A 72089-nucleotide genomic window follows, 5' to 3' on the forward strand; every position below is an offset into this window, starting at 1 on the left:
CTGTCTCCCAAGCTGCCCCAAGCCCCTTCAACACCGATGGGGAAATGGGCTGGCGCAGGTCCCGAGGCCCACTGGTCTCCCTCGACCAACCTTCCAACATTTTGCGTATGCGGAAATCACCAGTGACTTCCGGCAAACCACGGGCCTTGCAGATGAATGCCAACGCCGACAGCTGACCCCTAATGGACTTAACGGAAAGCCCCCTGCCCCGCTGCACCACGCAAAAGTGCATCAAATGCTCCACGGGAACAGGCCAGAGCTCCTGCAGACCAGCTGACTGCCGAAAATCAGTAAACTGCCCTACCGCACGTTGATAAGCCCGCCGAGTGCTAGGGGTGATGGCTAGCTGGATCGCCCGTTCCGCTTCCGCCTTCCAAGCTCCCAGAGCTCCTTGGGCATCTGCACAGGACACCGATCCGCTTCCGGAGCGAGGAGCCAGAAACGCCCCATCTGTTGGCGAGACAGAGCGTCTGCCACCCCATTCAAAATTCCAGGAACATGCTTAGCCCGAAATAAGATATTCAACTGCAAGCATTTCAAGGTGAAGGGGCGCACCAGCCCCATGACCCTTGGAGACCTCGATGACAAGGAGTTTACCACATGTACCACCGCCTGGTTGTCACACCAGAAGTGGACCGTGTGGTTTGCTAACTCCTTACCCCAGATCCACACTGCCACCAATAAAGGAAAAAACTCCAGAAATGTTAAGTCCTTAGACAAACCTTGACCTAACCAGTCAGCCGGCCATTGTTCCGCGCACCAATGTCCGCGAAAATATACACCAAAGCCCAAGGTTCCAGCAGCGTCCGAGGCAATCTGAAGTTCTGCTTCCAGCAAGAGGTCTTCCCTCCAAAAGGACACTCCATTAAAGGAGGCCAAAAACGCCTGCCATACCTCAAGGTCATCGCGTAAGCCCTTACTGACCCTCATTTTGTGATGGGGTAACCGCAAGGAACCCATAGCATCACACAGGCGACGCAAAAACGCCCTACCGGGGGCAACTGCCTTGCAGGCAAAGTTCAAGTGTCCCAGCAACTGCTGCAACTCAAGAAGGGAAACCTTGCTCTTCCCCCGAAAGTCCGCAAGCCTGCGTCGCAAATCCTCAACCTTAGCCATGGGGAGCCTTAGAGATTGCTGGACGGTATCCAACTCAATGCCCAAAAATGTCAACACCTGTGAAGGGCCCTCAGTTTTCTCATGTGCCAGGGGAACGCCCAGCTCCCCTGCCAGAGAAACAAAACCCTCCAACAGCTGGGCGCACTGCTCGGTGCCTGCTGGCCCAACGAATAAAAAATCATCTAAATAATGACAGGTGTTTGGGCAAGAGAATCGGCGCCGTAACTCCCATTCCAAAAAGGAACTGAAGCGCTCAAATGCCGCACAGGAAATCGAGCATCCCATGGGGAGGGCCCTGTCCATATAGTACTTGCCCTCAAAAGAAAACCCCAGAAGCTCGAAGTCTTCAGGGTGAACAGGGAGCAAACGGAATGCCGATTTAATATCGCACTTCGCAAGCTCCGCCCCAACGCCGCACCGTCGAACCACCTTGACCGCCTGGTCAAAGGACGTATAATGCACTGTACAAAGTCCCTCAGGGATGGCATCATTCACCGATCCACCCCTGGGGAATGACAAATGATGAATAAGGCGACACTCACCAGCCGCCTTTTTGGGAACAACACCTAATGGCGAGACTCTCAAACATGGAACAGGGGGAGAATCAAATGGCCCAAGGACCCGTCCCTCCGCGCACTCTTTGGCAATCTTAACACGGACCACCTCTTCCATGCCCGCCACAGAACGTAAGTTGGCAGACATGAAAGGTGCCCGTTGGCCCTGAAAGGGAATACGGAAACCAAAACGGAAACCAGAAACCAAAAATTCGGCGTCCTGACGCCTGGGGTAGAGCCGCAACAAGCGCTCAAGAACTTTCAGGTTTACCGGGCTGGGGCCCTTTTCCAACAGTATGCTGGGCATTGCCTCCCCCGAAGCGCTTGCCACCGCCCCCTTGCCTAGCCTTAGGACAGGCTGCGTATGAATGAGGTCCCCCGCAGGCGGGGCACTCATGCCTGTACTTGCAGGCCTTCCTACTGCACACACCCTTAGAAGTGAAATCCCAGCAGAGCAGCCGGAATTGAACCTGCTGCCCCGCGGAACCGCGGGTGCTGGGCGTAGCCTGGGGGCGCTGAATCAAATGGCCGCTATCAGAACGGTCCCCAGCATTAGGCTTAGCAGGGGACATGACTTGCAGCCAGAGCTGCTGCTGAATTTGGTCCCACGGCAAACTGGGGTTCAATGCGGCCCGCATTCTAAATTCCTCATCGTATTGGAGCCAAGCTGGCCCCACAAAGTCCGTGTACCCGCGATAAATAATATTCAGGTATTGGAACAGTGGTGCTGCCCTCCAAGGGTGCGCCCTGGCCAACACGCCCGCGTATATGAGGAATCCAGGCAACCAATTAGACCAACACCTATCAACGCGCCTACGCCTGATCTTTTCTTTATCCCGTTCGTCTAAGTCTTCCTTGTCCTTTTTCTCCAGTTCCCTGAAGAGAAGGGTGAAGACATCGACATATTCCCCTTTTATAATCTTATCCCGAGTGGCCTGTGTCAGGTGATCACCCAAGGGGAGAGCGGTGTCACCAAATGGCAAGGCTCTATACGGGACAAAGCCGTAAGGAGAGGAGCCATAGGGGGGGAAAACCCACTGTTGGCCGTGCCCATAAGGCCACCCTGCAGCCTGAAGGCTCCCAAATGGATCAGCCACAGGGGGCTGCTGCTGACTGGTTGAAGGACTAGCATAGCCTTGCCAACTGGCCGCGACAGGAGGAACCCAGACCTGTGGTGTATGCAGAGCCGGTGTAGGTGTAGAGCCGGGAGGTCCGGAGGCAGCCAACTGACCCCAGGGCCCCCAAGGCCAGGTGCACCCTTGCGAAGGCAAGGCAGACTTACCCTCCTGGGTGTTAGGGTCCACCGCAATGGCAACCGCCCCTGGTTCGACTGCTTCGCCCTCTTCTTCTGGGGGAACCTCCTCGGATGCCCTGGGCTCTGCGGGAGCACCGCTAGGCACGCCTTCTTCCAGAACAGCCCTGGACTCAAGAGCAGAAAGACGCATCATAACTTCCCTCTGGAAGGCGGCAGCGGATGCCTTCTCGGTAGGCCGCCGAGCCCTGGCCCCTGATCCCCCAGCCGGCGCACCACCCCGTGCTCCTTCAAGAGCCGCCAGCCTGTCCAAAATCTCTTGCCGGCTAGGCCCACCATCCTCATCCTCGGAAGACAGAGCCGGGGGATGAGGCCGTTTGGGAGCTGCCCGCTTAGCAGGCTGCTTGCCCTTGGATGGGCCACTTCCTTTCTTGGGCGGCATTCCCAACCAACCTGCTGCCAACAAAAGGAAATATGTTATTATTCTCCCCACAACAAGACCCAGCAATAAATGCTTTGCAACTGCTGCCCTCTGAAATCTTTACCGGGAGATACCCAGGATTAAGCCAAAGACCGACTGCGCCCAAGGCAGGCACTATACCAGAGAGCTATAGGCTTTTTTACCTTGAATGGGGGCAAAAAGACCCCCACGGCCCTGCAAAGGACCCCTTATGCCAAGGCCAGCAGCAGCCAATGAGCCTAGGCCCGAGGGCACTGGCCGCCCTGTACAGGCACAAAATGGCCGCCCAACCACCCAAACAAAATGGCCGCCAAATGGCCACCGCCCTCAGTCCAAGCGGAGCCAGCCAAAGCCACCGAGGGGCCAGTAGCCCAAGGCAGGCAGCAACCCCTTAACCGGCCCAACTGGCAGACTCAGCCGAGGCCAGGGGGGGGGGCAGAAGAAGGAAAAAAGGCCCAGGAAAGCCGTAAGGCGAGCCCAACCAACCGCGCCGCTCCAAACAACCGCCCAAAGTGGCAGCCCTATGCAGCGCGGCAGTCGCCCCAACCCCCGACCCAGGGACTCAACCCGCAGCCAGAAGCCTCTGGCTGCAACGCTGCCGCCGCCGCGCACTCGCTGGCGGCCGCCGACGCCGCGCCGCTTCTCCTCGGCCGGACGGGCCCCACGCGGCGCGAGCGCACGCCCGCACAGCCGCTTCTTGCCAGCCCGTCGTCTGCCGCCGCCGCGCCAGCCGCCCTCCGTCCACGCTCGGAAGGCAGGCCCGATGGCCCTGCTCAGGGAAAGCACGATGCTTCCCCTTCCGAGAAAAGATCGCGACTGCTGGCCGGGACGGCAGAGCAGCCTCTAAGGCGTCTGGCTCCGCCCCCGGCCAGAATGCCCGGATGAGGGAGGGGGTCTGTCTCCCTCCCACAAGCCTGCAAATTACGGCCCCAGGCTGAACGCAGCGAGGCTGCTGCCTGGAGTGCCGGATTCTTCTGTGTTGGCTAAAACCATCACTGTGATTCTGGCTTTCGATGCCACAAAAGCCAAGAAGCCAGATGAGGAAATGGCTGAGGAAGAGAGTCACAAACTCCATTGTCTTCTTCTGTTCCCTTTGTCAGCTTGGAATCTGTACAGTCTGGTTATCAAGAAACCCTCCCTACCCTGAGTTAGATATGCACTCTCAAAGCAGAGAGATCATAGTTCAGTGTCATGAAGGCTCTGAGACCCTGTTTTATTGTGCCCTTAGCTACATGGGCTTCCTGGCCATGGTCAGTTTTCTTGTAGCTTTCTTAGCAAGGAACTTGCCAAATAGCTTTAATGAAGCCAAGTTCATTTCCTTCAGCATATTAGTATTTTGCAGTGTTTGGGTATGCTTTGTTCCAACTTACTTGAGCACCAAAGGGAAGTATATGGTAGCTGTGGAGATCTTCTCCATCTTGGCCTCTGGGGCAGGATTGCTCAGCTGTATCTTTTCCCCAAAATGTTATATTATAATCCTAAAGCCCAGACTTAACTCTAAAAGACATGTTATGCCCAAATGGGGTTAATGTGAACTATTTTATCTTCTCATTACTGATCAGTCTCACATTGTTATGGTGAAATGATTTGATTCTTTTTCCTTCTTCCAACGTAGCCATGTAGAGATGTTTGACTTTGGCACTGCAAGCACATATAACAGGAGCCCATATTAAATGCAAGCCTCCTGATATGCATGGTCATCATTTTGTGTGACAAACTGAAAAAGTAACCTCTTTGTTTTAAGGCACCCAACCATTGGAACTTCTTCAGGGAGTTTTGTTTGTCTTCCTCTATTGTTGTCTTCTGGACCAACACAGGTGTTCTCCATGCACATACAGCTTTTGTACACATGAATGCAGTCCCTCAAAATTCTTGGAATCCATTAGCCAATACCAAAAGACATATGGCATGAAAAATATGTTGATGTGACGTGTGTTTTGGGCTCAACCCCATCTACCTCACAGAATGATTGTTGTGGGAATAATAATAACATTGTAAACCGCTCTGAGTGGGCATTAAGTTGTCCTGGAGAGCGGTATATAAACCTATTGTTGTTGTTATTGTTGTTGATGTTGATGTTTTCATGTGCTGTTTTCCTATGTTGTGTCCAAAATGAAGAAAATTGGAACATCCTGGCCAGATTATTTTCAGAGCTACAAAATCATTCATTGGCTACAGGATTATCTTGGGAGTACTGGTGACAAATATGCATGGAATCCAAATATCCAGGCCTGTGTAATCTCCACCCCATCCCAAACACATCAGCTTTCCTCTTTGGAAGCTACAGTTGTCTCTGGCAGGTATAACTCACCATAATATAAAGGGGGTATAACATATAGCAGATTGGCCATCTGCTTCAGGATGCTGATGGGAGGTGCTGCTTCAAAAATGAAGGTTATAGGGAAATCCTGGCCCAGGTTTTCTCTAGATGTCCCACAATGCATTTTGCCATGGAACCTAAGGTTTTCTGTAACCACTATAACTCATTTTAAAATAAGTCTAATTGTCACTCCCTTGCTATTTCAATGAGGGGGGAAACCCAGCCTAACTCTCATCTTACATTTGTATTTCAGCTTTTCTTATTTGGGGCCATTTGTGTGCTTTATGAAAAAGTATTTGTTTGTTTCCTCAAAAATATATTTTGTTTAAAAATATTTAAATGAAGCAATACTGGATAATTTACAACATAAAATGTACTTGTAATGTTGTATATATCATAATATAGTATAATGCATCCATTATTTTTTTTAATGGCAGTACTTGGCGTTAGGCTCTAATGTACGTGGAGGGTCAACTGGAGAAGAAAAATCAGAAGTTGAGCCAGAGGTTAGAGATCTGGGGCAGGTTTTATGGCATTGTAGAAATACTATCATGCTTGAGCTAGAGGTTAGGAGCCATGGAAGGAAAGACATAGGCTAAGCAGAATCATGGTCAAAGTCAGGCAAGAGGTCAGAATTAGACATGGGCACGAACCCAAAAAATTTAATGAACCAGTGGTTCGTGGTTCAGTGCTGATGACGAACCTGAACCAGCAAACAGCAACAAACCTTTCCCGTTGCTGAACCGGTTCGAGGTTTGTGGTTTGTGGGCATCAGAACGACCCCCATTGGATTTAGAGAGCCCATATTCCCGGGGAGTGTTTAACAAGCTCTCCTCCAGCCATTACCCAAGTTTGGTGAAGATTGCAATAGGGATCTTGGAGTTATACCCTCTCCAATCCGAGCCCACCAGGAAACTCCCACTTGATACAATTAGAGCCACCGGTTGACATTGGCCCAGTGTACAAGGGGTGTACTAGAAGGTGGCCTGCCTCCCCTCAGGGGGCGGTGGGTCCGGCAACTCACTGGCGGCACCCCCCATGTGCCCGCCCACCAGGCCTCAGAGGAGCACGTTTTTCCCCCCGGTGCAGGCTGGAAGGTGGGCGCTGATGGCGACTGCTGGGCTTGGTGAGCACGGGGAGGTGGCAGCATGCCTCCTCCCTTCAGGGGGTGGGAGTCTGGCCACTCACCGGTAGCACCCCCCATGTGCCTGCCCACCAAACCTCAGAGGAGCGAGCGTTTATTCTTGGTGAGTGCTGGAAAGTGGGTGCTGATGGCGGCTGCCGGGCCTGCTGGGCCTGGAGTGGTGGTGGCATGCCACCTCCCCTCAGGGGGCAGGGGGTCTGGCTGCTCGCCGGCAGCACCCCCATGTGCCCACCCCCCAGGCCTCAAAGGAGCATGCGTGTATTCTCAGCGAGGGCCGGAAGGTGAGTGATGATGGTGGCCACCGGGCCTGGCAGGCATGGGGAGGTGGAGATGTGCTGCCTCCCCTCAGTAGGTGGTGGGTCTGGCCACTCGCCAGCAGCACCCCCATGTGCCCACCCGCCAGGCCTCAAAGGAGCGTGTGTGTATCCCCGGCGAGGGCTGGAACGTGGGTCCTGATGGCGGCTGCCGGGCCTAGTGAGCACGGGGAGGCAGCAGCATGCCACCTCCCCTCAGGGGGCGGGGGGTCTGTCCACTTGCCTGTGGCACCCCCCATATGCCCGCCCACCAAGCCTCTGAGGAGCACACGTGTATTCCTGGTGAGGGCCGGAACGTGTGTAGTGACAATGGCCGCCGGCAGCACCCCCCATGTGCCCACCGGCCAGGCCTCAGAGGAGCACGTGTATATTCCTTGCAAGGGCTGGAACGTGGGTGCTGATTGCGGTCGCTGGGCCTGGCGGTCACGGGGAGGCAGTGGTGTTCCACCTCCCCTCAGGGGGAAGGGGGTCTGGCCACTCACTGGCGGCACCCCCCATGTGCCTGCCCACCAGGCCTCAGAGGAGTGCACGTGTATTCCCAGCGAGGGCCGGAACGTGGGTGATGACGATGGCCACCGGGCCTGGTGGGCATGGGGAGGCAGTGGTGTTCCACCTCCCCTCACGGGACAGGGGGTCTGGCCACTTACCAGCAGCACCCCCCCATGTGCCTGCCTGCCAATCCTCAGAGGAGCGCACAGATATTCCCAGCAAGGGCCAGAATCTGGGTGATGTCCCCCCTCTTTCTATTTCTATCATTTTCTACATGCAATTGTCCTCATCCGAGGGTCCCACCGAGGAATAATACAGTGGCAGCCAACAGCACCCACCTTTCTGCCTTGCCGGAAAGGATGGGAGGGAGAGGACATGTCATTGGGGGGGGCAAGATCCCCCAGCAACAGCGGGTCCTCACCCGAGGGTCCCACTGAGGAACAATACAGCGGCAGCCAGCAGCATCCACCTTCCTGCCTTGCCAGAAAGGATGGGAGAGGACATGTCATGTGGTGGTGGGTGGGAAGATCCCCCTGCAACCACCTGGCCTCACAGGAGCGAGCATTTATTCCCGGCAAGGGCTGGGAGTCGGGTGATGTCCCCTCTCTATTTAAATCTCTATCATTTTCTACATACAATTCTCCGACCATATACCATTCTCACTGTTAACAGACATTCTCTAAGGTGTGCGCATACATTCTAGTGTATTGTTCATTATACTTATGCATTCTGTAATGTTTGTCTCTTTCTCTGTTTTTGATTTTCAATGCTTTTCTCCATGGATGGGTCATGTGTTCTGTTTGATTCTATCTCTTTGTTGCATTCACATTCTGTTTCTAGTTCTGGAACAGTTGACATCTGTGTGCCCCTTTCTATCTGTTTCTCTGTATCTCCCTCTCACTGTCTATTCGTAACTTTCTATCTCTCTCTGTTTCTTCCTATGTGATTCCACCACCATTTATCTGAATCTCTCTCTTTCTACGTATATCTGCCCTTTATTCTTTCTTTCCATCTCTAGCTGTCTTTTTTCCTCTTTCTATAACTATATCATTTTCTACATTCCTTTATCTTCATCTATATGTATGCTCGTATGTCGATCTTTTCCCAATGTTTTTGTTTTTCACTACATCTGTCTGTCTATCTTTTTCTGTCCAACATGTGGAGGGGGAGTGGCAAGATCCCCCAGCAACCACTGGTCCTCACCTGAGGGTCCCACTGAGGAATAATGTGGTGGCAGCCAACAGCAACCACCTTCCTGCTTTGCCGGAAATGATGGGAGGGAGAGGACATGTCATGTGGAGGGGAAGTGGGAAGATCCCCCTGCAACCACCTGGCCTCACAAGAGCACGTGTTTATTCCCGGCAAGGGCCGGAGGGCGGGTGATGTCCCCTCTCTTTCTGTTTCAATCTCTATCGTTTTCTATATACAATTCTCCTACTATATACCATTATCTCACTGTTAACAGACATTAAGGTGTGCACATACATTCTAGTGTATTGGTCATTCTACTTATATATTCTCTAACATTTGTCTCTTTCTGTTTTTGATTTTCAATCCTTTTCTCCATGGATGAGTCGTGTTCACATGTCATTTGAAGGGGAAGTGGCAAGATCCCCCAGAAAATGCAAGACCTCACCCGAGGATCCACCTGAGGATTTCTCCAGTGGCAGCCAACACCACCCTTCCTGCCTTTACGGAAAGGACGGGAGTTGCGGGATACATTCCCACCCAGCTGAAAGGGGTCCCATCAGTCCCATTGACAGGGGATCCACTATGCTGTGCAACCAACTGTATCCATATACAATACAATCTGCTGCATGATTGCAGCTGAGCTGTCCCTCCTCCACAGCCCCCTCAGGTGAATTGGGAGGAGCGGGAGGACACTCTGCTGCCCCTGAGCCATGCCCAATACTGCTTTCCACAAGTAAACCAGGAGAACTGCCATCGCACTTCGCCCCACAATCACCCTTGACAGCCACCACAACAGGAAGAATCATTGTGACACCAAACTAGAATTAATTTAATGAAGCAGCTATTTGGGACCATCTCCTTACAGATCCCCTATCTGAGTAAAAAAAAGCCCTCTTGAACAACTCAGTTTTGCAACGTTAACGGAAAACCAGAAGAGTGGGGGCTTTCCTGACCGTTTCCAGTAGCTTGTTCCATAAGGTGTGTGCAACTGCAGAGAAAGAATGTCTTTGGGCACTTGTTGATTTTGCCAATGTGAAGGCCTTCTTAAGATTGTGTGTGTGTGTGTGTGTGTGTGTGTGTGTGTGTGTGTGTGTGTGTGTGAGAGAGAGAGAGAGAGAGAGAGAGAGAGAGAGAGAGAGAGAGAGAGAGAGAGATTCCTCACTGAAGGATAGTGGTGTCCGGGGTCAGCAGCCCAGCCCCCGGACTTGCTGACAGGCAGCGGCAGGGGGCAGCCGGGAGACAGCAGTTCAACCGCTCTGTCTGGCAAACAGAGCCAGAACCTGCCTACTCTAGGGGGAAGGGGAGAAAGGCCAAAGCCTCAGAAGGCCGGAGGGAGCAGCGAGAAGCCAGCTAGTCCCACCCCCAGGGGGAGGAGAGGGGGCTAAGCAGGCTAGAGGAAAAGGGCCAAGGCAGGGGGAATAGGGACACAGCAATAGCCCAAACAAAGCCCTTACCTTCCAAGAAGGAGAAGCAGCCACTATAGCCCAGAGCCACACCCTGGCTAGAGGACAGCAGCCTGGCTCAGGAGGTGCTAGGAGCCAAGCCCCTCCAGGTGGAGCTGCCACAGGCATTCTGGGGGAGGAGATGGGTAGCCCCGCCCGGCATCAACGAACAGGCAGCACAGAAGCTGGCCAGGGCAGCTCCTCGTGAGCAAGGCCAGCCAGGCTCAGCAGCACAGAAGCCGGCTGGGGCAGCTCCTCGTGAGCAAGGCCAGGCAGGCTCAGCAGCACTGAAGCCGGCTGGGGCAGCTCCTCATGAGCAAGGCCAAGGAGACCTCAGCTGGGGATGGCTCGCATTCAATCCCACCCTGCCAGCAAGGCAAGGAAGCCAAGAAGGGATTAGTGGCAGGAGGGAAACACCTGAGGGAAGGCACAGCTGGGCCAAGTCAGGAGATGGCACAAGCCTAGAAGGAGGGCGGGGCAGGGAAAGGAAGCCCTATATAAGGTGGCTAGGAAGAGCTCTGAGGTGGTGGGTGTGAGTGAGGAGTGATCATGTGGAGTGAGAGCAGTAGGATGCAAGGGTGGAGGCTTGGAGGAGAGTTCTGGAAGGAGGAGATGAAGGAGGATGCAGGGGGTAAGCAGGCCAGGTTGAGCAGGCCAGCGAGTGGACTGAGAGGGAGTCTGGGTGAGGTATACCGCCCCTCCTTCCACAGAGCAGGGTCCTGCAGAATCCCTGGCCCCCCTGTGATGTCAGGAGCAGACCGCCCAGTGCCATGCCCAGCAGCAGTCGTGGTAAGCCCTGACAAGTGGTTGGTGATTTTGCAGTCTTAGAATGTGTTTGTTCATCATAACATTTCTATGCTGCCATTCCAGACACCCAAATAGGGTCCCAAGGCATCAAATGTTAAACATTTTCAACATTAAAAGGCATTTAAAATAAAGTATATAAGCAATAATTTAATTATGAACCTACTTGGTAGGTTTTAATAAGTCAGAATTGTGTATGCTCTGTTTCAGCATTTCTTCAACTCTGTATTGGATGCCTGCTGAATGTTATATCTTTGCAAAGTTGCTTTTATATACCCTATTGCATTGTCTATTGAAATGACCCTGAAATTGAATGTACTTATCTCACACTACATAATCCATCTTGAGTCTCAGTAAGAAAGGTGGACTATAAATGACATAAATAATTTTAAATCATGGGGCTTTCCTGACCTCTTCAGGTAGACTGTTCTATAATGTGTGTGTGACCACAGAGAAACTCTTCTGGTTTTGATGCCATGGATCCACTGCCCTATACCTTGCCAATGCTCCAAGGGATGTAATCAATAAAGTTTTGGCCATTTCTACCAACCATGTTGTGTCATTCAACAGGGTTCCAAATGTGCATTGCCCATAGGATGCAAACTTTGTTTTAGATGGAACCTGTTTGTGGCCCTTCCTTTCTTGAAGCCCAGAAACCTATTCTTTCATGAGTTCAGAGTATATAGAGAAAGGTACTTTGCTTTAGCAGTTTAATTTATTCAAGAACAGTTGTATTTACTCTAACTCAATCTGTGCGCTATGTTATGTACCAAATAGAGAGTGACATAGTAACATAGCTTCTGCCACAGACTGTTTGCAATGGGCAGGTAATGAACAAGAGATGGTGTGAAAATGGCTGAGGTATAACAGGCTAAATTTCAATCCACACAACATGGAAGTGAAGCTACTTGCTACAGATGAAATTTTCTTTCCTTCCCTATTTCCCTTCCCTATTTCGGTAGTGGTAAAGCCGACAAATTCTGTAAAGACATTGGGAGTTTATTAGATCCAGATTTATTGTTAATTCTACCATCTTTTGTGCTGGCAATCAGGGCCCCTTTTATCTCCAAAAAGGCTCTTCTGGAGATCAGAGGATCAATATCAATGAAAGCTGCATAATATGGATAATGCCATGAGGAGAAGAATTAGGTAAATCACATGAAAAAAGCTGATGTATCCAACCCAGGATGATGCAACGAAGTCCTGATTTTTTAAATAGCAATAAAGCACATATATTCTTCTTACCAACATATTCTGGGAAATAGTAGTTGCTTTTTATTTATTGAGATCAGTTTTAGTCAGTAATTTCTCTGATACTGGACACAAGGTGTGTTACAATGATAATAAAAATACAATTAAAATCCATAAAATATATGCAGTCAAATACTAAGGGGCAGTGTTAAAAGTGTTCCTGAATAATTCTGCATGGCATAACTTGTGGAATCACAACAACATGAATGCCTTCCTAACAAGTTCAGGAAGGCCATTCTATAATATAGATGCAGGTGTGAAAAACCCCTAGATCTCGGAGTGACCATCCTAACTACCCAGGAGGAGGGAAGAACCAGTAGGTGTTGGATCTGATGTATGGGTTGATACTGGGAAAGGTAAGTGAACAGATGTCATGTGCTCAGATGTCACAAAACTAGGCTATAAAATGGCTGTTTACTAAGAAAGCTTAAGAAAGCAATGACAACGTCAGTTCTTCAAGATATGAAAGTTGGCCAACATGGCATCTATCACTCAGGCCCCAGAGAATGTTAAAATTTACAGCTCAGCACAAGTTCTTGAAGTGAAACAGATTGTCCTCTCCATGGTTGTATCCTACATAATTGTTATAATGCATAAACTCTAAAGATTTTAAGGTATAAGATGGTTTCTTCAATGGCAACATGAGAAATCTCGATCTTCCAAGCTGAAATGTTACCAGAACAATATGAAATGTATGGAATGTACAGCAGGTCCCACAACCTATTCTACACATTCAGCAGAGGGCATGCAGAAGCCCAGGATTTTATCATGTGTCTCACTACCTGTAGATGTCCCTGTGAACAGGCCTAGAACTGAGAGTGTAAGTCAGTTCAGGTACCATGAACCTTCACACAGAGCTAAGCTACAGGTGACGAATTACACTTGAATGGCAAGTGAACAGACTCACATGTATTCCTCCCTGTTCACTTGCCATTCACTTGTGCTCCACTTGATCACTGTTGGTCAAGTGGAGTGCAAATGAATGGCAAGTGAACAGGGAGGAATACACATGAGTCTGTTCACTTGCCATTCAAGTGTCATTTGTCACATAGCTTGGCTCTGAGGGCCAAGCTACACATGACAAATGACACTTGAATGGCAAGTGAATTGAGTGGAGGGCAAGTGAACAGGGAGAAATACACTTGCTATTCAAGTGTCATTCGTCATGTGTAGCTTGGCCCTGAGAGATTGGTCCTCATCATGATATACCAATTCATTTCAGGATTCTCCAGTCACATCCATTCACTTCTCAAATTCAGCATTAAATAATGGCTCTATTTCATCTGTAGACCTAATTGCACTAGAAATTTTAGATTACTTGTAGTTTTGTCAAGTGCTGCACATATGTGCTCATGCATGCATGAACACAGAGGGCTGTATCCAATCAGCTTTTCTGCCAGTGTGCAAGGGAAAAAGGGTACCCTCTGACAACCAAAAAGGCTGTGCCAAGGATCATATGACCTCCATAAACCGAAGCCACAGGGGCTGGTACAGGGACTGTTGTCAGGAGAACTGGATGGGATAGATCAAAATATCTGGCTGGACTCAATCTACACATTCCCCCCACCTATCCACCTCAATGGAATTTTTTAGCCCAGAAAAGCATGTTGGTCAGATGGCACAAAACTTTTTGCTTTGAGGAGGGGGGCCTGAACTAGAACTGATCCAAGAATTACACATTTTTTGCAAGTAATCATTTTGTGAATGATAATTATTGAGATTACTGTAATCAGGTTTGAGAGAGGTTTGAGAGAATTCTGAAGACAAACACCCTCTTGTATCTTAACAAAATCAATAAATATGCTGTATTTTTAAACAGAGCTATTGTTTGCAGAACTGACTGTCAGCCTTTTGGCTTTGGGATGTTTTGGCTTTGGGATTTTTTTAAAATTCAAACTTGATTGCATAAGCTCCGTAATCCACTTCTTTTGGGGGAGGGGCTAAATTTTGGATTTAATACACATATCCAGATGTATGCATCTGTTATATGATTGACATGGTTTATCTGTCATTCCATCTCTCATATTGTTCTCTATACAAAGTAATCCTCTCTTTCACTCTTTTCTTTTGGTTTCCTTCCACAAAATCATAATACCTACCCCATCCCATAACCACTTGGATTTTTTTCATGGATTACATAATTATCTTATCTTACATTCTGGAGATTTATTGTTTAAATTACAGCTTTCTTTTTAAGAAACTAAAACCACCGATAGATGCAAGAATTTGCACAATTTTAATCCTTCTACTACTTCCCTTTGAAACAGTCCCTTTGTTTCTGATTCATAAATCCACAAAGTTGTCGTTATGGCTATCTCACCTTTCTACCCTCCCACCTCTCTAAAATTCTGTGATTATTGTGAGATTTCACATTTCTCTTCCATCCCAGAATTTGAATAGGACTCTGTCTTTTCGGTACTGGATTGAAGCTACATGTATATTTGCCAAAATGTTCTTTTTGAAGCCATTAATGATTCTGGTGGTATCGCATGCTGTTTTCAAGGTTACACATGGAAAATGTGCTTTTAAAAGACTCCTGCATAATGGGTACTATGAAGATGGAGATCTTATCATTGGTGGCATCATGTCTAATTTCTTTGCAGTAATTAATGCCAACAGTAGCTATGAAGAGCCACCTTCTCCCTATCTATTTGATGCCTGGTAAGTGCTTTTCATTAGTCTAGTTCAGCCAGGAATACTGAATTAATGGTTTAGATCCAGTTTATTGCGATTAATAGCTTATCTGCAAAGTATTGCCTTCTCCAGTATGTTCATGTTCAGCTCCTAAAATCTTTTGTACAGACCCTTCTCTTTGCAGCTCCAGCATCTGGAGTCAGAGGCTACCAGGAGCAGATTGTTTTCCATTGTTGCTCCCAGTTTCTATAGCTCCCTATGGTGGAAGTTGTTTGAATGCCTAATCTTGCTAGCTTTAAGCATCACCCCAAAATGTTTTCCATCCTGCCTTTTAACTTAGGGTGTGTATATGTGCTGCTTTTGATTTTAATTTTAATGTGCGGGGAGGAGGGAACTTTTACTGCTTGCCAAGAAGGCATTTTCAAGCTATCGAGCTATGTTTTTAAGTGTATTGATAATTTTTTAAATCCAGAGAAGTTAGCTATGTTAGTCTGTAGTAGCAAAATAGTAAAGAATCCAGTAGCACCTTTAAGACTAACCAACTTTATTGTAGCATAAGCTTTCGAGAACCACAGTTCTCTTCGTCAGATGCATCTGACGAAGAGAACTGTGGTTCTCGAAAGCTTATGCTACAGTAAAGTTAGTTAGTCTTAAAGGTGCTACTGGATTCTTTACTATTTTGTTAACTTTTAAATTAGTCCCATTGTGTTGTATTGTGATATTTGGCCACCTCGTACAAAAGCAATCAAGAGTGTTGCACCAGGAGAACTTGAGGTCAAATCCTTGCTCAGCTGTGTGGAGTTTGAGTTATCTATGGCTGCAATCCTATATAGACAACTGATAATAAGACCCCATGAATTTGGTGGACCTCACTTCTGAGTAGCCATGTATTGGATTGCACTCTGTGTCTTGGCCAAATCTTTGATAGGTATGGCAGAAGTCCCTCTACCAAGTATTTTAATATGAAAAGTGAAGTGCTTCAATAAATATGTAAATCTCAAATACAATTATAGTTATAAAAATATAAGATCATTCCATTATACATGCAGGTACATAAAGTGCATGATTCAGTCATTTCCCATTGGTCACTAATGAAATTTAAAGTGACATTCTTTCTGTCTTGAAGGTGCAGTTAAGGAACCAAAGCTGGAAAATTTTATCCAGAAAGGTAAGTTCCCATATTAAGATGAGTATTGATTGAAAATAACGATGTCTTCCTTTAGTACACAACAGGTGGAGCCATCAACATCGGGTTCAGGGGCAATCAATAGGCTCACCCGAAATATTCAACACGCGTGATCGCCATTTGAGGAACACTGATCAAAGGTTCTGTAAGAGAATGATTCTCCACATTGAATATTTTGGGTGAGTCTATTGATTGCCCCTGAAGAAGGCAACAGATGAAACAATAGGTTTAAACAACCAGCCCTGTGTTGGGTGAGAGGACTGCGTCGTTCCGCTGTCCCAATGTTGACGGCTCCACCTGTTGAGTACTAAAAGAAAACATCATTATTTTCAATCAATACTCACCTTAATGTGGCAACTTGCCTTTCTGGATAAAATTTTCCAGCTTTGGTTCCTTAACTACACCTTCAAGATAGAAAGAATGTCACTTTAAATTTCATTAGTGACCAATAGGAAATGACTGAATCATGCACTTTATGTATCCAAATGTATAATGGAATGATAAATTTTCTGGATAAATTTTTCCAGCCTTGTTTCCTTAAATGCACCTTCAAGACAAAAAGACTGTCTATCACTTTAAATTTCAGCAGTGACTGAGAGGAAATGATTGCATCATGCACTTTATGCATGTCTAATGGAATGATCCTGTATATTTATAACTATAATTGTGTTTGAGATTTATATATTTATTGAAGCACTTGGTCACTTTTCATATTATATTTATCAATAGAAAAAATTGTCAGTCACATTACTGTTTTCCCTCCAGTTGTGGGATTCCACTGACTTGGTTGTGTTAGAAGTTGGAAGTGCCTCCCTGTTTCTGTCACTCTACCAAGTATGACATTAAGTGTTCATCAACAATCAAATTTATCCTTTCCAATATGGATCTTCCAGCTTCCAGGATACTCGGATGATGCCTAAACAGGTTTTATAGCTTGCATAGAATCAGAAAAAAATGCTCATGCCAATAAGCATTATCCTTCAGACTAGTGTTTTGTATTTTATTCAGAAAACAGTTTCTAATTCAAAATATTGGCACCTCTGTGTGTGTATGTATTTGTGTGTGTGTGTGTTATATACTGTCAAGTTGCTTCTGACTTATGGCAACTTTATGAATCCCCATAAGTCAGAAGCAACTTGGCAACACATCGCTCTCTCTCTCTCACACACACACACACATCCACACAAATTAAAAAACTTTCATTTAAAAAAAAATTGTTCTAATGGTTTTAAGTGGCTTTGATCCTTCAATAGGCTTAAGCTTGCTGAATTATTCTGTGCTGACCACTTAGCACTTTCTGTTTAACCTGCTTTTCCAATCAGGTGAACTAAGAAACTATGCCTGAGCTTAACTTACCTTACTCCATGTATGACTATTTAAACTAGGGGGCTGATTTGTAATATATGGTTTATCAAGTGATGACTTGCATTTGCAAATTGCTTATCACAAAATTATCGTCTTCTAGATGTTTGTTTTCTCAGGTAAGGTAAGAGACAGTGCCTTTCAGCAGAGGCAGCTACCGATAATTCTGTCCGTAAATTGTGTCATACATGTGTGTGCAAACCCAGATGAAGCAAGCTATGCCTGTTTAATAGAGTAAGCTATTGGACAATTGCATTACCACTTACTTTCCTTTTCAGGCCATTTACAAAAACATTCCAGTTCATCCTGGCATTCTTGTTTACAATACAGGAGATCAATAAGGATCCCAAACTATTGCCTAACTTCACACTTGGAATCCACCTCACTCAAGACTGTTTTTATTCAGAATTCATTTATTTGAGCACTGTCAGGTTAACATCAGGTAGTGATAAGGTGATTCCTAACTACAGCTGCAGCAGAAGACCTCTTATGGGTGTAATTGGAAGTCTTCGATCTGACTTATCCATCCATATAGCAGATCTCCTAGGGATATACAAGATCCCACAGGTAAGATGGAGGATGGAATAAATTTCTCCTTACTGCTTTCAACTAGGTGGCAAAATACAAGTATCTTGCTCTGGTGCTGATTTATAAGATTGGAAAAAATATTGCAGCTCTTTAGTAGCAAGTTATTGAGAAAATAAGGAAGACATTATTTATTTAGGACGTGGATTTCCAACATGGTGCCTGTGGGTACCCCAAAGCCCACTGACGTTTTCCTGGTGCCCACCAAGTGTTTTTAGAAAGTGGATGGGACTTTTGCCCAGCAAGGCTTTTGATTGGCCATTAGAAATTTGATTGGCTGTGCATATTTTTTGCTTTGCAGCAGCTGCCACTATAACTTCTCTTTGTATGGGTTCTGTGGGGCTTAGGAAGCAAACTTTCGCACAATTGTAAGTAAGAAATTTTTTTAGAAAAAAAAACATTTAACAATAAACACAACTATTTTTTTCCTTTAACTGAACTCCTAAGTTCAACCATACAGAAACTTTCAGCCAACAATGTCTTTGAAAAGGTAAACAGTTCAACGTGTTGGATCCCACCAAGTGAGAGAGTCCTTTTTCACAATCTTTCCAATTTGAAGCAACTGGAACCCAGGCTTCTATTCTCTTCTTAGGGAATTACAGCCCTTATTCAAGATGATAAGAGCATATTAATTATTATTAAACTCCCCAGCAACCAGCTTCTTCCTCAGCTGCCTGGCTCTAGTTACTGACTCTGCCCTACTAGGCTAAACCAATTACCTCATAGGGGTTACACCACCACAGCACAAGACTCTTCACTGTGTGGCTAAAGGTAATTTGTGACAGCCATTCTGCAGCTGTCTGTCCTTGAGGCAGCTATTTGGTGACAGTGCCGACCATGTTATGTCAGAATTCTCAAGATGCCTGCTGTCTCAAAAAGGTTAGGGGTCCCCAATTTAGAATTTATTCTGCACCCTCTACAAGTTCCTCAAGGTGGATTACTATTAAGATGATAAAACAAAGCCATTGGGAACATGCCAAAATCGTTAAAAACAAGCAAGAGCATAGCAGCATAATACACATTGTGAAGTCTCATGTATGGGTGATCTATGAACTTTGGGGCAGAAGAATGCCATAAAAAAGTTGGAGAGAGAAAAGCTGTAGTTAAAAGATTAAGTAATAAGGAAGGGCTTAGTAACAGCACCTAAAAGAAAGGTAGATGCCAGGCAAGCCTCAAAGAGGAAAACACTCCAAAGGAGAGGCACCACCATTGGAAAAGTCTCATCACTTCTCATATTTCCATAGTTTTACTGACTATTGTAATAAATTGGTTGCACCAGCTCTATACAAAGTATTTTTAAAATGTGTGTGTGTGTGTGTGTGTGTGTGTGTGTGAGAGAGAGAGAGAGAGAGATGGATTAGCTGCAGCTGTGTACTAGATGAAAGATCAGAGTTGTATCTGAATGGATGTATTCAGTGATCTCAGAAGGCAGAGCAGCTCTTCTAATATGGAGAAGACATCAAGTTGATATCTAATGTAATGAATGCCACTGAGATTCATCTAAATGTTAGAAATAGAATATGAAACATAGCGTAAATATTGCATGTTAGAACTGGATGGGGTTCACAATTTGTTTCTTAAAAATGAGAAATAAAACATATTGTTTCTTCCTAGATTAGCTATGGCTCCTTTGACTCCATCTTGAGTGATAAATCTCAGTTTCCTTCCTTCTATCGAACTGTTCCAAGTGAATTGTTGCAGTTCATTGGAGTGAGCCATTTACTTGCACATTTTGGTTGGAAATGGGTCAGCTTAATCAGTTCAGATAATACCAACGGCAGGAATTTTCTTCAAATAATGACCCAAGAAATGAGCAAAATTGATTCTTGTATTGAGTTTGTAGCCCTTTTGCCGCTTATTCTTCAGGGTGATATAGAATCTATCACTGAATTAGCCATGAAGCTGTCCAAGCTGACATCCAATGTAATGCTTGTTCATGGAGAGACTGACAAACTAATTTTGCTACATGCTGCTATGAAAGAAAGCCAGATTAGTGGCAAGGTATGGATCACAACAGCTTTGTGGGACTTCACCTCTCATTTCCCCAGAACTGCCTGGAATTTGACAGTATTCCATGGTGCTCTCTCTTTTGCGGTGCACAAACGTGAGATTCCAGGATTCCGGGATTTCCTGGAAACAATTAATCCCAACAAGTATACCAATGGCTTTTATTTGAAAATCTTCTGGTCCCAGATATTCAAATGCACGTGGCCAGATTACATATTGGACACAGCCTGGAAGATGTGTACAGGGAAGGAGAAACTAGAGGATCTTAACACCGATCTCTTCGATATGAACACATCCAGGCATAGCTACAGTATTTCCAATGCTATTTATGCAGTAGGACATGTCTTGCATGAAATGTACTCTTTCCAGTCAGCAAAGAATAAGGCAGCGACAGTGCAGCTTTGTGACCTTCAAGCATGGCAGGTAAATCACCTGTGCTATTAAATTGTTTAATGAATACAGAATAAAGTAATAAATAGCATTATGCTTTTCAAAGCAAGATAACTGTTGACAACAGAGGTTAAACTCACCATTGTGTTGGATGAGGTTATGTATCCCTAGAAGTTGTAGTAGATCCTCCACCACTTTCTGCATACATGAAAAGCACTTTTAAAGGAATGTGGGGGAGGGGTCATGTTATTGCTGTCTGTTATAACTTAACAGAAGATGTTCTGGAGGGCTGCTAATCTTTGACAAGTTTTTAATAGATGGTACTAGGGATTACATCAAGAAGGAGGAAGCTGAACATTCCTTTCTGTAATGTTCTCCAAGACTGGATCTATCTCATCAGATTTACAGGCTGTCTGCCCAAATAAACAAGGATCCTTCTTTAAGGTAATTGTAGTCCTGATTAGAGATGGGCAAGGAACAGCAACAAAAAAAACGAACCAGGAGGTCCATGGTTCGTGGGTTTCATGAATCATGAACCACGGAACTGGACCAGTTATGAACCGGTTCGTGGTTCATGGGGTTTAAATGTCCCTTTCTGGCCTTAACAGAGGCAGGGAAAGGGGCGTTTATCAGTTTAAAGGGCCCTTTCCTGCCGTGCAAGTGGCAAGTCCCTTTAAACTATCAGCTGGCAGGTGGCAGGGGGGATTGCCCCTCACCACCCGCTAGCTGATAGTTTAAAGGGACCTGCCAGTGGCAGGGCCCTTTAAACTGCCCAAACCCCAGCTCCCAGCCCTAGCCCCAGACTTATCTTCTCCTGTAGCGTGGTGTCTTTCCTCTCCTCCCGGGAGGGGCAGGAAGGCCGTTTTTGGCCTCTTCCGCCACCCTAGGGACCTGCAGGGCAGTGGAAGAGGCTGAAAATGGCCTCCCTGCCCCTCAAATGGCCACCATTTTCAGCCTCCTCCGCTGTCCTGCAGGCTCCCAGTGAGCCGGAGGAGGAAGGACACCGTGCCATAGGAGAAGATAAGTGTGGGGCTGGGGCTGGGGGGTAGGGGTGGTGGTAGGGGGCTGGGGTTTAGGCAGTTTAAAGGGACCTGCCCTTGCAAGTCCCTTAAAGGGGACAACCCAACGATCCAGTATACAGTTTGTGGAAGTTCTGTGAAAAGGAGCTTCCACAAACCCTGGTTTGTGAACCCTGAACCAGCCTGGTTCGTGGATTTTTTTGGGTCGTGTTTAGGTTCATGCCCATCTCTAGTCCTGATGCTTAGTTAAATATACATAAAACTGTATTTCATTTCTTGCCCCCCCTTTCAAATTAGCTACACTCCCTCTTGAAGAAAATCCGATTTAACAACAGTGCTGGTGAGGAAGTATCTTTTGATAGGAATGGTGATTTGCGTGCTGGATATGACATTTTGAATTGGGTCATTTTGCCGAATAATACTCCACTCCCTACCCAGATTGGATGTCTTGAAGCACAAATTGCAGGGAGTCAAGGCCTCATCCTCAATGATGAATCTATAGTATGGAACACCAGACTAAACAAGGTTAGGAACAATGATGGAAAGAAACATGGAGAAATTGTATTAGAACATTGCTTCTCACCAACTCTCTTTTTAATCAGTGCTTTTAGCATCCAGGGAACAAGCAAAAATTTCAAATTTAACATGGTAAATAGCTTTTAAATATAAAGGTCCGGAGATAATCTTGCTGGATTTATTTTGATACCATTAATTCGTTTAATTTGTTTATTTCATTCTAATTAAAATATTAACATTATATTTGGAATCTTAATGCTTAAATATGTAGTGGCCCTTTATTTTGCATGTGAAGAAGAATATTTAATTTCTTCTTAGAAAGAATTGCCATTCATTGGGCTGGACTCATTGCTAAAAAATGGGAGGAGAGGTCCCCTTTGACCACCCAGAAAATGTCTCCTTTATATCACAGAACCTACATAGACAAAAGCCATATAGGTCAATGATGGTAGTGAAAACTGAGAATTTAGCTAGACTGAGCTGGATCCAAGTCACTGTCTTCTTTCTAGTAGAAGTGTCCTAGGTAAATTTTTCCTAGGTGAACTTTTTTAGACTCTAGGTGAAGAGGAAACAACTGAACATGTCTTGCTTTATTGTTGCTTTTACCAATAAATTTGTCTACAATATATTTCTCCATTACTTGGAAGGTTTCCTGGACGTTCTGACTACGATTTACTAAGGTTGTCTTTAGAGGGGGTTAACCCTCAAATTTCAGTCTGCTGTGCAAAAATTTTTTGCAGACGCATGCAAAATTTGCCACACAATCATGTACTGATTTTAAATTGTAGTTAAATTACATACATTGTTACTGTTTTGTTTTTTTGTTTTTATGGCTGATCTCTCTTTTGTAATCTGTAAATCTGAGATTTATGCTGGTCATTGACCGAATAAACTTGATTGGCTGACTCTAGGCAACAAACGATAGCAATGGACATTCAATATAAGTAAATGTAAAGTAATGAACAATGAGGCAAAAATACAACTTCAAATATCTGAATCAATCCACTGATGGGGTCTGAACTGGCTCTGTTTATCTAGGACAGTTTTGTGTGTTGCTGTGAAAACTTCACTGAGGATGTCAACTGGTACTACGTGTAGAGCAGTGATGAAAATAAAAGATGAGTTTCATTTGTAAAGAATTGAAAATACAAAAGCCTATGTGATAAATGTCCTTAAAGAAATCTATGTTTAGACTCAATCTGGGATATTACGTACACTTCTACTTACTCCATCTAGAAAAAGGCTTTATGGATCTGCAAAATAAACATGTTGAAACACCTTCTCTTTCAGAAGAGGCTAAAGCATTGGGACTTTTTTGTTTAGGAAAAAGCAAGAGGTTATGATGACAAACATTGTAAATACATGATGACTAATATAGAGAAAGTGGATAGTATTGCATCTTATCACATTTTTATTCCACCCTTACATTGTTCTTCTATTTTGTCCTCAGAAATTGATCTGTTGTCCTCGGGTAGTGGTTTGAAGGCAGGTTTTCTCATTTCTAGGGAGACATTTTAAACCGCACCACCACATTGGTTCTCTTGGAGCAACCCTCATAATATGAGAATTAGAAAACGTGGTAAGATTGATGGGGCTGTAGATTCAAGACTTAAAAAAAGAGTGTCCTCACACTTTGAGGTGGTTGGCTAATGTGTCTAAGTTGGGGTCACAGACGCTAGTGATATGACTTTAAAAGAGGGTTGGACACATTGCTGGAGGATGTGATAGAGAAATGGAATTTCATATTTGGAACCTCAAAATACAAGTCACTGGGGTACAAACAACTGAAGAGAGCTTTGACTTTCATTCTGCCTGGAAATATCACTTAAGATATTGTTAGAAATGGAATGCTGCTTTAGATGGATCTTTTGTCTGCTCCTGAAGGATTCTGTTTATTTCTTGCTTTTGAAATGCATTTTCCTTAGTATAATACAAGCTTCTGTACTTAGACACCGATGTCTGTATGCAGTGAAAGCTGCCATCCTGGCTTTCGAAGAACAGTTCCAGTGGGGAAGTTATCTTGTTGCTTTGATTGTGTCCAGTGCACAGAAGGATCGATCTCTAGCCAGAAGGGTATGTATCCCTTAAACTATTACACTCTAGGTTGTATCAGTGTGGTGGTGCTGAATGGGACTGAAGTTGTTTTAACAGACATATAACTTCTGCTGTACTCGGTTGGATACTACCCTGATGAAAAAAGGTGGAGAGATCCCCTGTAATCATCCCAGATACTATTTGGGGGACATGGGACCTACGTAGACAAAAATATGTGGGTTACAAATGGTAGTAAGGAGGGGGATCGAGTGAGTCTCAGTAAATGAGTTGGTTGGATCCACCCAACTCAATATATTAAGCAATACTGCCTAGAAATTTAGGAAAATATTCTGAAACTGACCTAATATAAAAATTCGAGCTTCCAATTTTCAGGGTTAATAATGTTTATACAACCTTGTTAATTGGAAATAGATGTTCAATACCATGTTCTGGGCCATCCTAGACAGAATTAATTAGAAATTGTCCAACTTTATTCCCCCCCCCCCTTTTTTATAACCACATTAATAAAATTAGCATGGATGTCTTTTGAAAATTTCAGATATGGATGATTGTGAGGAATGCCCAGAAGAACAATACCCAAATGACCAGCAAGACAGATGTATCCCAAAGGTCATTTCCTTCCTGTCATATGAAGAACCGTTAGGAATTATCATGACATCCTCCGCAGGTTTTCTGTCCCTCATCACAGTTGTGGTCCTAGGAATATTCATTGAACACAGGAAAACACCAATCGTGAAAGCCAACAACCGAGACCTCACTTTCCTACTTCTCTTCTCCCTGCTGCTCTGCTTCCTTTGCTCTTTGATATTCATTGCAAAACCAAGAAAAATAACCTGTCTTCTTCGACAAACCTCTTTCGGCTTTATCTTCACAGTTGCAGTTTCTTCCCTCTTGGCAAAAACCATCACAGTGGTCTTGGCCTTTCTAGCCAGAAATCCAGGAAACAGGATCCATAAATGGATAGGGAAAAAATTGGCAAAGTCTTTGGTTATCTTCTGCTCCCTCATTCAGGTTGGCATCTGTGCTGCCTGGCTGGTAACATCTCCACCATTCCCTGACATTGAGAAGACAGCAGATCATGGACAAATCAGCCTTGTTTGCAATGAAGGGTCTGTTTCGATGTTCTACACTGTTCTAGGTTACATGGGTTTTCTAGCCATGGTCAGCTTCACTGTGGCTTTCTTGGCCAGGAAGTTGCCTGACGGTTTCAATGAAACCAAATTTATCACCTTCAGCATGTTAGTGTTTTGCTGTGTCTGGTTGTGCTTTGTACCAGCTTATCTGAGTAATAAAGGGAAATCCATGGTGGCAGTGGAGATCTTTTCCATCTTGGCTTCAAGCACTGCTTTGCTGGGTTTCATCTTTTTCCCCAAATGCTACATTATTGTGCTAAAACCCCAGAGGAACAGTAAGGCGCACTTACTTTGGAACACCAATGCTCAAGTTAAACAATTTTAATGTGAATCTCATCTATTGTTTTTTAAGCTGATGTATTTGGGGCAAAATCGTAAATAAATTACACTTTAAGTGTAGAAAATTCCTAATGTATTGGCATCACATCCCTGTAATGGCAGCAACAGTAAATATCTACTTGGATGTGTGGCTGAATCTTCACTGGTTAAACAACATCAATAACGTTTATAAAACCATGAAACCACAACAAAAAGAGTGTTTTTACATCTAGTGATGAGCCCTGTATTTAAGAGAAATCTATACCTGATTTTTATCCCCAACATCCCGTGGATGTTTATAATACTCTTTGAATTAAAAAAAAAACATATATTTTTTTAAAAAGTTGGTTTTATCCCACTTCATTCCTTCTTAGAAATCAATCAACCAATGCCCACTCATTCTACATGGCATTTGTCCATGCAGCTCCCCTGATCCCCAGCATAGGCTTTGTCACGCCTACTATCCACAGTGACTCCATGTTGTATTCAGATGCTTTCTCATGCTGTAGTTTTCCAGGTTTGCTCACAGGTTCGCAGACAACCAGCTGTGTTCCCAGGGAAGCAGGAAGGCCTTATCTACTAGGACTAGACATCGACCTTGGAGGAGGATCTCTCGCCTTCCCAGGCTTCTATTGAAACCGGGCAATGGGGGGGGGATGCAGAGGGACGCTTTGATATATTGCCCTTTGTAACTCTAACTGTAACATGTCAGCCAGAAGCTTTCATGCCTTTGGACTAATTATGGACACCTGTACTATGAATGTAATCTTTCAATAAAGAACCTTTTGACTCAAGACCTTGGATTTCTTGCTGCAAGGGGTTGGGAGATGAAATCAGAGTAACTTGAATTCCATGAACTGACAGGCTTTTTAGTTGTTAAAAAGATCCCTCCTTCCTTTTTCTCTGGAAAAAGCTGGAAAAAGCTCGTTGGATTCAACCCATTTGTATCTTATTTTCTCTCTCCAAATTGCCCTAAAATATACACATCCCACCAACCTTTTAAACAGGGCTTTGCCCCAGCACCCCAAATATGGTACAAGGCAATAAAGACAGATAAGATTACATTGGCTCAACTAATTTATTAATCTTTATTTTTCATTGCTGATTTCCATCAAACACTTATCCCATAAGCTTACTATTTTGAGAGTGAGCTGCACTAGGAATCCTCTTTGGGTACCTACCTGGCAAGTCTACCCTGACTCCAAACCTGGCTGGTAGTTATCACCTGCCTTGTTTATCATAGCTGGTGCAATCTCCTGTGCCAAGAGGTTCCAGTTTCATCCATCTCACCTGATGGGCTGCAAGGCACCTACTAGGTTTAGGAGATGCTGCTCAGCACCTGGGCACTCCTTCAGAGCACAACTCAACCGCCCAGCATGAGATGGCCTGATCTGGACACATACCCTATCACCAAAATGCCTCAGGGGTTTTGCCAATTAACCCTACCTATCCTGAGCAACCTGCCCTATTCCTGCCAACCAAAGGGATTTGCTCCTCCTGCTATCAATTACGTCCTGCAGGCCCTGATGAAGATCAGCTAAATATAGGTTGCAACCTGCCTCAGAAACGTGAGCCCCATCACTTCCATACCAGTGTGGCTGATCAAACCTAATCAAAGGATGAGAAATCCTAGCCCTTCCATTTGCCACAACTTTTAATGGCTATGTTAGCTTTCCATTTGGCCTTCTCGATTCTAGATGGTTTGCTAGCACCTCTGGAGGAGTTCTATCCAAGTCAGTAAGAGTCCAGCAAGAGTCCAGCGAGAGTCTAATTTGTTCTAAATCCTTTTGTGCCTTATTTATGAGTGGCGTTCCTGTTGTCTGCACTAAATCATTCTCACCTAAAGGGATAGCCAGAAGATCAGGACAACTGTTCTCTCTCAAAACCTGGTGGCGAGGGCAGGAGATGGCCCCAGATACCCCCCATTTGCCACACCATCTGATGTTTGTAAGAGGGGACAGGCCAAGTTGTGAATCATTAACACTGGCTTTGGCCATCCTTTTCACCCAAAAGACAATCAAATGAGGACTCTAATGGGGTGTCATGATCCGAACACACCTGCAAGAGAAAGCGTATGTAATAGTTGCCAATGGCCAAACAGGCCCTGTGTTACCTAATGTAACTCTTGAAAATTCTGGACCGTCTCCAGCTGATCTACTGTGTAACCTGGCCAGGGCATTCTAAGCTTGCAGCTCCAAACTGCTTTGGATTGCCACCCAGTCAATCCACCATGTCACTTGGCCTGACAGAACCTCTTTCCATCATATTGGCACCTTTTTGGGCAGTGGACCAAAAGAAAAAAAAGTACTGCTTGTAAATATACATAATCAACAACATCACAAAAAAGTTTAGAAAAACGGACAAATTAGAAGCTGACAAAAACTTGTTGAAAGAAATCATTTTAAGTTTCCTTCTAAAGGCTAACAGAAAGTGCAGATTTATTGTACAGCCTCCAGCAAACTATTCCATACTAAGCAGGCAATAATAGTTAAAAGCACAATTTGTCGCAAAAGTACAATATGTTGTGTTGTAAGGAATGGTTAAAGGAGATTTCTGAGAGCATCTGAGATGACTCATGGCACTGTATCATGTGACTGAATACAAGTTCAAAACAAAGTTTATTGGGACTAGAACAGACATAACAATTGCTTCATCACTCAGGAAACCAGACTGGGCCCAGCCAAATCTCCTCCTTTCTATTTCCTATATCCCAGTGGGGTATAGGAAATAGAAATAATGTAGGATGTAGATCTTCTACATCCTACATTAGCCCAACTTTCAGAGTTTTCTGATCATTTTAAAGTTCAGTTTCTGCTTGACAACCCAGATGGGGAAATAACTGAAATAGTAGCAAAGTTTCTCTACAGTGCCATGGCTATATGCCCTGTTAAGTAATATTCTATACTGATTTTGCTGTACTGCTGCCCTGTTCCTATCTGTCATCATAGAGGTCTTTCAGTGTTTCCAGCCATAGGCATTTAGGACAGCTCCTGCTAGCAATCAAAATTTGGGAAATGCATGGATGGGTTGAATAATCTCACTTTATCTGTTCTGCAGGCTTGATATGAGTACTCCCAATCCTGCCAAAGTAGTGTAATTAGCTATTTAAAGAAATAAGGCAGAATTGACCACAGTTTTCATTCAATGAAATCTAGAATGGCCCATTGAGCAGAACCACAAGTGACAAAAGGCACAGATTGGACACTTGTCAGCTTCCCTCAAGTTTTGATGGGAAATGTAGGCAGCTTGGCGGAATGCTGGACAAGTGACAGTTGAAAAGTCCATTGGACAGCAGTTAGAGAGCGAAGCTGCAAGACTGCCATGAAATAAAGATTAAATTTAGGATGTCCACAAATATACTATATAACAATCCTTGAAAATTAACATGATTTGAAGTGTGGGATGTTGGACTGATAATCACTACATTTTTTAAAAACATCCTGTTTTGTCCAAGGAGGAGAGATACTCAGATGACTCTCTATTATATGCTAGTCCATTTCTTCCATGGCAGTGCAGCTAGGGTTGTCAGGCCTGTGGCTTGAATTGGATTTTTTTGGAAAGTATTTATTTAGGCCAGTCTTCATTTGGTAATTTTGCTACACATACTATGAATGCATTTATTGCCTGAATGAGATTTCAGTGACTTTTTCCTGTCCCCCTTGACTTGTCCTCTTTCGTCAATAAAAATTACTCTATTGAATTAGAAACAAGCCAGCCCAGCAGAGCACAAGATGCTGTCTACCATGAAGACCAATCCACTTGTGCACCTACAGTGGCCAATCCCCCCCTGCACCCAATCAGCTCCCCAGACACCCTACATAACCTCCAGCTGGGGCACCCATGGCGCCAGGTAAGTAGGGAGGCAACTTGACGCTCTGTTCAAGAGCCCCCTGCTGTGGAGACTTAAAGCATCAGGCAGGAGAGGGGAATTATGGCAGCAGGGCAAAAGTGACCAGGGGGGACTTTGCGAAATCTGGGGTGTCCCTCACATTCTCATGTGGGAGCAGTCACATCCAGAGTGTCCAACTAACAACTACCACTCAAGTTCTGTTAGAAGTTACCAGTGTCCTGAGTCACAGCTCAGGGACAAGATGCCTGAGTACTCACACTGGCAACTCCCCCGTGATGGCGGGTGCATGACCCCTTGACTTACAGGATCAGAGCTCCAAGCAGCAATGAGCGCAGAACAGCCAGACACAGGCAATGAGCTCCTCCCCACCAGAGGAGCATCCACCATCTGATCAATGGCAGCATCTGTGTTGGTGGAGATGCTGCTACTGCCTCCAACTATGGACACACTCCCAGAATGTGGCAGACCTACCTATGGCTTAGCAAGGTCCATCTCTGCACCACAGATATGTCTGTTTCCCTTTTAGGCAGATTGCAACCCATCAGGAAGGCCAAAGAGTGGACTTCCGGATGAGACAGTGAACCATGACAGGGGAGTTTTATGAGCTCCCTGCCGTGACCTTCCTGGTTCCTTGGGAGCCGAGAGATCAGACCCCCAAGCCCTCCCCCCGGATAGGGGAGGCAGGCTGGAACAAGGTGGAAGAGCTTAGGGGGACTGGTAAACCTCCTGAAGCCCAGATACCAGTTCCTGAAGCGGGGACCAAAGAAGGAGCCAACATGGCTAACTGTTAACCGGGAGTCCAGCAGGCCGAAAGAAACTACAGCAAATCAACCAGATTCTTAACAAGACAAGAAAAAAAAATCTTTACTGACCCCACAGCCTTCCATTATGTAAGTGGACAGATTTATGGTTTTAAGGGGCATTCCAACCAGACTACGCGCGCCACTCAAGCGAGCTGGGCGGGGCAGAGGCAGGAGATGAATTCTAAAGAGGCTCTCTCAGTAATTGTCAGAATTGCTGGAATGCTATAAATCTTTGAAAATAATTAACCAAAACAAAGTTTTTTACCACCTTCTGAAATGGCTTTGTGGGAGGAGGAGATACTTGCTGGCTTGCAAGAGATATCAAAAATAATGACGGAATTATTAATTAAAGCTGATGCACTACTGGGAGTGGGAAAAGATGAGAGGTCTATAAAGATCCACAATCCAGAAAAAATTGCTGGAGGGACAGAATCAATGGCAACGGAGCAAAATGATCGGAAAAGTAGTCTGTGTCACAACTTCCAAATGGGTGATCTTACCAGGACTTTCCCTTTAAGACACAAATCACTACAAAAGAAAAGCTGGGGCCACGGAACAGACCTGCACGGAGAGAAGCAGGCATGCTAACACAGAAAGGGGAGAAGAGAATGCAGCCGATCTTAAAACAGAATAATGAACAGAGCAGTAACTGCATCCACACTGATCCCCCTCATAAATGGCTGGAAGATAAGGAAATCTAACTTTGGTGGCGCAGAGAGAATATGGACTGGATGTACTACACCTCACGAAGAAAGAAGAAAAAAGCAGATCTGTATGGAAAAATTAAACATGCCAGTACCGAGAGGGGAAAGAGGGACTAAGGACTGGATGTACTACTTTTATGAAGAGAGAAGAAAAACAATCAGAATTCTAGGACACATCAGGACTTATTAATGTAGACTTAATCTCTTACTGAAATAGCCTTCCCTTCTTTCCTTACCTCCTCTTTTTTATATAACACTATATAGTTTAGGTTAATGGGTTTTTGGATTCTATTAACTCTACTTAGACTTTACTCCTTCTCCAAATATAAAATACTAGCATAAAATAGCATTGCTTCTAAATATAACGTTAAGTTAAGACTAAGTTAAATGATCACCTGTTCTTTGTAACCCTATGAGTATGAAAATCCAAGAAAATAAGTACAGATGGTCAAAACAAAATAGATGAAGGAGCTACTATTTTTAAAAGGTATAAAAGTGTTCTCAAATTAGATATCGATATGGCCTTTATAGCCTTACTATTATGAGAATATAAGCAGACAAGCTTGGAAGACATGGCCAGAACAGATATAAGAGGAAATTAATATAAAAATTGCTCTCATTTCTTAAGTTGTTGTATATTACTGTCCTGCTGATATGGTATGTTTTGCTATATCCACCCCCCACTCCTAGAGCGATTATGGATCTGAGATCCCAGATTAGAAGGTAAAAGAGGTGAAATGTGATCTATTTGTAAGATGCATAAAAGAAAAAAAATTACTAGAAATATAAGATACAGAGTAAGTGAACTGAAAATATAGAAATTAATAAAAGGGAATTTTGAAGGTATAAGGGACGCTAATTACATATATAATGACTTTTTATATATAGATGGATGACTATGCGTCTTGAATGAATCTTATAAATGTTATGGCCTGTTGTAACCCCTTCCCCATATATTATAAAAATACAATAAAAATTTAATCTAAAAAAAAGGAAGGCCAAAGAGCATGGCTGTTCCAGTCCCTGGTGCTCCTTCCTGGACACCATTCAAGCCCAACCCACAGAGCTGTTCCCTGAGCAGTCTGTGACTCGACCTGAGTTGGTAGCATTTGGAATGGTCCTCTTGGCTCAGCTCACTGCACTAACAGGCACAGTTCCCATTCTGGCCATGGGAGGTTGGCAACATGTGGATGGGCATGTTCTTCACTGTTGGTAGTTCAATAAAGTCTATCTTGACCAAGAAGTGCCTCCCTGCTTCTTTCTCACCAGCAGCTAACAGCAGCTCCTCCCACCCATCCCCTACTTTCCCCAGGGTTAGATCCGCAGCATATCCTCAAGGATGGTTCCTGGCTATGGGCCACCAGGGAAGTGTCAGCCCTAAGGATCCTCCAAGGGCTTCTGCTCTGTTGGGTGGTTTGTGCCCTGAATAGAGTGGGAGGCCATTCATCCTGTGCAGGCTGTCACCACACACTGCCCCATCCCTCTAGGTGAAATACCAGTCTGAGGAGGAGGGAGCACATATGTGGTGCTGCAGGCTCAGACCAGCTCCCTAGCAGTACTCTCAGGGTTAACAGTCCTAATCATACGAGTCCTGCTAGCACGAACACTGCTTGAGCTGGATGAGTCTGCTTCTGCTTGTGACCACCCACCTACTGTCTCAGAGGGGGAGGGATTCAGAATCATGGTGAGTGGCCCATTTGCCCTGGTGTGGGGACATCAGCTAGCAGCTGTGAGGGGTACAGATTGTCCACAGCAGCCACAGCAGCTGTTGGAGGACAGTTCTCATATGCAACTCCCTGACAGGGTGGGAGTAAGATAAGTTCTCACTATAGAGAGATCCTCTGCAGCAATGAGCAGACAACCCACTCCTTCACACCTATATGAGAGTGGTCAGGTGGGGAGAGGCAGTCCTGTCCAGGAGGCCACATGTTTCTGGTACATAACGGAGGGTGTTACCAAACTGCAGCTGCTGTAGCAGGATGTAAATGTTGGTGGGCAGTGGAAATTGCATTCTGTGCATTGATCGTACTTTTGCTTACTACTTGTGTGCCTATTAGGGGACGGTGCAGCCAGAAGGGGATGCTGGCAAGGTTGCCAGGGTAATGGCAGGGTAGGTACTCTCATCAATGGCCTCACTGCACCTTGCTGGGCTCAACCACTGATGTAGCTCTCCTACCAAAGTCCTTAGGGAGCAGAGTAGAAGCACTACAGTTAAGCAGTTCTGCGGGTGCCAGCAGCCAGTTGGGTCTCAGTATTACACAGCCCGTTTGGAAGAAGGCTCCTTAGGTTGAAGGATGGCTTCAAACTTGAACCAAAATGAAAAACGATATAAAATATTTTAATTATTATGTACACAGACTTGAAATATCCTGCAACTTGGTTCAGGAGAGGTGTGAAGGCTATATGTGTCTATTGTTTCCTTCCTGAGGTACCATTTTGTTCCATATAGCAAGGGCAGCCTTTAGGTTGAGGTCACTTTTGTACTTTACTCTTACTAGTTTGGAACATGATGTAATTTAATGTTATTTTGCACACATGTTTTCCCGCCCCCAGCTGTGACAGTTTATCCAGATCTGCAATCTTGCAATTATGGGGAAATAATTATCATCCTTGCAATTATTGAAATAATGGTGACTGACTTCTTTAAAAAGTACTGTGATCACCTGCAAAAACAGTTTCTCCAGTCTCGCCCCATATTAATCACAACAGACACAAAGCCTATACTTGTAGTCAACCGATGGAAGATTGACTAAAGCAAAGAGCAGGCAGAATGCTGGTCATCTGATATATGCTACTTCAGTATGTCATTCTGGAGAAATGAGTAGTATTCTCTATGATTTACACTGTTTCTTTAAGAGGTGTGAGTATGAGGCTAATGGAGTAATTTTCCCAAGTTACCAAGAGATAACATCCAAAAAGAGAAAGGAGAAACAGAGGTGTGGCTACAACTTATTTATTTATATTGGGAGTGAAATTCTGTATGGTCATCAAAAGAAAAAAATTACCTATAGGTAAATAAACATTTGGCAGAATGGCAATTCTGGTACTTCTGTTGCTTCTTGTAGTACCCAACACTTCTCCCAGAAATCTAACAGTGAGCAATGCTGTAAAAAATCAACTTGAAGCATTGCCTGAATATTATGGGATGGGGAACCTAATCATCGGTGGTGGTTTGTCTTTGCATCTTGCTGGTTTGGCCTCTCTAAACTTTGAGGAAACTCCTGGTATCATTGATATTTTTAAAAAATGGTAAGCTTTTATTTAATCTATAACTTATGGAATGTGATTAAACATTTGCCATCATCTATGTTGTTGTAAATTCCTAGAAATTTACTGAGGGAATGCCCTACTCTTAGCTAAGCAATCTTGGGTCTTCACAAGCTAGCCATTCTGGATCAGCTCTTGAAAAAGTATTTCTTCAAGGTAGTTCTGACTGCAGTTCCTGAAATTCATATAAGTTTACGCTAGAAGTCTCATTTCCCAAGCAAAAAATTGGTGGGTTGGACTCTTCATAACATTTGAACTGGATCTTGCTCAAGCTACCTTTTTCTGTAGTCCCTAATCCCATATGGCTTTTCCTCACATTGGTCCCACTAACGGAATAGTCTTCTTAATGGTTGAAAAGGGACACCTCACTTTCACCAGAGAAATGGTGATCCAAGCTAATCTCATAAACACATTTTATATCATATTTTATTTATGAAGGAGCCAAAGTTGGTGCGGAATGCAATCCTTCTGTGAACAAAATCTGAAAATAAAAGTTAAATGGACTGGCTAATATTATGGCTAAGACAGTGAACTCTGAGGAGAACTGCCTATATTTTATGGTATAGTGTTGGCTTATGAAACTTCATTGTGAAACCCATTAGGTTTGGCAAGTAACTTATTTGAGTAAGAAAACATTTCTTACTAGTCTTTGCAATGTGCAGACATTGAGTTCCATGGGCCACAATCTTATTCCCCATGTTATTCAACACCTATGAAAAGTCTTTAGGAGAAATCATTCATAGCTTTTGAACTGGATGTCATCAATATGCAGATGACACCTAGCTCTATATTTCACTACCAAATTCCCTGGTGATGCAGTAGAAGTCTTGAATTGCTACCTGACTGCTGTGGTCAAATGGCTGAAAGTGAACAAACTGAACACTGTCAAGATAGAAGTAATGTTGGTTGGGAAATAAGGACATTGTGCTTACCACTTTCGATGGCATTCAGTTGTCCCTGGCTGACCACTAAAGAGCCTAGGGGTTAGAATCACAGAGTTGGAAGGGGCCATACAGACCTTCTAGTCTAACCCCCTGCCCAATGCAGGATGAGCCTAAAGCATCCCTGACAAATATTCGTCCAGCCTCTTCTTGAAAACTGCTAGTGAAAGGGCATCACCTCCCTAGGCAGCTGATCCCCCCCTTTGAATACTTTGACCATGAAAAAGTTTTTCCTAATATCCAGCCAGTATTTTTCTGCATGTAATTTAAACCTGCTTTACTGGATCCAGCACTGCCAATAGAGAAGCAAGTTAATTCAGCTTCAAAATATGCCTTCTTCCAACTTAGCCTAGCCTGGAAAATGCCCCCCCCCCTTTGATACAGCTGATATACTAGGATCCATGCTACAGAAATATCAAGACTGTAATGCAGTACTGTAATGCACTCTACATAAGTCTTCCCTTGATGTCATAGACTCCAATTGGTGCAGAACTTCCACTCTGTAGTCACTCCTTTGGCTAATTATCAGTTACCAAGCTCAGTTCAAGGTACTGGATATCACATATGAAGCCCTTTGTGGCTTTGGTCCCTTCTATCCGTGGGACCACCTCTCTTCTTATGCTCTGCCATGGCAGCTTTGCTAATTGGAACAGCTACTGCCAACCGACAGGTACCAACCAGCAAATGGGCAAAATCAATAGCTGCCAACAGTTCACATGTATTTTTGTTGTGGCACTAACCCTATGGAATGGCCTGCCTAATAAGGTTAGGAAGTCTCCCACTCTCCTGGCTTTCCACATTTTACTGAAATATGAATTATTCAAGAGGGCTTTTTAATGCAGGTAGTAGGACTCTACTGTAAGGTTCAGACAGATGCTTTGGAAAAGTGATAGAAACTGTAGGCTATACTATTGTGCATTGTATATTCCTCTAAATATGCCCCACTGGGTAGTTTCTTCATATTTTAATGTGTTTTAATTGCTTATGCATTGTTTCAGCATTGTTTAAGTTGCATATCAGATTTCTCATTGTTTTCAAGATTGCTCTCCCAAGACTATTTGTCCCAGCAGTAGATCATATTGATTTACACTATTTTATTCATTTTGAGTTCAATGAGAAAAGTAGACTATAAATAATGTAAATAAATAAATTAAAACTAAAAAGTATTTGGAGCAAAAAGAAGAAACTTTTTTCTCAGTACATAAGAAGTTTAAAAAAAACATTATCAGGTGGTAGTCATGTTGGTCTATAGCAGAAGAGCAAGATCCAGGTCCAGTAGCACTTTAAAGACCAACTAGATTTCCAGCGTATGACATTTTGAGAGTAAGAACTCCCTTACAGAAAGCTTTGAGTGTGATATCAAGAATTGGCTGTCCAATGGCAAGGGATAGTACAACTAGATTTTCTGCAATTCTTACGAATTCTGTCATTGCAGCATTTATTTATACTGGCTTAGGTGTATCCATAATAAAATATTTCCAACCTCTATAAAATCAAAGATCAACAAACAAAATATAGCTTTCCTTGTTCATGACTTCCTAGGTATGGAATAAGACATAATTTTTCCATTAATCATTGGATGATTCTATAACCAATCCAATGGCTTGATGCTATGAAAGTAATGGTCATTAAGAGACAAATGGAATTGAAGCCATAATGGAAGTGCCTTGGCATCATTCTCAATATCTCTAGATCTTCTGTAATAGGAAGGATAGCATGTGTGCTTTTCTCTTTAAGGGTGTGTGTACATTCCAGATGAAGTCTTAGAACTTTATAATTCACATTGTAGGATGCTACCTAAGAATTACCAGCATATCCTGTCCTTTGCGTTTGCTGTGTATGAGATTAATGAGAATCCAAATCTCTCACCCAACATCACTCTGGGTTTTCGTATAGTTGACAACTGCTATACAGGAAGACTTACCTATGCAACCACACTGCAATTGCTGAGTGAACGAGGGAGATGGACTCCTAATTACAACTGCAACATGAAAGAAAAACCATGGGCCTTCATTGGGGGACTTGCATCTGAAACCTCCATTCAGATGTCAAATGTCTTAGGCATTTATAAGCTACCACAGGTAGGAATATTTGGGGCAGAGCATGTACATCAGTAGAGAACTTGAATGGAATTACTCAAATTCTGACTTAGATGGTCTGGCCCAGGAAGGCATTTACACAATACCTATTTACAAAATGTTTCCGTTTCACCACAAATGAGTCTCGTGGAAAGAAAGCCACATAAAATAAGAAGAGTAAGAAATAATATTATGGTAAGAGTCTGCTATAGACCACCAAGCCAGGAAGAAGAGTTGGATGAGACACTCCTAGAACAACTTACAAAGTTCTCAAGCAGACGGGACACATTGGTCATGGGAGATTTCAATTACCTGGATATTTGTTGGAAGTCTAACTGTGCTAAAAATGAAAGGTCAAATAAATTCGTGACTTGTTTTGCTGACAACTTCATTTTTCAGAAAGTGGAGAGAGAAACAAGGGGATCTGCTGTTTTGGACTTGATTCTCACCAACAGGGAAGAACTTGTTGATGAGGTGAAAATAGTGGGCACCTTGGGTAGTAGTACTAGTGACCATTCTAATTTGGAATTTACAGTCTTGGGGAAGGAAAAAGCTGTGTGTAGTCAGACTTATAGGCTGGACTTCAGGAAAGCAAATATTAACAAACTGAAATCTATGCTGGGTAGAATCCCATGGTCAGAAATACTTAAGGAGAAGGGAGTTCAAGAGGGGTGGAAGTTTCTGTTCAATATTTTTATAAATGGTTTAGATGAAGGAACAGAGAGAATGCTTATGCAATTTGCAGATGATATTAAATTGGGAAGGATAGTAAATACAGTTGAAGACAGAGTAAAGATACTAGAACTTAACAGGCTGGAAAACTAGGCCAAAACAAATAAAATGAATTTCAACAGAGACAAATGTAAAGTTCTGCATTTAGGTAGGAAAAATCAATTCCATAATTATAGGATGAGGGAGGCTTGTCTTGGTAGTATGTGCAAAAAAGATCTAGTGTTCTTGGTAGACCTTACACTGAACATGAGTCAGCAATGTGATGTGGTAGCTAAAAAGGCAAATACAGTTTTGGGCTGTATCAACAGAAGCATAGTGTTCAGATTGTGCAAAGTAATGGTTTCACGCTGCTCTGGTTAGAGTTCACCTAGAATTTCCTGCATTGTGCAAGGGATTGGACAAGATGGCCCTGCAAGTATCTTTCAGTCCTATGAGTCTGTTTCTATGAAATTTTACAAGGTTTTGTAGAATATCTGGAGACACTGCAGCCTCTAAGTTTTGTTTTTGCTGTATTTGGTCTTTATTCCACCATTTCCACCTATGAAAAGTAGGTAAAAAAAATCTAGGACAATGTTCAATACTTTCAAATATAACAAAAATTGGGCATGATGAAACCTATTGAAATATATTCTTGATTTTATTGCATACTGATTCCAACATCAAAGAGATCAATATCGGATTTTTTTTTTTCAAATTTCTGCAAATTTGTATTTTTATACCCTATTGCATTGTTTATTGAATGTCCCAGCAATGTAAGGATCCAAAGGAGTTAGGTGTGTTAGTTTGTAGTTGCAAAATAGTAAAGAGTCCGGTAGCACCTTTGGAGAACCACAGTTCTCGTCATCAGATGAATCAGGGTTGCATCTGACAAAGAGCACTGTGGTTCTCGAAAGCTCATGCTACAGTAAAGTTGATTAGTCTTAAAGGTGCTATTGGACTCTTCCAGCAATTTAAGTATAAGTTTTGACTTACATTGTGTAATCATCCTTGAGTCTCAGTGAAAAAGGTGGACTACAAATAATGGAAATAAATAAATCCTATGTATTAATTCTCCTGAATCAGAGAAATCATATCCATTTTTACTACTGGAGGAGGTTCAGTGGATTTCACTGCTAGAGAAAGAAGGGTTAATTTTTCCTATTCCCTCCATGCCATATGGTGTTTTGTCCATGAAGAACCTCCAGTGATGAACAATAACTCTTCATTTTATTCTAAGGAGTAAGCAAATGATTGTTTACCAATAATACCTTTATATTTGTGGCAATTTCATTCATAAGGCATTATATACCATCAAGTCTTTTCCAGCTTATGGTTACCTTATGAATGTAAAATGTTTAAATAAATAAAACCTTTACATTCATAAGGTCACCATAAGCTGGAAAAGACCTGATGGTACATAATGCACACACACGAAATGGAAATTATGTGTGCCAGCACAAGCAATTTGAACACTCACATCGTGGTGATTAATGTAATCTTTTGCTTTGGGAATAATACTTTTGCTAGGTTTTGGTTCTTGTTTCTAAAAAGGATTTCTCATATGAATCTCAAACTGATTCCTCAGATGTCTTCTCTTATAGCTCAGTTATGGTTCATTTGATCTTGCACTGAGTGATAAAAAACAGTTCCCCTTCTTTTATCGGATGGTCCCAAATGAAGACTCGCAATACAAAGGAATAATCCAGCTCCTCCTCCATTTCAAATGGAAGTGGATTGGCCTAGTTGCTACAAATGATGATGGTGGAGATACATTTGTGCGGACTCTGACGGCGCTGCTCACAGAGCATGGCATTTGTGCTGCTTTCACTCAGTGGACACCAGCAACGTTCACAAGTACTGGGAAAAACCTTTTAATGCATATGGAAAAAATAAATAGTTTTTTCTCAGACAGCAAAGTCAATGTGATTGTTGCAAGTGGGGATTTACGAAGCCTAATTCTATTGTCAGTATGGCTAGATCTATTTTACCAAAGTACAAAAGGGAAACTTATTGGGAAAGTTTGGGTCATGACTGCCCAGTGGGATTTTACAGCTGCAGATTCACAGGGTATCTGCTTTCTAAGACCCTTTCATGGTGCTTTGTCTTTCACAATTCACTCAAATGAAGTGCCCGGATTCCGGAATTTTCTTCAGACTCTGGATCCTCAGCAACCCAATGGTGATCTCTTCCTCGAAGAATTTTACAAGAATGCTATTGAAAAACTTCATTATTCTGATCTGGGCTTCTTAGATGCAAACATCACTTGGACAAAGCTGATGGATCTGCTTCCAGGGGCAGTATTTGAAACTAGCATGACAGGCCAAAGCTATAGCACTTACAGTGCTGTTCATGTTCTGGTTCGAGCACTAAATGAAATGTACTTATCCAGGCCTAATCAGAGAAACTTGGGAAAAAGAGACCGATGGAAGTTGCAGCATATGCCACAATGGCAGGTAACCTCTGTCAGGATGCAACTCCATTATAATGAGATGCCAATCATTATTATTCCCCCACAGACATGTTTTACAAATGAAAACTGAACAAAGATGATAATTGTCCTGTTCAAGCATGTTATCTCCAAGAAAGATCAGTCAAGTGATACCCCCACTCTTCTTATCTCACAAGTGGTAAACTAACGTATAAAGAAAGCGTTTTCTATAAATGGCAAAATAGTTTCACCAAGATTCATCTCTCTGTACTGACAATTTGAGATATCATATTCAAAGAGGCTAGATCCAGACAGTTCTTCCACCAACCTGTTCTACTTCTTCTAAAATCTCCCTTCTGGCCATGCAAGTCCTATGGTCCCTGGCAGAGCCATTTTGGTAGTCATAGGGGACCCCTTTTGTTTTTCAATAGCAGAATACCTGGCAGGATCCAACCCATATTATATCCCTATGCCCAACCTAAGTGCATTTATTCTGGAATATATACGTCGATTCATATGCTAAGATGTGTTTGAAAGTATCTTCCAGCAATTCATTTGCATTCTACAATTAGAAAATGGTAACTTGGGTTGTAGAACTGGAGCCTTAGTGGAAGGTGAAGGAATAATTTTGTATCACATCATTGGAGCAGATGTTCTGTAGACCCCTGGCTCCTTTATATTTCTAAGATGATCGGGCAATGTCTAATATTGAGCAACCAAGTGTCAAAACAAATAGAGGAATTTTGTGACCAAAGTTCACAAGTATTTTTAATGGCGCATCAGTCCTTGATTTGAATTAAGACATAAGTGTGAGCTGGTTAAGATTTATACCTTTTCTTTCAAGTAATTGTTGTGATCCAAAGTGGCTCCATGGATCTGTTAATCATCTCTTTGAGATCTCCCACAGAAAATATGCAGACTGTCTATAGGGTTTACTCATGGGGCTCCATCATGTGAGAAAAACTGCATTCATAAAATTCTTCTGATGTAGAGCCGTACAATTTGGAATATCTTGAAATAAATCTATTTCTTGGAGTATATTCAAAGGAACATGTCAACATTAATTCTATGTCTCTTCACACCATATTCCAAAACTCCATATTCCATATTCCAAAACCATTTAGTGCGAGTCCACCATACATGCAAAAAGTTCTTCACCACATTTCCATCATATATTTGCCCCTCCACACATATTTTTGCTGTTCTTATGAGTGACATATACCATTTATCATAGATTTTCATACAATTTTCTCTGATCCCAACATTCAAAGCTCACTTTGGGATTCTCTGAAGCTTCTTGTCCCATTCTCTTGCTAAAATAATCAGACCTAAAACTTGTATCCACCTGGTCTTGCATTTCCACCTTATTTTATTATCCTCTTGAAGTAATTTATACAACCTTGCCAATAAGCCTTTATGCTGTTCATAGCCTATCAAAATTTCTCAAATCCATCCAATAGGTGAAATATATCTTCTGTTCTTAGAGAAGATTGTACTCCATGTCTTAGTTGAAAAAAACCTGAAAAACAGGAATTCACAGTGGGGTAATTCTAGAGTTTCACTTTTCCAAACTTAAAACATTTACTATTTTATTGAAGGTCTATAAACCTTATAAGCCTTGCTTGGATCCGTTGATCAAAGTTTCCAGATCATTACATTTCTTGTAACTCTTTTGCATAAATTCAAGGCCTTAATGGTGAATTCTTAAGTTCTAGCCTCTTGAAATTCCTATCCCAAATGTCAATTTCCACTGCTCTAATTGGATTTGAATAAATAACTCTTTGACTTCTATCCTGTGAAACTTACATGCTCAAAGACACAGGTACCTCTTTCCGTTCATATAATAATAATGTTCTATATCACATTATTTTCTTCCTTAAACCAATTTACCAGAGCTGTCAATAATGCCACTTGGTAATATCTATATATTCCAATGAGGCATGTATAATATTTTTTGGCACTCTTGCCCTTCTACTACACCTTATAAACTTGTCAAATAATGATTGTATTTTCCTAAGACACTAATATTTTTATGGCCAGAACCAGAACCTGGCAAATTCTGACACACTCTCTTTCATCTAGCTTCACCATCTTTTGAAAACCATCAGGTTTAACAACAGTGCAGGAGATGAAATCTCTTTTAATGAAAACCAAGACTGGGTTGCTGGATATGACATTTTGAATTGCATTGTATTCCCCAATGAGTCCTTTACTCGAGTGAAAGTTGGAAGGGTGGACCCCCAGGCTCAGAAGGGGCAGGCATTCTCGATTAAAGATGATACGATCACATGGAACAACTGGTTCAATGAGGTAGGTTATTTCAAACTCTGGGTTACATCCTACTAGCCTTTCTATTTAATCTTCCCTGAAATTCCTTCTCATTGCAGTTCCATCCCATGTGGCTTGTTGTCTATGTCAGTTCCACAAGTCCCAGTATCGTTGTTTCATGGGTCAAAACATGCCCATCTTAAGCAGTTTCTTATAGTCAATAAATCATGGACATTTTACAAGACATAGTTTGTATAAAGAAACTGGAAATGGTATGTGATGCATTCCCCCCTTCTGTTTACCTGCTGGGCAGAGGCATGCTTCTTGATGCATATTTCTCCATGTTTTGGTTGCATTTGTTATAAGACAAGCACTCAGATTTGTTTGTGCAGGTGGATATTAGAGTGTGAAATGTGGATTAAAGGGAACATGCTTGCTTGGTTGACTTTTTGAAATCAAGCATGTACACTGGACTATAGTAGGGAATGCCAAATCAGCTTCATAGGAACTATCCTGAGAAGCGACATGTGGTTCTGAAGCAATGTTAGACAGATAGACAGACAGACAGACAGACAGACAGACAAATAAAGTCAATACAATCAAAGGAAGGGACATTCAATAAGCAATACAATATGTTATAGACAGCAGAAATTTAAAAAAACAAGCATAAATCTGAATATAGATCTGAAAACAATGCTAAAACAAACACAAGCTATTTTTATGACATATTAAATGACATGAAAACTGCTCAGTAGGGCCATGTTGACAGCAACAGAAAATACACAATAGTAGAGTCTACAGTCTCTCCCTATTCAATTTTCCAAACCCCCTCTCTGAGTCATTTCCTTACAAACATATTAAACAACCCTAATAAGCCCACCTGAGTAATCAGTTATGCATTGTTTGTGGAAAGCCAACAGACTGGGAGCCTCCCTGACTTCATCAAACAGACCATTCCTTAAGGTAGAGGCAACCACAGAGAATGTGTTTGTACAGTCAGCGGTGTACAGGCAGATGCACTGGTGAAAAGTGTTTCTCTTTGACTCACCTTGCGTAGATTCTGTTTTCCTTCCTGCATTCAACCAACCTGCCCATGCTGATCCATTCTACAATAACTTTAAAACTAGATTAATAAAGTTTGATCTACATGAGTTTGCCTATGATGAACAATTCATTTTATTATACCCCACTTAATCTCCAATGGGGACAAAAGCAGCTTAAACTGTTCTCCTCACCTCTATTTTATCTTTACAAAAAATTTGTTAGGTAGGTTAGGCTGAGAATGAGTGATTGGTCCAAGATCAGCCAACAAGCTTCCATGGCAGATTGTGGACTTGAACCTGGGATTCCCAGATCCTAGCCCAATGCCCTCACTATTACACCATCTGAAATGTTCCTTTCAATGTCTGTGATCATATCATAATCCTGGGCCCTCAGGCCTCAAGGCAATCTGGGGCTTTAGCATAAATTTCCCAGTGAGCTTGGCTGCCAATTCCCCTCCAGATCTACATTCCTTCCCAGCTTTAAGATAGGACTAAAGGAAATTGAAGTAGAAAGGAAAGTCAATTTGAACCAAGGAGGCCAGGCCATGGAAGAACTAATTTAAGGCCTACTGAAAGGGGTAGGCATTTTTCTTCCAAGACCTGAGTGGCAGGGAGGTCACTACCAGCAGGAGAAGATCTCTAACCTGTAGGGTGCCAGTCCTCCAGGATTTGAAAGCAGGTTGTGGGAGGAGGATGTACCAGGAGGACTTACTAGATGGGGAGGGGGGGTGATTTTTATCAAATCTGCTCTGTGCAAAGGCCTTCATTTCCTTGTTACACCAGGAATGATGTAATTCCTGGTGCAATGAAGTGTTCCCAAGCATGCAGGAGTGTGCTGCAGGGCTCCCAGGCCTGTTTCCCACACTTCTCCTCATTGGCCAGGTGAGAGGTAGCAGGCAGAGTCTGGGAGTAGGGAATTCCCTGCCCCCACCAGGGTAATGTGAGCTCTACTCTCCCAGGGAGGGTGGGTTGAACCCAGGAAGGGCCTGGCATTATAGGAAACTCAATTAACCACATTATGAAGTGTTTTTTTTTTCTTGCCATCTCCTTTATGCTTTAATTTTGCCTTGCTTGTTATAAATATATCCCGTTAAACCATTTCTCCCAAGCATATCCCCCCCACTGTTTAATAAAACAGTTTGATTTACTTTTTCGGGGTCCTATCGTTACCAGTTCCCTGATGGGTATAGGGAATTCCCTGCTTTCAGCCTCTACCCCCAACTGTCTCACATCTGGCCAAGGAGGGAGTCATAGGAATGGGCCTAAAAACCCTGCAGCATGCTCCCATGTGTCCTTGAGCACTTCCTTGTCACACTCAGAAAAATGTCATTCCTGATGAGACAAGCTGATTTAATAAAAATCTGCCCTCAGTCTACTGTTCAAGGTCAATTTTTATCAAATCAGCACTGCTCTTGATCTATCACTTCCATGTCACACCAGGAAGTCCTCTCGCTGCACCCTCCCACAACTTCCAGTTTCTCACTTTCAAGCCCAGAGAACCTGGTAACATTATCTGGTCCTTTCTCTCCAAGTTCTCCTGGCAACACCCTCATCAGTAGACAGGTACTGTTAGGAAGGGGGAGGGGAAAGTTTGTGTATGGGGGTGCTCTGAGCCCTCCCTAGCTGAGTAGTGGCAGCTGGTAAGGCCATAGCCTGCTCCAGGACTGAAGGAAGCAGGAGGGAGAGCGGTACATGTGTGTGGCTAAAAGATCCCTGAGGAAACACCCTCAATAGACAAACCTGCCATAGTCCCTCTTACACACAACAGTCCATATGATTTTGTTGATGGAGATGGGTTTGGGACACTGTCTAGAGTTTGCAAATGAATAATTATTTTCCAAACATGGAACAAAAGTCATACATCACACATAACATGGCCAAACAAAACAGAAGTATAAATGTAAGAGAGATAAGGGTGAGTCTTGTTCGTATAAAAATATGAAAATAACATGCATGCTAAGGTGAGCTGTTCTTCTTAACTGGAGAAAGGTGGGATAAAATGAACAGAATTAAACCAGTCCAATAAAAGGTAGCTGGTAATACTTAATCTGGAATGAGATTCCCAGATCTCAAATGATGACAAATTTTTAAGGCAAATAATTTGGAGCAAAATAAATAATTTAATATGAGGCAGGGACAAGAGGGTGTTACTCTTCTTAAAACCATCTGTTTTCAATGCTCAGTGTTTGCTTATAGAAGCTACTCGTTAGTAGGCCAAGGATTCCAGGCATCAACTTTGTATTCTAATTCTGTTCAGACACAGCCTCGTTCTGTCTGCTCTGAGAGTTGCCATTCTGGATATAGAAAAAGAGAGTGGGAGGGGAAGCCAGTCTGCTGCTATGAATGCACCCAGTGCCCAGAAGGGATGATTTCAAACCAGATAGGTAGGTATTTGAAAGTGTTCCTTAATCTCTTACCTCTGTAAATATGAGGTGTGTTGTCAAAACAGCACCACTGCTGTTGTCTATTCTTCTTTTATAAATACTGCCTAGCCCATTTTACAGGTGAAACGTGGGTAATATGGAATCCGTATAAACAAAAACCAAGCGGAACAGGGGCTTTAATTTAAAAAACAAAACAAAACGGAATTTGAAAAGATTTAACAAAAAAGTTGTCTTGATCCAACCAACAATATTTCACTAGGCTTACCTCATACCTTCTAATTATTGAAGGGAATGGGGATTGCAGAACACTGCATGGCCCCTCCCTAGAATTTGATATCATTAGTATGTTGTGTTTTTGAATGGAACAGCAAATATGCTGATTTCCAGACATTGTTATGTGGCGAGGAACAAGCAAAAGGAAGGAGGAATCTACTCCACTACTGAATTACCTTTCTTTACCATATTCTCTACCATGTGTGCAAACAAAGGCAGGAGGCATGGTGCTTTTGCTCTGCTAATATGAACACTAGCAGCATAACTTGCCAAACAGAGCAGTTCTATATAGACTTGTAACTTTGGAGGTGAGACTTCATGACCTACTTGAGTGTCTTGTCTCATGGTGACTTGGAGATTTGATTTTTGTGATACCTAAAATTTCTGTAATGTTCATTATCACTTTGGATTTTAATTATGTTGGATATAATAAATAATTGACAAATTCCATTTTTTTACAGATGCCAGTTTCTGTGAAAAATGCCCAGATGACAAGCATGCCAACCACAATCAAGATAATTGTATTCTGAAAACCATACACTTTCTCTCCATTAATGACACTTTGGGGATTGTTTCTGTTTTCTCTTCCATTTGCTTGTCTTTTATCACAGGTCTGATATTGGTAACATTTGTTAAATATCAGGACACTCCAATTGTCAAAGCCAACAACCGAGATATCACCTATATTCTCCTTCTCTCCCTGTTGCTCTCTTTCCTTTGTTCCTTGCTCTTTACTGGACAGCCAAACAAAGTCACTTGCTTTCTCCGACAAACAACTTTTCTTCTTGTCTTCTCTGTTGCTGTTTCTTCTGTGTTGGCTAAAACCACCACTGTCATTCTGGCATTCAAGGCCACAAAACCAGGAAGCCAGATGAGGAATTGGCTGAGGAAGAGGGTCACAAACTCCACTGTGCTCTTCTGTTCCCTTGGTCAACTTGGAATCTGTGCTGTCTGGCTAGCAACAAACCCTCCTTTCCCTGAGCTAGACATGCACTCCCAAAGCAGAGAGATCATAGTCCAGTGTCATGAGGGCTCTGTCACCATGTTTTATTGTGCCCTCAGCTACATGGGCTTCCTGGCCATGGTCAGTTTTCTTGTAGCTTTCTTAGCAAGGAATTTGCCGGACACCTTTAATGAAGCCAAGTTCATTTCCTTTAGCATGTTGGTGTTTTGCAGTGTTTGGGTATGCTTTGTTCCCACTTACCTGAGTACCAAAGGGAAATATATGGTAGCTGTAGAGATCTTTTCCATCTTGGCTTCTGGGGCAGGATTGCTCAGCTGTATCTTTTTCCCAAAATGTTATATTATAATCCTAAAGCCCAGTCTCAACTCTAAAAGACATGTTATGTCCAAATGGGGTTAATTTGAGAAGTTTTATCTTGTCATCACTGTTCATCCTCACATTGTTATCATCAAATGAGTTTATTCTTTTTCCTTCATCCAGCATAACCCTGTAGAGATATTTGATTTTGGTACTGCAAGCACAGATAGCAGGAGCCCATATTAAGTGTGATCCTCTTTATGTGAGCCAGTTTGGTGTAGCGGTTAAGAGCACAGGACTCTAATCTGGAACCAGGCTTGATTCCCCACTCCTCCACATCAAGCCAGCTGGGTGACCTTCAGTTAGTCACAGCTTCTAGGAGCTCTCTCAGCCCCACTGACCTCACAGAGTGTTTGTTCCAGGCCAGCTTGGGCCTATCCTATGCTTTCCTGGATCCAAGCACTGTGCCCTTAGAGTAACTTTCCTTAAGACTCTCCTGGACGAGAAAGCTGGCCATTTGAAGCCCTATTCCTCCATGCACTGCTCTACTCCACGTTGTGGATAGGTAATTATCACCCCAAATCCCTCAAATCTATTCCACTTTCAACTCTGCTTTTTCTAGAAATCTTGTGTGCTTGCGAATAATTTCTTGTGAGTTTTCTTCTTTAAATAAAACTACTCTTTAATTCAAGAACATCAGGGCCAAGCTTCAAGAGACAAATTACACTTGAATGGCAAATGGACAGACTCATGTGTATCCCTCAGTCTCATCAGTTTCCTTGGGGAGGGGACCCTGTAAAAATTGGTAGAGTATCCCACTTTTTACCCCTCTTGTATTGCCTCCTCCTTGCCACTAATCCCCCTCTTACTCACAAGGAGTCCAATTCCAGTAACAATACATCTGAGGTATTTTCCATTTGTTATATTAATCAAAGGATAGATCAAGATTGTTAATATTTCTCTGGTTTTTTTGTTGCTTTAAATAGAGTTCAGCTGGACTCCTGAGAAGAAATCTCCAGACTAAAACATGTATTAATTAATCTCTGCCCAGTAGCAAATTTCTTAGTAGTGGCAATAAAAAAAAAGACATTGCTAGCAGTGTATGTAGGCTTTCTCACTGTATGAGACATGGGTAGGCAACTTGTGGGGCCTGAGTCCTGAAAAAACGCAGTCTCTTTCTGTGATAATCAAGTTGTCAATCTTCAGGTGGGACCTGAAATTCTCCCGGAATTACATCTAATTACCAAATGACAAAGATAAGTTCCTTTGGGGAAAATGACTGCTTCAGTAGTCAAACTCTACATTATTCTTCTCTCCCATGGCTCCACCCCCAACGATCCAGGAATTTTCCTGGCTGGAGTTGACAAAACTAAGTGAAGATGTACTTAAACAGAGTTGTTTCATATGGCTGTATGGAGATTTTGGGGTGGGGTGAGAGAGCGTGGGAATGAGAGACTAAAATATAAAAGTTGCCTTTGAAATGTCAGTGAAAAGAGTTTGTCAGCTTAAGTACATCCCTTCTATTGGGATAGAGTAGGAAGCTGCCTTGCTGGAAGCTTGTATTGCTTAACAAAAAGGTCGGGCATGCTGCCATTTGGCACACGGGCTTGGGACTACTCACCTCAATCTAAAATGAAAGGTAGATGCTATGGCAAATTTTGTGAGCAGGTGCAAGACACACAATGTTCATAAATCATAGAGGATGGGTTTCATTCTAAACTAAGTAAAATCAATGAGGAAAACCAGCCTGGTATTAATAGAGATATTTTATGTATCTTCCCTAAATATACGTCTTCTGTGGGGGGAGGGTTCTCCTATGTCCTTGAAGGAGGCAAGATAAAGTTCCTGACTGAAATCATTACAGCTGGGTATCAAATCTGTGATTTGGGCAAGTGGTTGATAGCTGGAATCCACTCCAGGGTCTCTTTTCAGACTATCTGCTTTGAAATGGAAGTTGCTTTGGTCACTCTGGTTGGTGGCTTGTATGGAGAAAAGGACAAGGGAAGTGTGGTCCTCTCTGTGACTTTTATTACTGCCGACCATTGTTTCCTTTAGGATGACCTTTGTGGATTGAGTAATTCAAAGTATCTTTATACCATGTTTCTCTCAAATGTGCTTAACGCAGGTTTAGATACCCACTGGTATCTCAAAACAGGTAAAATAAACACTAAAAGAAGTTCACAATAAAAAAATATATTCACAATTAAAAAAGTACATTTGAGACTGTGCACTTCCATCACATGAGATCTTGAATGAGATGAGATCATGAGATGACCAATGGGAAAAAATAATGACTTATAATTTATCAAGATATGATAAACCTTTTAGGGAAGATAAAATCGTGGCAAAAATTGTGATGAAGGTAAGAAAACACAATGGCTCTTATATCTTCAGGTGGTCTCCAGATTAAAGGAAGCCCTTAAAGATTACAGAGGCCAACTGAGGGATCTGACTGATTTTGAGTAGATAATTACTCAGCAAAACAACTATATCTTAGGCCAAATCTATACATTTTCACTTTGATATGATACAGAAACAGAACAAGTTAGAACCTGCATGCTTAAATGGATGCAAAATCTGAGTGAAGAAATAACATTCCAACAGTGGGAAAATTTATGGATTAAAGCAAGCCAAACATTGAGAGAAAATTGATATACAATGTTTTTTTTCGATGGTATATCACCCCAAATGATGTTGAAAAAATGGATAAGAAGTATACAGAGATGTGCTGGAAGTGTAAGGAAGCAGGTGATTCTTTTTTCATATGTGGTAGACATGCAAAAAAAATTTAAAAAAATTGGAAAGATATACATGCTGAGATCCAGAAGATTTTTTTAAAAAATGATTTTGCTATGAAACCTGAGACTACGCTGCTAGGAACAGATAATGTTGATAGAACACTACATGAATTATTTATATATCTGCTGACAGCGGCTAGAGCAAGCAAATGGAAAGAATGTCGCGTATTCTGACTTTTTATCTTTCCAGATAAAAAGTCAGAATACGCGGTAATAACAAAACTGATGAGTTAAATAAACAGAAGACTGATTAAAGAATTGGTAGAGAAATTGAAAAATTATTTTGCTTAAATAGATAAAATCTGGAATTTGCCCTGTCAATTTGATTATGCTTGAGTTCCGATTATTAGTGATTAGAGGTGGGCATGATAAAAAAAAAAATTAACAATCAAGCTGATCATGGAACATGGATCCGCGCTGGCGACGACCCCAAATCACTGATCCACACCGATCATCTCCAGTTTCCGATCTGTGGAGCGGGGATCGGGGAGGCCAAAGCGCGGCGCTTTCCTATTCCCAGCTATGTGGGAAGGTGGGTGGTAGCGGCCGCCGGGCACGTGCAAACACTCCTGCTCAGCTCCTCTGAGCCCTCTATTTACCAAGTATTACCCTTCTAGTCATGAAAAAGCCAAATCATTTGTACCACCTATCTAAATAAGAGTTCCAACCAGCTGAGAGTTTAAAGGTGGCTGTATTTTCTGTTGCACATTAACTTCTCCCACTTCTCCTTCTCAACTGCTTGCAACGCTTGCAAAAGGGATGCAGTTGCTGGACTGAGAAGCCAGGGGAGGCTGGGAACGAGTGTTTGCTGTATTGTTACTTTCAGTTTGGACGCCATTCTCAACAAAGCCTTTGCTCAGTCAAGTTCCTTTTTAGGCCTTGAAATATGGACACTTGTATCAGGAATGCTGTCTTTCAATAAACCTTTTCGAATCAAGGAACTTCATGCTTCTTGCAGAAGAGGGGGAGACGGACTCTTGATAACAGGGATTCCATAGTCTGACACGCACAATTAGTACAAATCTGAGACAGAAGGCGGCTCGATTCTCACCATGCCACCTCCCCCTTTTCTGTTCTCTCCTATACACACACTCACACAAACATCAGGATCCCCATAGTTTGTTTTGACAAACAAGACAGATAAGGATAGGGGGGCAGGAGGACTGTGTTTGGCCATCAGAGCTGCCTATTAGGGTTTGCAGGGATGAGATTGGAGTGCCCATGGCTATAGAACACCCCCTTCCCCCTTCCTCTCCTGGGTCTCGTCTCCCAACTGGTCAGTGCGTTGCTGCTCCATGCTTGGAAAAAAGCCCTGCTGATCGAGGAACGCTGGGCTTCCATTCAGGTTTCCAGTGAGACAGAAGGAGGGCAAACACAACTCAGGCATTCCCCTGGCTCCATTTCCCCGGGAATAGATTACTGGCGCCTGAGTATCTGGACGTCCGATCAGATCCCGATGGCCCCGATGAAGCCCTGATGAAGCCCCCCCCCCAAACGCTATATCGGTCGCCGTGAACGGAACCGATCCGCCGGGTCCCAATCACGCAAACACCATTACTGTGGGTATTTTTCTATCATAATGCTGATCGTGCCCATCTCTATTAGTGATTATTGAGATGCTGTTTGTTTTAAGCTTTAAATTTTAAGCTTTAAATTTTGAGATAAGAGTAATAATGATTTTTCTTTTTCTTTAGATGAGGAGTGGAATACATTTGACTTCTGTATGTGTTGTTTACATGAAAATACATGTTTCAAATATTCTCAAATATTATGTCAACATATCCAAATGTTATAAGATTTTTGTACTCTGGCTGCCCTTGTAACACATAGTTCTATATTTTTTTCCTTTAATTGTGCCTCCTGTCCTTTTCTTTTCTGTATCTCCTTTTCTATTTTAAAAATAAAAATAAATTTAAAAAATCAGATCATTTTGTATGTAGATCATTCAGTGCTAGGCTAATGGGTTCTCAAGCCCAAGCTGTAATTTCCAAAAGTGTGATTTAGAAGGAGAAATATAGCTAGGAGTTCTTCACTTATAGCTGAAGAGCAATTCTGTCTGTCAGTTAAATAAATGAGATCTATCAATGAGATCATGTATGTATATTTTCTTTCCCACTATCTCAGTGCACCCAGCACTGCAATCATAAACAGCTAATTTAGCAACCCTGTGATTACTGAAATAACTGTGATTGACTCCTTACTATTATCAATGGCGAAACGAAATCAATTTTTATCACTGAGCTCACCACAATAACAATTAAGAATGCATATCACTAAATAAGCCAGTTCTACTTCATAGTCGACTAGACCAAACAACAGGAAGGATGTTGTTGGTCTGATATTTCCTACCAAGCTCTGCTGTCACAGGAGGAATTGGTAATGCATCCCCTGGTTTGCATTTAGGAGAACCTCAGTGCAGAAGTTGACATCTCCATTAGGCTGAAAGCAAACTGAAACACCATGAAACAGAGTTTATATGTAGATCATTCAGTGCTAGGCTAATGGGTTCTCAAGCCCAAGCTGTAATTTCCAAAAGTGTGATTTAGAAGGAGAAATATAGCTAGGAGTTCTTCACTTATAGCTGAAGAGCAATTCTGTCTGTCAGTTAAAGGATTTTACCTGTGGGTAAAAAAGATATTTGGCTTGCTCACAGGATGAATATGCAGTTCTTTCTCTTGCTTCTCTTACCAACTATCACCTCTCCTAGAAATCTACCAACAAGCTGTGCAGTGAAAAATGACCTTGCTGCTTTCTCTGAGTATTATGGGATGGGGAACCCTATCATTGGTGGCGGCTTCTCCCTATATCTTGCTGGATGTGACCCTCCAACCTTTCAGAAGCCTTTGGGTGTTGTGGATATTTTCACAAAATGGTAAGCGTATATTTTCTGTATAAATTATGTTGTAAGATCTAGACTTTTCTGTCAGCTAGCAATTCATAGAAATTTGCTTAAACAACTTCTCATTTACAATCATGATCAATACAGGAATCAGTCCTGTAATTGTATTCCCTGGGTAGATATAAGGGCAGAGTTGGCATCTGGGTGTGTTATTTAAGCAAATTATTTTGCTTAAATAGATAAAATCTGGAATTTGCCCTGTCAATTTGATTATGCTTGAGTTCCGATTATTAGTGATTAGAGGTGGGCATGATAAAAAAAAAAATTAACAATCAAGCTGATCATGGAACATGGATCCGCGCTGGCGACGACCCCAAATCACTGATCCACACCGATCATCTCCAGTTTCCGATCTGTGGAGCGGGGATCGGGGAGGCCAAAGCGCGGCGCTTTCCTATTCCCAGCTATGTGGGAAGGTGGGTGGTAGCGGCCGCCGGGCACGTGCAAACACTCCTGCTCAGCTCCTCTGAGCCCTCTATTTACCAAGTATTACCCTTCTAGTCATGAAAAAGCCAAAACATTTGTACCACCTATCTAAATAAGAGTTCCAACCAGCTGAGAGTTTAAAGGTGGCTGTATTTTCTGTTGCACATTAACTTCTCCCACTTCTCCTTCTCAACTGCTTGCAACGCTTGCAAAAGGGATGCAGTTGCTGGACTGAGAAGCCAGGGGAGGCTGGGAACGAGTGTTTGCTGTATTGTTACTTTCAGTTTGGACACCATTCTCAACAAAGCCTTTGCTCAGTCAAGTTCCTTTTTAGGCCTTGAAATATGGACACTTGTATCAGGAATGCTGTCTTTCAATAAACCTTTTCGAATCAAGGAACTTCATGCTTCTTGCAGAAGAGGGGGAGACGGACTCTTGATAACAGGGATTCCATAGTCTGACACGCACAATTAGTACAAATCTGAGACAGAAGGCGGCTCGATTCTCACCATGCCACCTCCCCCTTTTCTGTTCTCTCCTATACACACACTCACACAAACATCAGGATCCCCATAGTTTGTTTTGACAAACAAGACAGATAAGGATAGGGGGGCAGGAGGACTGTGTTTGGCCATCAGAGCTGCCTATTAGGGTTTGCAGGGATGAGATTGGAGTGCCCATGGCTATAGAACACCCCCTTCCCCCTTCCTCTCCTGGGTCTCGTCTCCCAACTGGTCAGTGCGTTGCTGCTCCATGCTTGGAAAAAAGCCCTGCTGATCGAGGAACGCTGGGCTTCCATTCAGGTTTCCAGTGAGACAGAAGGAGGGCAAACACAACTCAGGCATTCCCCTGGCTCCATTTCCCCGGGAATAGATTACTGGCGCCTGAGTATCTGGACGTCCGATCAGATCCCGATGGCCCCGATGAAGCCCTGATGAAGCCCCCCCCCAAACGCTATATCGGTCGCCGTGAACGGAACCGATCCGCCGGGTCCCAATCACGCAAACACCATTACTGTGGGTATTTTTCTATCATAATGCTGATCGTGCCCATCTCTATTAGTGATTATTGAGATGCTGTTTGTTTTAAGCTTTAAATTTTAAGCTTTAAATTTTGAGATAAGAGTAATAATGATTTTTCTTTTTCTTTAGATGAGGAGTGGAATACATTTGACTTCTGTATGTGTTGTTTACATGAAAATACATGTTTCAAATATTCTCAAATATTATGTCAACATATCCAAATGTTATAAGATTTTTGTACTCTGGCTGCCCTTGTAACACATAGTTCTATATTTTTTTCCTTTAATTGTGCCTCCTGTCCTTTTCTTTTCTGTATCTCCTTTTCTATTTTAAAAATAAAAATAAATTTAAAAAATCAGATCATTTTGTATGTAGATCATTCAGTGCTAGGCTAATGGGTTCTCAAGCCCAAGCTGTAATTTCCAAAAGTGTGATTTAGAAGGAGAAATATAGCTAGGAGTTCTTCACTTATAGCTGAAGAGCAATTCTGTCTGTCAGTTAAATAAATGAGATCTATCAATGAGATCATGTATGTATATTTTCTTTCCCACTATCTCAGTGCACCCAGCACTGCAATCATAAACAGCTAATTTAGCAACCCTGTGATTACTGAAATAACTGTGATTGACTCCTTACTATTATCAATGGCGAAACGAAATCAATTTTTATCACTGAGCTCACCACAATAACAATTAAGAATGCATATCACTAAATAAGCCAGTTCTACTTCATAGTCGACTAGACCAAACAACAGGAAGGATGTTGTTGGTCTGATATTTCCTACCAAGCTCTGCTGTCACAGGAGGAATTGGTAATGCATCCCCTGGTTTGCATTTAGGAGAACCTCAGTGCAGAAGTTGACATCTCCATTAGGCTGAAAGCAAACTGAAACACCATGAAACAGAGTTTATATGTAGATCATTCAGTGCTAGGCTAATGGGTTCTCAAGCCCAAGCTGTAATTTCCAAAAGTGTGATTTAGAAGGAGAAATATAGCTAGGAGTTCTTCACTTATAGCTGAAGAGCAATTCTGTCTGTCAGTTAAAGGATTTTACCTGTGGGTAAAAAAGATATTTGGCTTGCTCACAGGATGAATATGCAGTTCTTTCTCTTGCTTCTCTTACCAACTATCACCTCTCCTAGAAATCTACCAACAAGCTGTGCAGTGAAAAATGACCTTGCTGCTTTCTCTGAGTATTATGGGATGGGGAACCCTATCATTGGTGGCGGCTTCTCCCTATATCTTGCTGGATGTGACCCTCCAACCTTTCAGAAGCCTTTGGGTGTTGTGGATATTTTCACAAAATGGTAAGCGTATATTTTCTGTATAAATTATGTTGTAAGATCTAGACTTTTCTGTCAGCTAGCAATTCATAGAAATTTGCTTAAACAACTTCTCATTTACAATCATGATCAATACAGGAATCAGTCCTGTAATTGTATTCCCTGGGTAGATATAAGGGCAGAGTTGGCATCTGGGTGTGTTGCAGGGCCTGGTACCTGTGCTGGTGACTCTGCTAGCTGATTCATGATTGTAAGTGAGAAGTTGTTTAAGGTTGGGGGGCTGTCTGTAGGCAAGGAAAGGTCTTCCACCCAGGGCTTCTGAGAGAGAGGTATCATTTTCCAGGATGGAAACCATTCATAGGGACTATGAATGGTTATCTCATTATCACAGGTAACTGATTTCCTTTACAGAAGCGGGGTTGGGGGAGTCTAGTGGCACCTGGTGTGGGCTTTCGAGGATCACAGTTCTCTTTGTCAGATGCATCTGGCGGGGAGAGCTGTGGTTCTCAAAGGCTTGTGCTGCAGTGGAATTCGTTGGTCTTGGAGGCGCTGCTGGACTCTTTTTGATTTTGCTACTACAAACTAACACGGCTAACTCCTCTGAACCTTTACAGAAGCAAACTGATCTCCATATCAGAAGGAGCTGTTTGCATCTACCCCGCCCTCCCCTCTCCTCCTCTATATCTGACCAGTTTCTTTTGCCCCTCCATGCATCTGACGAAGAGAACTGTGATTCTCGAAAGCTTATGCTACAATAAAATTGGTTAGTCTTAAAGGTGCTACTGGACTCTTTTTGATTTTACCTCTCAAAAAGATCAAATAACTGGACATGTCCAAAATGTATGCTTACAAGGCATGGCCAGTAAACTATAACACCAGTAATTCAGCACTGCACTTTACTGAAAAGATGCTGTGGTGTCCAATGTACCCTAAACATAACTTTTTGCTGAATAACTCACATTTTAAGTTCCATAGACGTAATAGGGGTAGCGTTTAAGACTTTATCCCATTGCTTTGGCAAAACCTCAAATTCTAACTCCTTATTCCATTCATTTCTGAGACTCTGCATATCATATTTATTAACTATCATCAAATACTTAAAATAAATATTTTATGTTTTGTTTTTGGCATAGATTCAATAATAGTTTCCAAAAATGAGTGAGACTTATTTGAAATATTCTGTGCTGCAGGGCCATATTTGGATACCAACAAATGTTCCAGTTGTCAATATTACCATTCAGCAAAAGTTGACAAATTACATCTGGGCATCAGCTAAGATAATGACAAAAACATACCACCATATCCTATCAATTGATCCAAAGAAAAAAACTGACTGGATCCATCCCTGAATCTTAATACAAAAGTAGTTCAAAAAAGAGAGAGTGTTTAAATTTGATATCTGTCCTACAGGAAGAGATTATTAAAGAATATTTTCTGGGATTCAACCAGTTTTGTCACTATGGAATAAATGTTGCAAACCAGCACATGAACTGAGCAGTTTGTAAATAGATGATCAACAACAATAGTTAACCTTATATATTGTTGAAGGCTTTCAATAGTTAACCAATAGTTAACCTTCATGGTTTGTGATTTCCTAGGTTTTGGATAAGCTAAGAATATATATTATCATTTGCAGTTTCTGAGAGCCAGTTTGGTGTAGTGGTTAAGAGTGTGGGACTCTAATCCGAAGAACCAAGTTTGATTCCTTGCTCCTCCTTGAGTCAGTCACAGTATCTAGGAGCTCTCTCAACCCTACCCACCTCAGTGGGTGTTTTGTTCTGGGGATAATAAGGATATGCTTTGTAAACTGCTCTAAGTGGGTGTGTTAAGTCATCCTGAACGGCGGTATAGAAATCAAATGTCGTTATTATTATTACTACACGTTGGATGTTTCTACAGCAAATTTAATGGTTTGATACTATCAAAATCAAGTTCATTATGGGACATTTTCAGGATTAAATGGAACTGAAACCATAAAGGAAGTACCATGACATCATTCTTGATATCTTTTAGAACTCTTGAAATGGAAGAATAAAATGTTATTTTTTTTTCTTTAAGTGGGTGTGTTTACATTGCAGATGAAACCTTAATACTCTCAATCCAATCCACATTTTAGGATGCTACCTAAAAACTACCAGCATATCTTGGCCTTTGTGTTTGCTGTCCATGAGATCAATGAGCATCCAAAGCTCTTACCCAACATCACTCTGGGTTTTCGCATAACCAACAACAACTACTACGGAAGACTTACCTATGCCACCACACTGCAATTGCTGAGTGACCGAGGGAGATGGGCTCCTAATTACAAGTGTGACACACAAGAAAAACTGTGGGCCATCATTGGGGGTCTCAGCTCGGAAACCTCCATCCAGATGTCAAACATCATACGAATCTACAAGGTGCCACAGGTATTTTCATTTTTTTTAATTATCTGTGTAATTTATGTGTCTTTCTCACTGAGACTCAAGGAGATCTACCTAATATAAGTCAGTGCTATTGACAGAACAAGACATCTGATGGACTAGAATGGACCACAATGACAGAAACCCGAAACAAAGCTTAAGTATTAGACCTATGGAAATACATAGGTTGAAAACAGTGTAGTGAGATTAAAAGTGCATACAGCAAACGGATAGTATATATTTTACTCAGTAGCACAGCATACACTCCTTTTCTCTTTACTAAAGCAACTTTTGAATTACTGCATTATAATGTAGTTCTGTTGTTGTGGATTTTCCGGGCTGTATAGCCGTGGTCTTGGCATTGTAGTTCCTGACGTTTCACCAGCAGCTGTAACTGGCATCTTCAGAGGTGTAGCACCAAAAGACAGTGATCTCTCAGTGTCACAGTGTGGAAAAGATGTTGGCAGGTCATTTATATCTACTCAGGAAGGTGGGGTTGGGCTGAGTCATCCTGTAAGAGTTTCCCAGGGTGTGAAATGCTAATGGAGGGAGGCTTCACTGTATCCTGAGGAGGTTCTTTTGCATATGGATCAGCGCTTGATATGCTAATCTTCTCTGCAGGGCTATTGAGGAGTATAGATTGTTTTGTTAGCCTGGTGTTTTTCAGGACTGGAAACCATGCTCTACTCATTCTTAGAGTCTCTGCTTTCCTGTTGAAATTGTGCTTATGGTTATTAATTTCAGTGGCATCCTTGTGCAATCTGACAAAGTAGTTGGAAGTATTGTCCAGTATTTTAGTGTCCTGGAATAGGATACTGTGTCCTGTTTGAGTTAGGCTATGTTCAGCCACTGCTGATTTTTCCGGATGGCCAAGTCTGCAGTGTCTTCATTTTCTTTTATTCTTGTCAGGATGCTATGCTGTGTGGTCCCGATGTAAACTTGTCCACAGCTGCAGGGTATGTAGTATACTCCTGCAGAGGTGAGGGGGTTTCTACTGTCTTTTGCTGATTGTAGCATCTGTTGTATTTTTCTGGTGGGTCTGAATACTGCTTGAAGGTTGTGCTTTTTCGTAAGCTTTCCCATCTGATCAGAGATTCCTTTGATATATGGCAAAAACACTTTTCCTGTGGGAGACTGTTTTTCCTTGGTTGTTTGATTTATCCTTCGTTTACTTCTCCAGCCATGAAAGCCTTTGACAATACATAGTTCTATTGTCTTCCTCCTGAACAATTCTATTTTACATCTTTTGTGTGATGTCAAAACAAGTATGGAAGCCTTCTAGATCTTCTCAGGTAAGCCATTCCAGAAGACAGGGGACAGAGGAGAATACATGTATGGCATGTTGTTGATCTCACCCATTAGTAAGGTGATACCTGCAGAAGGCCCCGCTCTGATGAGAGAAGCTGTCATAGTGAGGAGTAGAAGGAGAGGAGTTAGGAGTGTTTTGGAGGTGATGTGCATATCAGTAAAGAAGTACAATGGATTTGGTCAAAAACAAAGTTCTAGGTTACATGGTCTGGTCCAGGAAGGCCTTTTTACAATACTTCATTTAAGAAATATCCCAATTTCACCACAAATGAGAACTGAATGGGAAAAAATCTTGCAAAGCTTTGCAGAATTTTCATATATCTTATATGCTCCAAGGTCAATGTATTTAATCAGTATTGGGCCTGTTCCATTAATCTATCAATAGTAGACAATTTAAAAAAAAACTTTTTCAGGACAATGCCACTGGTGACAGTCTTTTTTTTTTTTTTTTAATAAATTTTTTATTTTTCATAGCTACAAAACACTACACAAAACTATCACAAGGAAAGGGGAGAGGGAAGGGACAAAGGGGGGGTGGAAAAAGAAAAGGGGGGGAATGAACTACAAACACTAAACACTACACTTCAATGTTTCCCTTCATACTGTCAATACAAAAATAGCTCCATAAAATAATGATGGAGTGGTTAATCATACAGAGAATAAACATTTCAAATTCTGGTTAAACTTTCCTCCCCCTTCTAGGTCCCGGACGCAATTCTCTCTGTGCAACTGCTGTTGCGATGCTCTCCTCCTCCCCCCCCCCCTCCAGCTCCTCCTTTTCTTCGTTCTTGGTGCAGCAGAGTTCTGGGTTTTTATTCTCAAAATCCTTTAGTTGATCTTCTGATAATATCTTATAGGCCTGATCTTTATATCTGAACTATATTCCTTCTGGGAATAACCATTTGTACTTTATTCCATGGTCCCTCAGAAGTGCTACAAACTTTTTATATTTAAAACGCCGTTTCCGGACTAGAAATGGAACGTCCTTCAAAATCTTGACTTTCAAACCCATAAAGTCCAAATCCGCATTGTATGAGTTATATAGGATGGTGTCCCGAATCTTTTTAGATGAAAAGTCAATAATGATCTCACGAGGCAACTGTCGCTTTGTTGCATATTTTGAAGAAGCCCGACGGACCTCCAAAATGGCGCTTTTAACCTCTTCTTTAGTCGTCCTCGCGGGTGTCGCCAGTAATTCCGAGACCAAATCCCACAGATCCTCATTTTCCTCCTCTTTCACGTTTTGGAGACGCAAAATTGTCTGCGTTCGTTCCACCTGTAGCCCGATCAGCTGGTTCTCCACCAACTTCAGGTCCTTTTTTGTAGCCTTCACAAGTGACGCACTTTCCAGAGCAGACTTTTCTGCCCCCCCCGCTGCTGCCTTAATGGTTTTCACCTCGCTTTCAATTAAGCCCACCCTTTGATCAGTTTCGTTCAGCTTGTCAACAAAGGGTTTTATAGCTTCCACCACCGCCCTGCGTACCAACTCTTCGAGCGACTCCCCCTTCTGCAAGGTAGCCGAGATTGACTTACCGAGAGCGGGACTTTGCTGCCATTTGGGGGGGGGGGCGCCAACAAAATTCTGGAACTCAACGAAGGGGAAGAGCGAGTCTTCTTCAGATCAACCTCTCCTTCACAAACGCTTGTAGAACAGAAGGGATTCGCTTGTTTACAGGCTTCCGCCTGTTTCTTTTACTTGCCGTTTCTCGTTGCCCGGCGGCACTCGAGGCGCCGCGCACATCTGCCGGCCTCCATAGGGACAAACGGGCAATTCCCCCCCCGCATTGATTTCGGGGAGTTCTTCCCGCCGCGTCCCGGACCCTGGCTCCCTCCCTGGGAGTCCTGGGGGCTAATCCTTGCGGGTCAGCCGCCCGGTCAGGGTGCCCGGTCGTTTCCTCCCAGACCAGCCGAGAGGAGCGTCCGGCATGGCTGAGAAAACGAAACCGACTTCGCCACTGGTGACAGTCTAAAGAACATTTAGAACATGTAGGCATTGTAGTTCCTGATGTTCCGCCAGCAGCTGTGACTGGCATCTTCAGAGGTGCAGCACCGAACGACAGGGATCTCTCAGTGTTTCTCAGGATCTCTCAGGATCTCAGTTTGACACTGAGAGATCCCTGTCTTTCGGTGCTACACCTCTGAAGATGCCAGTGACAGCTGCTGGTGAAACTTCAGGAACGACAATGCCAAGACCACGGCAATACAGCCTGGAAAATCCACAACAATCATTGTTCTCCAGCCGTGAAAGCCTCGACAAAGCATGCATTTTTTGTTCACCAGTAAAACCTCAGTATTTTCTAGCCAGGATGAAAAGGAAATTAGGTGCTCCAGCACAAACAATTTGAACTATTGAATCATGGTGATTAAAGTAAATTTTACTTTATGAATAATATCTAAGAATGGACAGGTTTCCCTGAATTGGTTTCATGTTTCTAAAGAGTGTTTTGTAAGACTCTAGCTGATCCTCATATGGCTTCCCTTCTAGCTCAGTTATGGTTCGTTTGATCCAGCACTGAGTGATAAAAGCCAGTTCCCTTTCTTCTATCGAATGGTCCCAAATGAAGCCTCTCAACATAAAGGAATAATCCAGCTCCTCCTGCATTTCAAGTGGAAGTGGATTGGCCTTGTTGCTTCAGATGATGACACTGGAGAAACATTTGTGCGGACTCTGTTGGTGTTGCTCACAAAGCATGGCATTTGTGCTGCTTTCACTCAGTGGATCTCAGTCATATTTACAAGCACTGGAAAAAGTATTTATATGCAGATGGAAAAAGCAAAGAGTTCTTTCTCAGAAAGCCAAGTCAATGTGATTCTTATAAATGGGGACTCACGAACCCTAATTATATTTTCAGTATGGCTAGATTACCAAAGTGCAAAAGGAAGTCTTATCGGGAAAGTTTGGGTCATGACTGCCCAGTGGGATTTTACAGCTGTGAATTCTTGGGCTGTCTGGTTTCTAAGACCCTTTCATGGTGCTTTGTCTTTCACAATTCACTCAAATGAAGTGCCCGGATTCCGGGATTTTCTTCAGACTCTGAATCAGGAGCATCCCAATGGTGATATCTTCCTCCAGGATTTTTACAAGTATGCCATTGAAAAACTTTATTTTCTCGACTCCTTAGATGTCAACATCACTTGGACAAAGCTGATGGATCTTCTTCCAGGAGCAGTGTTTGAAGTTAGCATGACAGGCCAAAGCTATAGCACTTACAATGCAGTCCATGTTGTAGCTCGTGCTTTAAATGAAATGTACTCATCCAGGCATATTCAGAGAAAGTTGGGGAAAAGAGACCGATGGAAGTTGTGGAATATGCCACAATGGCAGGTAACTTTCAGTAGGACATAACTTCATTATAAAGCAATGTCCAATAGCTATGGTCTATCTTTCGCCAACAAAAATGAAAACTGAACAAAGATTATCAGTGCCATAATCACTCTTGTTCCCCACTCACATATGGTGAACTGATGTATAAACTTAGTGACTTCATCAAGGCTATGACTGTGGCCCTGGATTGTGGTACTGATTATTCCTAGTCAGAATAGGTCAGGTTAGCCTTTATTGGCATATAGCAGCAATCCAAGTTATCCATTTAGTCGGAATAATGAGATAGACACAAAGCTTGGAACTAAAGAGCCACTTTATTAAACATAATATCAACCATTAATACAGCAAGGGCCAACTAGCGGTACAGGTCAAGCCACGAGATCACCCCTGGACTTCTGCCTTGACCTGTCCGGGTAAGCCCCGAAGCCCCAGGTGTGAGCCATCCTATGGATGGCTAAGACCTGGCCAGCTGGCAATATAGATCACCTCAGTTCAAGCTCCTAAGCCTCAGCCATACAGCAATGAGAGAAGGACTTGCACATGGGGTTCCCCAAGGCAGTCTGCCCACGCAGCATGGCAGCCATTACAAGCAGTATCATCCACTCCTGGCAGACCCCTCTTCCCCATCAGTGGAGAACCGCCTAGGGTACTCACCGGCCCGCTCCCTATTCCCAAACTGTATCCTGCGAGTGACCATCCTAAGGTGGCTCCACCTTGACAATTACCTCAAACCTCTGCAAGCAGTACAAGGTAGGCAAAAAACCCACCTCTTCCCCATGCCAATTAGGGAAACGGGGGGGGGGGGATTCCTACCTGGCTCTGTCAACAGCAGCCGGCTAGTCCTGCACTACTACAGGGTGAGGTGGGTGGGCCAAGTTGCCTCATAAGGCTCCTTTCTCTGCCCCCCCCCCGGCCTGAGACCCATATACCATGGAAATGCTCTGTCTCCTTCTCTTTCCGGGGAGGCAAAGAGCAGCCCCCGGCCTTATCAGTGGAAGCTGCTGACTGGGAGGGCCATATTTCTCTTGTTATTTAAGGTATCAATGAATTTAGATGACTGATTATTTTAGTTTACATATTGCAGGAAATTAGCTTTAATACTTTTGTGTCAAGGACAATAATTTAGCAAATTCTGGTACTTTGTATTTAATCTAGCTTCACCAAGTTTTGAGAACAATCAGATTTAATAACAGTGCAGGGGATGAAGTCTCTTTTAATGAAAATCAAGACTGGGTTGCTGGATATGACATTGTGAATTGCATCGTATTCCCCAATGAGTCCTTTACTCGAGTGAAAGTTGGAAGGATGGACCCCCAGGCTTGGATGGGGCAGGCATTCTCAATTAAAGATGATATGATCACATGGAACAACTGGTTCAATCAGGCAGGTTATTTAAACTCTGAGTGTATCCTACTAGTTATTCCATTTAATCCCCCCGATTCTCTTTTTCACTGCAGTTCCTTCCCATGTGGCTTGTTTTCATTGTGAGTTCCTGAATTCCCAGCATGTTCATTTCAAAACAAGCTCCACTTACTGCATTGTTTTATACGCCATTTCTACAGTATGTATACTTATATACAGTATACTTATAGTCAATTAACTTAATTTACTGACACAGTACATGTACATTTTACAGGAATGGAAACTGAAAATGGTACAGACGTGCATACACCTCATACATCCATATGTTTTCCTATTGAGTAGGGATAGTGTTTGATCTTTTGGCTTCATTTGACAGAGGTCAACCATTTGACAGAGGGCAGAATGGGTTAGATCAGTGCTTAGTTCTCGTGGCCTTTCTTACATGCCCAGGGTTATGCCAATCGCCACCTTGGGGTAAGGTAGCATTTTTCCACAAGCAGTTATCTAGGGATCCTGGAGGTGTTTTGCCATCTTCTGGGCATGCAGCAGGGGTCACTGGGGCAGTCAGGTTTGGCCACCTTGGGGTAAGGTAGCAATTTTCCACAGGCAGTTTGGCTAGGGCTTCTGGAGGTGTTTTTTCATCTTTTGGGCATGGAGCAGGGGTCACTGGGGCAGTCAAGGGGGAGGAGTTGTGAGAGGGTTAGACTAGATGACCCTGGAGATCCCTTCCAACCCTCTGATTCTGTAATTCTATGATTCTATGATACTATTCAATTTTTTGACACATTTGGAAATTATAATATAGATTAAAGGTGACAAGCTTTTTTTTTTTTAAAAAAAAGATCAGCCTCTGTGCAGAGCCTTGTAGTTGTTGATGCCAAATTAGTTTTATAGGAACTATCCTGTGGAGTGTTATAGATTTCTGAACATGTTTGTGTAAAACCTTTAAGTGGGATCATATATAACTTTGGATTGGGGTGTCATTGATATACTCAGGAACCTAAGCCACCAGAAGCAACTTCCTTTGTTTGAGGGTAGTTGCCTGTTGGTTGAGGGGGCAGTCGGGGGGCGGGGGATAGTTGTGAATTTTCTGCATTGTGCAAGGGGTTAGACTAGATGACCCTGGAGGTTCCTTCCAACCCCATGATTCTATGATTCTGCCATTCTCCAATAAACGGTAGCCGGGATGAGATTCCCAAATCTCCTATGATGACATGAAGTGTTACGGCAGATACTTTGGACCACATATAATAATGACTGAGTCAAGAATAAGAATGTATTACATTATGTATCACCTCCTGTTTCAATGCTTAATATTTGCTTATAGCAGCTACTGATGATCTGCCCAACTGCCCAGATAACATCTGTCTCTGCTGTTTATGTTCAGACATTACCTCGTTCTGTATGCTCTGAGAGCTGCCACTCTGGTTACAGAAAAAGAGAGCAGGAGGGGAAGCCAGTTTGCTGCTACCAATGTACCCAGTGTCCAGAAGGAATGATTTCAAACCAGTCAGGTAGACATTTAAAGTATTTCTTAATCTCTTCAAGTGGAGAACCATCATAAATGTGAAGTGTGTTGTCAAAACAGCATAACTGGTGTTATATTTTTTCATTTAAGAAACACTAGATAATTCATTACAGGGGTTAGAAATAGTAAACAATATTCATGGTGGTGGGAAGTGCCATCAAGCAATAACTGGTGACCCCCCCTCCCCACTTGCTGGGGTTTTCAAGGCTACTAACACAGGTGGTTTGCCTTTTCCTGCCTCTGCATCCCTAGTCTTCTTTGGAGGTTTCCCATCCAATTACTAACCAAGGCCAACCCTGCTTATTTTCCAAGATCCGATGATATTGGCTTACCTGCTCTATCCAAGTCAGAGTACACATTACAACTGGGGAGCTGGGGCTGAGAGGAGTGGCTTATCAGAGGCCACCTGCTGAGCTCACAGCAGTAGTGAGATTTAAACTTGCAAAGTGCTGATTGACAGCCCAATCACATAACCACTGTGATACAGCAGCTCTCTTGTCAACAGTCTTAATGGAAAGCAATTACTGAAGATATGACACAGACTCTGAAAACCTATACAAGGAACATTTCAAAAAATAATTTTAAAAAGCTAACCTCATGCATTTTGATGGTTGGTGGGAGTGAGGATCACGGAGGACTGAAGCCAGCAGAAATGTCTTTCCCTGATATCGGGAATCATTGTTATTTTGAGTTTTTAAGAAGGGCTTTGTATGCGTAGCCCTGGAATTTGGACTGGGGAGCTTGACCATGCTTGAACACATGCAGACTACATGCACATTCAACATGAATCTGCAATCTAATCCAATGGTCACCGACCTCTTAAGGCTCATGACTCACTCAATGGTGAGTAGGCAAGTAGTAGATCATGTGCTTTCCATACAGAAGGTTCAATCTCCGACATCACTAGTATGATGGACCTCTTTCACTCCCCCACTGTGAGGCAGATTTTCCTACCAAAAATTCAGTTTGCCTGCTTTGGCTGAGCAGCCTCAAGTAGCCTGTTAATCCTTGTGGTTTGAAACTCTGACAGTCAGATATAATTTTGGCTTATTAGCCCAGCACAGGTACTTGATGGGGGAACAGGGATTGGATAAATGTACTCAGGGAATGAAAGTGCTGAGATAAAGTTTTGTTGGTAGTAAAGAATACATTTTGAGTAGCAAGCAAAATAGTTTCATTGAAGCTTAGTTTCTTATATTCTTGTTTCTTAGCAGTGAGAGGTGATTTACTTAATACTTTAGTTACAGTAACAATGTTTCTTCACAGAGTTTCCTATGACAGCTCAGGTTTCTTGAAGTTAGTTTTAAACTATTTTCCCTTCACAAAAGACCTAGGGTCCTCTTCAGAGCCAACCCCTTTTAGAAACCAGGCAAGAATTAATCTTCTCCTAAGATTATATCATCCTCCTTCTTTTGGCTTGAAAGGGAGTGTTACCTACTCCCCAATCACTCTTTCCAAAACACACTCCCAGTTCTATGGTGTCAAGCAGGCTTCAGCTTCTGCTAACACTTATGCTGTCTTTAGGACAGTGATGTTACAGTAAAGGCAAAAGTTTCCTCTTCCCTCACTCAAGAGGGGAACCTGTCTGACCTTCCCTGTCAGTGTCACTCACAAACTGTCTGTGAACTATTGTGACAGAAATCAACTGTCAGCCCTTCAGCCGGGTTCTAACTTACCAATCACAGAAGAGGGAGCAGCCAGCAACTCAAACTCTCCATTCCAGGAAATAGTTAACTCTTTCCTTCCCAGCTCTCTGATGGTGCTGCACTTAGGAAACCTGCTTTTAAAGATCAGTCCATCACACTAGCTAAAGGCTTAAATCCTAGGTTATCTGAAAGACCTTTGCCTGAGACTCTGTAACACGTCTAGAGGATTGTCTAATACCAACCTTGATAGGTCAGTAGTCCATCATGAGGAACAAAAAAAGGTTAGAACCATGAAGAAGTCCTCTTCACCACTGAGTGTGACCTTGCCTCACTGTATTGTCTCCAGAATATATGCAAAGATAGGCAGGAGGAGTTGTGCTCCTGCCTTTAGTCATGCACACTACCAGCATAAATTCAGAAAAGGCAGCAAAAATAGCTCAATAGAAACCTTTAACCCAACAGGTGAGGCTTTGTGACTTGCCTGAGTGTCCCACCTCATGAGCCAATGAAGACCACAGCTCTAAACTTGTTTTTCTTTGGAATTACTGAAAAATCTCTGTAGTGCTCATATTTTATGTGTAATTGTTTATGTGTAATTCTTGGGATATATCATTGACAGATTCCATTTCTTTTTAAAGATGCAGGTCACTGTGACAAATGCTCGGATGACAAGCATTCCAATGACAATCATGATAATTGTATTCCCAAAACCATACACTTCCTCTCCATCAATGACACTTTGGGGATCATTTCTGTTTTCTCATCCCTTTGCTTGTCTGTTATCACAGGTCTGATACTGGTAACAGTTGTTAAATATCGAAACACTCCAATTGTCAAAGCCAACAACCGAGATATCACCTATATTCTCCTCCTCTCCCTTCTGCTTTCTTTCCTCTGCTCATTGCTTTTTATGGGACAGCCTAGCAAAGTCACCTGTCTTCTCCGGCAAACAACATTTCTTCTTGTCTTCTCTGTTGCGGTTTCTTCTGTGTTGGCTAAAACCATCACCGTGATTCTGGCATTTGAGGCTACAAAACCAGGAAGCCAGATGAGGAAATGGCTGAGGAAGAGGGTCACAAACTCCATTGTGTTCTTCTGTTCTCTTGGTCAACTTGGAATCTGTGCTGTCTGGCTAGCAACAAAGCCTCCCTTCCCTGAGTTGGACATGCACTCCCAAAGCAGAGAGATCATAGTCCAGTGTCATGAGGGCTCCGTCACTATGTTTTATTGTGCCCTCAGCTACATGGGCTTCTTGGCCATGGTCAGTTTTCTTGTAGCTTTCTTAGCAAGGAATTTGCCAGATAGCTTTAATGAAGCCAAGTTCATTTCCTTCAGCATGTTGGTGTTTTGCAGTGTTTGGGTATGCTTTGTTCCCACTTACCTGAGCACCAAAGGGAAATATATGGTAACTGTGGAGATCTTCTCTATCTTGGCCTCTGGGGCAGGATTGCTCTGTTGTATCTTTTTCCCAAAATGTTATATTATAATCCTAAAGCCCAACCTTAACTCTAAAAGACATGTTATGTCTAAATGGGGTTAATGTGAGAGACTTTATCTTGTCATCACTGATCAGCCTCATATTGTTATGGTGAAAAGAATAGATTCTTTTTCCTTCTTCCAGCATAGCCATGTAGAGATGTTTGATTTTGATACCGCAAGCACAGATAACAGGAGCCCCTGCTGCGTGTGATCTGCCAGATATGCATGGTCTTCATTTTGTGTGACCTAGGCCAACACAGGTGTTTTTCATCCATGTACGTCTTTGGTATGCATGAATGCCGGTTTGATGTATTGGTTAAGAGTAGCCAGACTCTAATCTTGACAACTGGATTCCCTACTCCTCCACTTGAAGCCAGCTGAGTGACCTTGGGTCACTCATATTTTCTCTGAGCTCTTTCAGCCCCACCCACTTCACAGAGTAATTGTCATGAGGCTAATAGCAAACTTTGTAAATCACTCTGAGTGGGTGTTAACTTGGTCAGAAGGGAGGTACATACATTGAATATTCTTGTTCGTGTTCGTGTTCTTGCTAAAATTCTAGGAATACATTTGCAAACGTCAATGCAATGAAAAATATAGTCATGTGAAATTTATTGTTGCCATTATTTTTTGTTTGGAATTTAATTTATACTTTTTTTTCTTTTCTGATTTTAGTGGATATGTGGATATGTGCTGTTTTCATCTGCTATGTTAAGTTTGTGATCATTCTTCAGAATGGGGTTAATTAAACATAAAAGAAACAATAAGACAATAAAGATGTATTAAAAGGAACAACATTGTGTTTGGTCTGATGTTCACTGGATGCTCTAGGTAATCATGGATTGTATACCACTAAGACATTGGATGCCAAGAGGTGTTATACTACTAAATATTTGCATAAGTAAAACAATACACAGGATTTCTTGATTCAATCCTATCATTTCTATCTTTTATCTATTGAGTTTGTTTTGTTTGCAGTGCTTCATCAATATAAACATGCTCAGTGGTAATGTAGACAGTGGGGAGACATATGAAAAGAAAATGTGGCAAACTGTGCTCCAATTCCAGAAAGTTCTCCTATTTTTATAGAGATTCAGACAGTATCCTGCCATGGGAGATTCGGTTTCATTTTCCCGGCCATGTCGGACGCTCCTTTCCGCAGGTCCGGGAGGAAGCGCCCGAGCAGCCTGACCGGGTGGTTGACCTGTGAGGGTTAACCCCCAGGACTCCCAGTGAGGGGGTCGGGGTCTGGAGTGCTGCGGGAAGAGCCCCCTGAAGTCGATGTGGGGGGTAAATTGCCTGTCTGCTCCTACGGAGGCCAGCAGACTTGCACAGCACATCGCGTGCTACCGGGCCATGGAGAACGGCAACAAGCAGATTTGAGGTGAAAACCTGTAAGTAAGCGAATCCCTTCTGCTATTCCAAGCGTATGCGAAGGATTGGTGGGAGTTGAAGCTAAGAAGGTCTGGATATCTCCCCCTTCACTGAGTTTCAGAACTTAGTTGGCGGTCTCCCCCCCCTAAGATGGCGACGAAAAAGCAGAGCCCTGCTGTGAGCAAATCGGTTTCGGTGATGCTACAGGGGAAGGGAGAAACTCTTGAAGAGGTGGTTAAACAGTCGGTCATTGAAGCTATGAAGCCCTTTGTTGATAAGCTAAATGAAATCGGACAAAGGGTTGGCTCAGTTGAGAATGAAGTGAAAACCATTAAAGATGCAGCGTCTGGGGCAGAGCAATCTGCTCGGGAAAATGTAGTACTCATGAAAGCAACAAACAAAGAAGTAAAGCTTTTGGAGAATCAATTGATAGGATTACAAGTGGATCGTGCTCAGACGGTATTGCGTCTTCAGAATGTGAAGGAGGAGGAAAGTGAAAACTTAAAGGATTTGGTGTCGGAACTTTTGGCGTCATCCGCAAAGGCAACTAAAGAAGAGTTAAAAAGCGATATTCTGGAAGTCCGTTGGACATCTTCAAAATATGCTACGAAGCGTCAGCTGCCTCACGAGATTATTATTGATTTTTCATCTAAGAAGACTCGGGACACCATCTTATATAATTCGTACAATGTGGACTTGGACTTTCTGGGCAACAAGGTTAAGATATTGAAGGACGTTTCATTTTTAGCTCGGAAAAGAAGATTCAAATATAAAAGGTTTGCAGCTCTTCTGAGGAAGCGTGAAATAAAATACAAATGGTTATTTCCGGAAGGCATCTGGTTCAGATATAAAGACCAAGCCTACAAGATAATAACGGAAGTACAGCTGAGGGACTTTGTGTTTAATCATCAAGAGTTCCAGCAAGAAGAAGATTTAGAATCTGAAGGGGGGAATGGGGAGGAGGGAGTGAGCACAGCTACTGTAGCTGTTCAGAGAGAACTGAGACCGAGACCCGGGGGGGGGGTGAGAGAAGAAGACCTGATCCTGACTGTAGTTTGTATTTTATAAGGTCTACCAATCTAACAGCATATTAGAAAGTTTAGCTTTAAATAATTGTATTATGAAGGGAATACAATACTTGTAGATGTAGTGTGTGTTTTTATATGTTGTTTTTTCCCTCTCCCCCTGTTCCCTCTTTCCCTTTCTTTCTTTCTTTTTTTGTAGTTTTTGATGTTAGCAATTAAAAATAAAAAAATTATAAAAAAAACAGACAGTATCCTGCCATGGTTAGAGTGATTAGAGTGTGGGACTAGTGCTTTTAACCACTGTATTCTGCCTTGAGCTCTTTGGAGGAAGGGCAAAGAGAAATGTACAACTCTATAATAATAAAAGGATCAGTTCATCCATCTATCTGTCTGCAATGTGCATAACTCATCAGAAAATTAAGTTTGGAGTCTCAAAATTGGCAGCCAGTGTCAAGTTGATAGTGAGAGTTGTAATGACAAATATGAAGGGAACTAGTACACCTTGAGCCACACAATCTCCTAGACCCCACCTCCTCCGCTTTATGAACTGGAAGCTATGTTTGGCTGGTTCTAGCAGGTATAACTCAGAAAATCAAGTGAGGTAGCTGAAAATTTGCCACCAAGTTCAGAATGGTGATGGGAGTTGCAATGCTACAAAT

At 42.8% G+C, this 72089-nt stretch overlaps 3 protein-coding genes across 3 annotated transcripts; all 3 read left to right on the forward strand.

Annotated features, from left to right (window-relative positions):
- The first annotated feature begins 3685 nt into the window (after positions 1-3685).
- LOC129339236 (vomeronasal type-2 receptor 26-like) lies at positions 3686-25549 on the forward strand. The gene is made up of 7 exons (XM_054993828.1): positions 3686-4249; positions 14727-14998; positions 17798-18086; positions 19719-20534; positions 21818-22045; positions 23986-24109; positions 24630-25549. The coding sequence occupies exons 1-7, from the start codon at positions 3686-3688 to the stop codon at positions 25547-25549; spliced, it is 3213 nt and encodes a 1070-aa protein (XP_054849803.1).
- A 3833-nt stretch (positions 25550-29382) lies between these two features.
- LOC129339237 (vomeronasal type-2 receptor 26-like) lies at positions 29383-47655 on the forward strand. Its single transcript, XM_054993829.1, has 8 exons — positions 29383-29392; positions 33965-34148; positions 36897-37188; positions 37585-37659; positions 39498-40349; positions 42407-42634; positions 45893-46019; positions 46754-47655. The coding sequence occupies exons 1-8, from the start codon at positions 29383-29385 to the stop codon at positions 47653-47655; spliced, it is 2670 nt and encodes an 889-aa protein (XP_054849804.1).
- An 8246-nt stretch (positions 47656-55901) lies between these two features.
- Positions 55902-69092, forward strand: LOC129339238 (vomeronasal type-2 receptor 26-like). The gene is made up of 6 exons (XM_054993830.1): positions 55902-56005; positions 58098-58389; positions 62177-63016; positions 64172-64399; positions 65766-65892; positions 68191-69092. The coding sequence occupies exons 1-6, from the start codon at positions 55902-55904 to the stop codon at positions 69090-69092; spliced, it is 2493 nt and encodes an 830-aa protein (XP_054849805.1).
- Positions 69093-72089: the final 2997 nt, after the last annotated feature.

Source organism: Eublepharis macularius, chromosome 12 (assembly GCF_028583425.1).
Source record: "Eublepharis macularius isolate TG4126 chromosome 12, MPM_Emac_v1.0, whole genome shotgun sequence".
NCBI lineage: Eukaryota > Metazoa > Chordata > Lepidosauria > Squamata > Eublepharidae > Eublepharis > Eublepharis macularius.

Excerpts from the sequence above, each read along its gene's own strand:
- LOC129339238 (XM_054993830.1), top strand. The coding sequence starts at position 55,902 with ATGGGGAACCCTATCATTGGTGGCGGCTTCTCCCTATATCTTGCTGGA. Across the intron at positions 56,006-58,097 it reads GTGGATATTTTCACAAAATG|GATGCTACCTAAAAACTACC; the intron begins GTAAGCGTATAT and ends TCCACATTTTAG. Across the intron at positions 58,390-62,176 it reads GAATCTACAAGGTGCCACAG|CTCAGTTATGGTTCGTTTGA; the intron begins GTATTTTCATTT and ends CTTCCCTTCTAG.
- LOC129339236 (XM_054993828.1), top strand. The coding sequence starts at position 3,686 with ATGGCCGCCAAATGGCCACCGCCCTCAGTCCAAGCGGAGCCAGCCAAA. Across the intron at positions 20,535-21,817 it reads GTGACCTTCAAGCATGGCAG|CTACACTCCCTCTTGAAGAA; the intron begins GTAAATCACCTG and ends CTTTCAAATTAG. Across the intron at positions 22,046-23,985 it reads GGAACACCAGACTAAACAAG|ACACCGATGTCTGTATGCAG; the intron begins GTTAGGAACAAT and ends TTCTGTACTTAG.
- LOC129339237 (XM_054993829.1), top strand. Across the intron at positions 37,660-39,497 it reads GGGAAGAACTTGTTGATGAG|CTCAGTTATGGTTCATTTGA; the intron begins GTGAAAATAGTG and ends CTTCTCTTATAG. Across the intron at positions 46,020-46,753 it reads GATGATTTCAAACCAGATAG|ATGCCAGTTTCTGTGAAAAA; the intron begins GTAGGTATTTGA and ends ATTTTTTTACAG.